This window comes from Bos taurus, unplaced genomic scaffold (assembly GCF_002263795.3).
Source record: "Bos taurus isolate L1 Dominette 01449 registration number 42190680 breed Hereford unplaced genomic scaffold, ARS-UCD2.0 Leftover_ScbfJmS_2420, whole genome shotgun sequence".
Classification (NCBI taxonomy): Eukaryota; Metazoa; Chordata; class Mammalia; order Artiodactyla; family Bovidae; genus Bos; species Bos taurus.
The window spans coordinates 51,757-123,395 of NW_020191494.1; the positions used below are offsets into that span (position 1 = coordinate 51,757).

Here is a 71,639-nt window from a genome sequence, read left to right on the forward strand (position 1 = left end):
GCTCATCACAGAAGATCTGGTGCGGGAAGAGTACCTGGAGTACCGCCAGGTGCCCGGCAGCGATCCCCCTCGCTATGAGTTCCTCTGGGGTCCTAAAGCGCTCACAGAAACGAGCAAGACGAAAGTCCTGCAGTTTTTGGCCAAGGTCAAGGGTTCAGTCCATCCTGCCTTCCTGCTGCAATATGAGGAGGCTTGGAGAGAGGAAGTAGAGACCACCGGAGCCAGAAGTGAAGCCAGGGCTGGCACTTCTGCCTCAACCAGGCCTGGCACTGCCGCCTCAGCCGCTGCTGGCACTTCTGCTTTGGCCAGGCCTGGCACTGCTGCCTCAGCCGCTGCTTGCTCTTCTGCCTCAACCAGGCCTGGCACTGCTGCCTCAACCAGTGCTGGCCCTTCTGCTTTGGCCACTGCACGCCCCAGGGCCGCATCCAGCTGCTCATCTCGCCCCTAGTGTGATCTGAAGCCCGTTGTTCACTTTGTGGCTGGAGAAGCCGGTCAACCTGTGTTCCTGATATCAATAACTTGTTGACTTTATTTCCCCCAATTTTCAGTTATTAAAATTTTTCAACAGAAAAGTCATTTAGATTCATGATATAAGTATATGAATAACATGGGTCACACACACTTTGCTGTTTGTCAAATTTAGGAGTAAGAATTTTGTGTTCTCAAATAAATATTGTAAATCCTCACATCACTTTTGTGATCCAGGATGAGAATAACATCACTTTAGGATGAGACTGTCCTTAGAGATGTGAAAGACGCCACGCTAATAGAGGCTCAGAACATTGATACATTGTTAGGGAGATAGCTGAAATTTCTTCAGTTTTTGGATGGCTTTACTCTATGTTTAGTCTCCCTTTTTGTAAATGTAGAAGACACATACTTGCCTCTGCTTATGGTTTATGGTTTTCAAGAATGTTTGAGATATAAATTATAGCAAATGATTTATTCATGGCTCTTCTTTTACACAAATATTGAGAATCTGCTCTTAAGAAGTCTTCATGCTTGTACTGGTGATGTTTAGTCAAAAAAAGTCCTAACCTCTGTCCACTCATTATAGTTTCTCAGAGATGCTGTCATTCTATGGAAGAGGCTGAGATACTCTCTACTTCAGGAAGAACAAGAAAGAAGTGGGTTAAGAGGGATTGGAGAGAACATATTACTTTGGTTTCATTCCTAAGAGGAATTTTGGCTGATTTCGAAGGTTGGGTCTTTTTTCCCCCACTTGGAACACTGCATAGTTTCTGACATCTGATATATTGAAAAAAAATCCAGCTGATGTAACATCTGAGGTCAAGATAATCATAGTAATAACTGCTATTGCTCCTAATGTCTCAATAGAGACAGACGCCATGACATAAGCTTTCCATAAATACTTATATTCCACCAATCTGACAAGAAAGGGCTTATCAAACTTAGTTCGCAGGGGAGAGCCCAAGGCTCATAGAGTTAGAGTTTGGTCTTGTGCTGAAATACATAAGGCTGGTAAATGACAACTGGCAATAGACTCCTGCTCTACACTACTTTACCCACTCCAGTGTTCTTGCCTGGAGAATCCTAGGGACGGGGAAGCCTTGTGGACTCCCGTCTATGGGGTCGCACAGAGTCGGACACGACTGAAGCAACTTAGCAGCAGCAGCAGGCTTAGCCTATTAGCCTTAGCATAGCCTCACTTATTCTTTAGGCTTCTCAGAGACCTAAGAAACTTGGTCTCAGCGCAGAGTTCTGAGGTTGGTAAAGAGAATCAATCTTGCAGAAATGATGGTGATTATCCTGAATGAGGGTGATGGAAAGACCCATCCAGAACAGAAGGATCCTGTTAAGACCCGTCCTCATTAGCAAGCCCATGAAGTCCAGAACTATCTGGGCTGCTGTGGTTAACACTTTCAACTCAGGTCCTGGGGAGGTGGGGACATTGGGAATCTGCAGAGAATAGAGCCCCAGGAAGGGTGCAGAGTCAAAGTGAGGACCCAGAGTGTGGACATGAAGCACCTCAATCCACAGCTGACAGGGCTACACTTAGTCCCTCCTCTCCAGTTAGCCCTGGGAGGCATAGGGAAGTGCTGGCCAGCTCAAGGGCCCCGTGACTTCTGCCTGGAGGGTTTCAAGGAGATGACCTTGGTTTATAGGCTGGCTCTTCATCAGAGAGTGGAAATCCCAGGCATGACGTGTGTACAGTCCTGTATGAAGAGTGTGGCAACCAACTACCCCATTACAGATAAATCCTTAGAAAGTCCTGCAAATGTAATGGGCCCTGGGAGGGAACAGGCAGGGCTTTCAGACTAGGTTTATCCCTTAGTTTCTGAAGGCGAATGGCTTCAGTGCCTTAAAGTCCTTGGGCTAATGGAGGGAGGCTGTATCAGCTGAGGAAGGGTACCCCGTTCCTAACAGGAGTCAACTGATGATACTGACTGACAGCGAAGGATCCCTCCCAGAAAGAAGGGGGCTACAGAGGGCACTGTCCCTGTTGTCAGGCCTGAGACTGTGCCACTTAGGCCTGGTGACATGGTGAGTCCTACTCACTTCCTCCCAGAGGATCACATGGAGGTAAGGAACCTCATCCTGATCAAAGGGAGCAGCCGAAACTCAGCAGAAGAATGATTTCCATGTTGTGCCAGAAGTCAAGGTAAGGACCCTGAATTCTTGAAAAGACCACTAGCCTCAAAACAGTGGGGGCAGAACATATTCCTTCCACTCCTGTTAGCCTCAGAAGACCATGGCCTGTGGTGGCCCTATGAGGCAAACTCTTCTTCCTCAGGGATCAGGGAACTATTGGCCAGGGTGGAGAAGCTTTAAGGCAAGTCAGGGAATGTTTCCAGTTGGGGAATATTTCCAGGTTCTTTCCAAGACAGTGAGGACAGCAAAGAACGTGGGAACACAAATACCAGGATGGCCACACAGAATTTTCCCTACTCTCAGCCTAGAAGGCCTCAGGCAGATTTACCAGGCCAAGGGGCCCTTCAGCTCTGACCGAGGAGTAGCAGGAAAGTCAGGGTTTTGTCTGATGGTGGTGTTCCCATGTCAACAGAAGGGGGAGTCTTGGGCTTGGCTGAGAGTCAAATTTGGGACACCGATTTGGAACCCTGAGAGGAACCGTCTGTCATTCCCAAGGAGCTTGCCACAGCTTTCATTCTTGTGAGACTATGGGTAGGGGTGGCTAGATAAGGCCATTCTTATTTCCTCCTCCAGGTTCACAGGGAGGTATCGGGCTTACTATGAGGAGATAGGCCTCAGGTCAAGAAGGAAGGGATTCCCCAGGCCCCACCAGAAGTCAGATTGTGAAGCCCGAGTGGAGACTGAGAGGTCTGCTCACCCCTGAATAGAGGGAACAAAGGAGAGCCATGCCCTCCCTTTTTATGTCAGTTCTAGAAAGCTCAGGAGAAGACTGTCAGGCAAGGCTCTCCCTCACTTCTTTATACCAGGCCTTCTTCTTCTTGTTGAATTGCTAAGTCATGTCTGACTCTTTTGTGACTCCATGGACTGTACCCCGCCAGGCTCCTTTGTCCATGGGATATTCCAAGGAAGAATTCTAGGCTGGGTTGCCATTTCCTCCTCCAGGGTATCTTCCTGACCCAGAGACCGAGTCTGCGTCTCCTGCAGCTCCTGTATCACAGGCAGATCCTTTCCTGCTGAGCCATCAGGGAAGCCCTATATCAGGCCTAAGGGAGGTGAGATCTTCGTTGCAAAGTATAGCCACCAGTCCTGAGAAGGGATGGGGTATGGTGCCTGCCAGGCACTGTGGCAGATGGTTTACAGTTACCACCACATGGCAGCAGTCCTTGCAGACAGGGCTTGTCAAACTCCCTTCACAGTTAAAGAGCCCGAGGCACTCTCAGAGAGTTTAATGATGTGACAAACTTTTCCATGGCTGTTTAAGTGACAGGGATGGCCATAGGCCCTTGATTTGAGTTGGTCTAAAGCTCACCCTCTCACTCCTGGAAGCCTCCTCTGACCTTGTGCTCTTAATTCCCTTTTTATTCTCATTACTGTGAAATGTATGAAGCATTAAGAGGGACTCTCAGGTCCAACTATTATATTGTAATACATAGCCAGAGCAATAATAATAATAATGCCAAACTAACTGTGACATTGAAGAGAGGAAAAAAGAGATATTTAAGTGGGTAGATCTGATGTTAAGTGGTTTTACCACAACAATCCTTTGAAAAGTTGATTGTCTTGCTCCCTCTCCAGGACAGAGGAAGGTGATTAAGTGCAAGCATTTAGAGAACTCTTTTATAATGTTAGTGAGAATGTCAATGTGTGCAACCATTGTGGAAAACAGTATTGCGGTTCCTCAAAAAATTAAAAATTGAATTACCATATGATTCAGCAAGCCCTCTTCTGGGTTTTAATCCAAAGAAATTAAAATTAGACTCTCCAAGAGATACTTTCGTTCCCATATTCATTGCAGCATTATTCACATTAACCAATACAGGGAAGCAGCCCAAGTGTCCGTTGATGTATCAATGGATAGATATATGATATATACATATCATGGAGTGTTGTGTGTGTGTGTGCATCCTCAGTCACTCAGTTGTGTCTGATTCTTTGTGACCCCATGGACTGCAGCTCACAAGGCTTCCCTGCCCTTCACTGTCTCCAAGAGTTTTCTCAAACTCATGTCCATTGAGTCAGTGATGCCATCCAACCATCTCGCCCTCTGCTGCCCCCTTCTCCTCCTGCCCTCAATCTTTCATACCTAGCATCAGGGTCTTTTCCAATGAGTCCGCCCTTCACATCAAGTGGCCGGAGTATTGGAGTCAGATTCAGCATCAGTCCTTCCAATAAATATTCAGGGTTGATTTCCTTTAGAATGGACTGGCTTGATCTCCTTGCTGTCCAAGAGATTCTCAAGAGTCTTCTCCAAGACCACAGTTTGAAAACATCAGTTCTTCAGCACTCAGTCTTCTTTATGGTCCAACTCTCACATCCATACATGACTACTGGGAAAACCATAGCTTTGACTACAGGGACCTTTGTCAGCAAACGGATGTCTTCATTTTTTAATACACTGTCTCGCTTTGGAGCCTTAGGAAAATGCAGAACCTTCAGCGAGAGGTCATTTCAAGGGAGGTTGCCTGGTGGGTAGAGAGACAGTGGGAGTGGTGAGCATAGCCAGATCCTTAGATGGAGGGCCTGAGAGAATCCACAGTCTCCTGGACTGGTGACCTTTACCCTGGGTTGAGGGAGCCAGAGACCTCTCCTTAAGGACCTAGTCGATTATTTTATCTTGTGTGTAATTGGGCAAATTCTAGGCAAGTTCTAAATTTCTTGTTGGTACTTTAGTATGTGGAAATACTCGTTATTTAGATGAACAGGTATCTGGGAGGGAAGATCCTGGTCAATGACAAAAATTCTAAGAACTCTGAGTTGTTTCCAACTGGGAAAGATTCTACCTCAAGCACATTCTATGTCACATCCTCTGGTGTGAATGTTACATGATTGTCCTTGCTAGGCAACATTTAGTTCACTGTGATTTTCTTTGTCTTGGAGTTTGGGTCATGTGCTGGAGTTCAGGGGCCTAGTGAAACAGCATGTGAAAAAATTGACCAGCTTAAACTGGTTTGACCTCAAATAGATTGTTGATTAATCACACCTTGAGTCATTTTACAAAGAAGGAACTGCATGTGTCCAAGAAGAAACACATGACCTCAGGATGACCACAGAGCCAAGCTCTTCAGTATGCATAACTCAGAGAAGAGAACTGTTGCCCCGAGGGCCATTTACAAAGTGATAAATCCTTCAATAAGGAAAACCTGGCTTCCTGTAACCTGAGTAGCTGAAAGGGACTAATTGAAGACTAGCCAATTAGCGTCCAAGTTAGAAATTCCCTTGACCCCTTAGATTGCACCCAGGCTCCTGGATTGAAGAGAGATTTGATACCTTGCCTCCTTCATTAGTTGGCCTTGCAGTAAAGCTCTTTTCTCTAAAGTTCTTGCCATAAGTATTGGCTTCTGTGCACATCTGTCAGTGAACCCATGTTCAGTGAGTTAGAACAGCCCAGTTGAGATTTAGGACTTGTGACCATCTTTCTGAGGCACTGTAGCCCCTGGCAGAGTGTGGGTTCTTAGCACCCACCCTGAATGGCCACCTCGATTGAGTTTTGTCTAGAGAGTCACCTTCCGGGTTCCTGCTTTCTCACCATGGCACACCGGGATCCTCGGGATACTTTTAAGAAAAGAAACAGCTCCTAGAGCAGACATCTTTGGGGTGAATAAACTCATTATAATGTCCCGGTAGCTAAATGTAGTTAAAATGTGTCTGTGGTCTAATAATCTCATCAGGACTGTGGGTTAGACAGGATGAGATGGTTGGATCGCATCATCAACTCAGTGGACATGAATTTGAGCAAATCCCAGAAGATAGTGAAGGACAGGGAAGCCTGGCATGCTGCAGTCCATAGGGTGGCACAGAGTCAGACATGAGAGAGCAACTGAGGAACGACAACAACACTGTGGGTTAAAGTCCCACCTAGGGGATTTTCTTCTGTATGGTTAGAATCCAAGCCTACAACTGTGGGTTAGAGACCCACCCCAAGAGGACAATGCAAAAGGTTAAATCTGCTGAGGTACTCAAAGGATTGGTTTAGAGTTCTGAACATTGGGATAAGGTCTCAGGCCTTTAGATTTGCTTGCCTATGTTGTCTATGTCTGACTGTTATATGTGTTGGGATTGCCTAATAGGCGTTGGCTATTGGATCACTGTGGCAAAACTTTATGAAATCTTATATGAGTGAGGGTTCTCTGAATCAGGAGATAAAACACCTTGCTCTTGGACTAGAAACCTTGCTTTATGGAGGTGACAGTTTTTCACCCATGCCTTAGGTGATTGCCCAGAGGTATTGTTACAGATGTATATTCCTTTCAAAAAAAAGAAAAATTATTGGAGATTGTTGATTTACAGTCCTTTGTTAGTTTCAGGTGTATAGCAAAGTGATTCAGTTATACTTATATTCAATCTTTCCCAGATTCTTTTCCCATATAGGCTATTACAGAATATTGAGTATAGGAGGTCCTGTTCAGTTATCTATTTTCTATATTGGTTATGTGTGTATGTTCATCTTAAGCTTCTAATGTATCCCTCCGCACAAAATTCTCCTTTGGTAACCATCAGTCTGTTTTCAAACTGTGTGAGTCTGTTTCTGTTTTGTAAATAAGTCCATTTGTGTCATTTTTAAAAATTCGATTGTACCTATGAGCAATATACTATGGTATTTGTCTTTGTCTGACTTAGTCTGACAATCTCTAGGTCCATCCATGTTGCTGAAAATGGCATTCTTTCATTCTTTTTTATGGCTGAGTATTCTTCCATTGTATTTATGTATCACATCTTTTTCATCTGTTGATGGACCTGTAGGTTGTTTCCATGTCTTGTCTATTGTAAACAGTGCTGCAAGGAATATGGGGGTGCTTGTTCCTATTCAAATTATGGTTTTTGTTAGATGCATGCCCAGATAGTCTATTTTTGAAAATTTACTGGAGTACAGTTGTTTTACAATGTTGTGTTAGTTTCAGGTGTATAGCAAAGTGATTCAGTTATACATATATATACATTCATTAATTTTCAGTTTCTTTTCTCATATAGGTAGTCACAGAATATTAGAGTTTCCTGTGCTATGCAGGAGGTCCTTATTGATTATCTATTTTATACATAATGGTGTGTGTAAATTCATCCCAAGCTCCTGTTTTATGCCTCCCTCACTATACTTCCCCTTTAGTAACTGTAAGATTGTTTTCAATATCTGTAACTCTTTCTGTTTTGTAAATAAGTACATTTTATCACTTTTTAAAATTAGATTACACATATGAGGGATATATTTGTCTTTGTCTGACTTACTTCACTTAGTATGACAATCCCTAGATCCATCCATGTTGCTGGGAATGGCATTCTTTCATTCTTTTTTATGGCTAAGTAATATTCCTTTGTATTTCTGGACCACATATTTATCTCTTCCTCTGTTGATGGACATTTAGGTTGCTTTCATGTCTTGGATATTGTAAATAATGCTGCAATGAACATTGGGGTGCTCGTACATTTTTTCAAATTATAATTTTCTCTGGATATATTCCCAGGAAGGGAATTGCTAGATATTATGGTAATATTATTTTTCTGTTTTATTTTATTGGAGTATACTTGATTTACAATGTTGTATTAGTTTCAGGTGTATAATAAAGTGATTCAGTTATAGATACATATATATTCATTCATTTTTAGATTCAGGTTACTACAGAATATTGAGTAGTGTTCCCTGTGCTATACAGTAGGTTGTTTTTGGTTATCACTGTTATACATAGTAATTGTGTATGTGGGCTTCCCAGGTAGTGCAGAGGTAAAGAATCCACTGTCAATGGTGGAGACACAAGAGAAGTGGGTTCAATCCCTGGGTCGGGAAGATCCCCTAGAGCGGGAAATGGCAACTCACTCCAGTATTCTGGCCTGGAAAATTTCATGGACAGAAGATCCTGTTGGACTACAGTCCATGGAATCAAAAAGAGTCAGACACGACAGTTGTGTATGTTTATCTCAAGCTCCTAATGTATCCCTCCCCCAACATTTCTCCAGTGGTAACCATAAGCTTGTTTTCGATATCCAGAAGTCTGTTTCTCTTTTGTAAATAAGTTTATTTGTGTCATTTTTAAAAAAATTAGATTCTACACATAAGTGATATCATATGATATTTGTCTTTCTCTCTCTTACTTTACTTAGTATGACGTTCCCTAGGTCCATCCATGTTGCTGCTGCTGCTGCTAAGTCACTTCAGTCGTGTCTGACTCTGTGCGACCCCATAGACGGCAGCCCACCAGGTTCCCCCATTCCTGGGATTCTCCAGGCAAGAACACTGGAGTAGGTTGTCATTTCTTTCTCCAATGCAGGAAAGTGAAAAGTCAAAGTGAAGTCGCTCAGTCGTGTCTGACTCTTCGAGACCCCATGGACTGCAGCCTACCAGGCTCCTCCATCCATGGGATTTTCCAGGCAAGAGTACTGGAGTGGGGTGCCATTGCCTTCTCTGCCATGTTGCTGTACATGGCATTATTTAATTCGTTTTTATGAGTGAGTAGTATTTCACTTTATATATGTACCACATCTGCTTTATTCTTTCCTCTGTTGATGGACATTTGGGTTACTTCCATACCTTGGCTAATATAAATAGTGGTGCAATGAAGATTGAAGTGCATATACATTTATGAATCATGGTTTTCTCTGGATATGTGCCAGTAATGGAATTGCTGGATCATATGGTGACTCTATTTTTAGTTTTTTCAAGAAGCTTCCATAATATTCTCCATAGTAACTGTATCAATTTTCATTCCCACCGACAGTGCAAGAGAGTTCCCTTTTTTTCACACTCTCTCCATCATGCATTGTTTGCAGATTTGGGGATGATGACGATTCTGGCTGGTGTGAGGTGATACGTCATTGCAGTTTTGATTTGCATTTATCTGATAATTAGTGATGTTGAGGATCTTTTCATGTGCTCTTTGGATATCAGTATGTCTTCTTTGAAGGTGTCTTTATTTATATCCTCTGCCAATTTTTGTTTGGATTGTTTATTTGACATAGAGTGTATGAGCCTTTTATATATTTTGGAGATTAATCCCTTGTTGTTTGCTTTATTTGCAAATATTTCCTCTCATTCTGTGAATTGTCTTTTTCTTTATGGTTTCTTTTGCTCTATGGAAGCTTTTAACTTTAATTAGATGTCACCTGTTTATTTTTGTTTTTATTTTCATTACTCTAGAAGGTGAATCAGAAACCATATTGCTAAAAAAAAAAATTACTGCTGGAGAGAACAAGATGGCAGAGGAGTAGGTGGACATGGAGTATATCTCTCTCCACAGATACATCAGGAATACACCTTCAGACACAGAAATGCATGCAGAACACCAGCTGAGAGCAGGTAGGAGTACCTGACCAGTGGAAAAGAATATATAGACCCATGCAAAACTTGGTAGGACAAAGGAACTAGAAGGAAAAACAGGAGTGTTAGTAGGACAGGACCTCCTTTTGGTGGGTAGGGGAACTGAAGCAGGGGTCTGATACCCAAGTCAGGACAATTGTCTGAGTCAGAGGAGAAACAGTTAAGGCTGAGAGTGAAACAGCTGATCTGTGGCAGCCTAAATGAATGAGAATCAGACAGTCCTTGTAGCAGCCATATATACCCCGGACAGGGTCGTAGATCCCCTGGAAGGTGCAGCAGCTGGGAGCTTAGGGATTGTGGAGCAATCTCAGGGCAAGGGCTGCTGTTGACCATAGGGAGATGGATCAAGGGGATGTGAGGGAGGAAACTGTGGTGGGAAATGCCTGTGGAGGTAAGCCAGGTAGCCATGGAAGCAAGGCGATACTGCTGAGTCATGTGTAGGAGGTGGACCCATCACCATAGCCTCTCTCCCCTCACATGCCGGCATTGGCACCTGAACAGTAGAGAGGCTGGCACATAAAACACTTGATGCTCTGAACTACAGAATAGGACCCCACCCAGGGTGCTCCTTGAAGTGACTGATGCCCTGAACAACAGAGAAGGACCCCAGGCAGTGGCACCCTGTTAAGTGCCTGAACGGGCGGAGCTATGGAGAAAGACTGGCCAAAGAGTCCTTGTGATAGCCAGCTACAAGAGACTCGAAAAAAGACTGATAGGGCCATATTTGCTGCAGCAGAGGCAGTCCGTGTCCCAGGGACTTGGCACCGCCAGGGTCCCTGCAAGCCAAGCAGCTGCACCACCTTCACGCTCAACTCTCACTGGGGCAGAGCTGCCACAGGCCAAAAAAATCTTGCGTCTGTGTGCAGGATGGCTTCAGTAGTGTCAGACTCTTTGCAACCCTGTAGACTGTGGCGTGCCAGGCTTCTCTGTCAGGGAGGGGGCCTCTCCAGGCAAGGACACTGGAGTGTATTGGCCAATACTGGTTGCCATACCCCTCTAGAGCACTATATTTCCTGCTGCCCTAGCCACCAACTCCCCTGAGTACCTGGTGCTGCCAGAACCCCTGCGACCCAAGCAGCTGTACCACCTCCACACCTGGCCTTCGCAGGGGCAAACCCAAGTCCTGTAGGGCAGCCTAAGGAGTAAACCCCAGTGGATGACTCGCATGCAGAGGTGGAAATAAAACCACAATTGTAACCCGGGGGCAGTGTGACTAAGGAAGAAGACCCAAAACCCTCCCACCAGCTGTACAAGCTGCAGATGAAATCCATACAATCAACTAGGCAGACTCTGTCTATGAAATATATAGTAGGTCATTGAAAGCTCCCACAAAAGAAAATGCACTAGTTCTGGTAGCTGTGGACATTGGAGGCAAGAATACAGAGTAGTGGGACCAGATTAGAATCTGAGCTGCCCCCACAGCAGGTCCAGAGACCAGCACAGTGTTGGAGGGCATCCTAGGGAGGTGAGGTGGACTGTGGCTCCCAGCGAGGGAAAGGACTCTGACAGCAGTGACTCAAGAAAACATTCATTATTCTTATTTTTTGACTTACTCTGTAGATTCTTTTGGATTTTTTTCTTCTTTTTCCTCCCCCGCCCCCCCCAACCGTTGTAATTGTCGATTTTAGTGGCACAATGAAATCTAATTAAGGCTTTGAGCTTTTTTTTTTTTTACTTTTCACAGTCACATTTTTTATTGTTGTTATAAACCCCTGCCTCTACATTGGGCTTTTGCGGTTATAGGGAGTTTTCCTTATTTTTTTTCTTTTCTCTTTTTTTAATTTTAATTTTTACTTTTTTAAACCTATTATTATTTTTTCTAAATTTATTTCTTTGTTTTCCTACTGTTCTTTCCCCCTTGCAGTTAATCTTTAATGTATATAAATCTTCTTTATCTACCTCTATTTAACTTTGCATATCTATTCTTTCTTTCTTTCCTTTTTTTCAATGTATGTTAATTTTATTTTCATTGCTTTAATTCCCCAGTTGGCACCTTGCTTTAGTTTTGTTTTCCAGTTGTGCTTTAGTTAGTTTTGTTCTGCTAGACATAATTTTTGGTTTCCTTTGTTTGCCAGGTCAATCTACTGTACTTTATTTTCATTAGACTGTTTTGATTTTGCTTATGGGTATATATGTATTTATGGATATTCAGTCAAACTTTTTATTGTTATAAACCTCTGCATCTACATTGGGCTTTTGTAGTTCTGTGGAGTTTTCCCTTTTTTTCCTTTTTTCTTTCTTCTTCCATTTTTTTCTTTTCTCTTTTTTTATACTTTTAATTTTTAAAAACCTATTATATTTTTCTACATTTATTCCATTGTTTGCTTTTCCTACTGTTATTTTCCCCTTGCAGTTAATTTTTATATAAACCTTCTTCTTCTACCTCTGTTTAACTTTGCATATCTATTCTTTCTTTCTTTTCTTTCTTTCCTCTCAAAATATTTGTTAGTTTTGTTTTCAGTACTTTATTCCCCACTTGACACCTTGCTTTAGTTTTGTTTTCCACTTTGTGCTTTAGTTACTTCTGTTATTAACTGGTAAATATAATTTTTGATTTCCTATGTTCACCAGATCAAATACATTCTACTTTATTTTTGTTGGAATGTTTTGACTTTGCTCATGGGTGTATATATGTATATTCCATTATTTTAATTATTCTTTTCCTGATTTTCTAACAACCATTTGTCTGGGGTTCATCTTTGGTTTCTTGTTTTGGGGTTATTTGTTTTAATCTCACTAAATGCTATAACAAACCACTTGTGGAATCTTCGTTCCTGACCAAAGATCAAGCCCTGAGCCTTTGGAGTGGGAACACTGACTCCAAGACCCTAGACTACCAGAGAACTAACCCTAGGGAGTATCAAATACTGAGAACTCAGACAAAGAAAAACGCATGAAGACCCAGCATCACCCAACCACCAGTAGCACCCTGAGCAGGATGCCTCATCTAAAGAACAAACAAAACAAATACAAACCCAATCATCAGCAGACAGGATTAACAACCTCACTCAGCCTTGCCCATCAGAGGAAAAACAAACAAACAAACAAAAAACAAAAATCTCACCCTAAATAAAGATTACACAAACCACTGGACCAACCTTAGGAGGGAGGGCAGAAACCAAAAGGAAGAAAGAATTCAACCTTAGAAGCCTGGGAAAAGGAGACCTCAAACACAATAAGTTAAAAAAAAAAAAAAGGCAGACAAATACTACACAAATGAAGGAACAAACTAGAAACTCAGAAGTCCGAATAAATGAAGAGGAAATAGTCAAACTACCTGAAAAAGAATTCAGAATAATGAGAGTACAGATGATCAAAAACCTTGAAAACAAAATGGAGAAAATACAACAGTCAATTAACAAAGACCTACAAGAATTAAAGAAAAAAAATACAGAGACAAACAGCACAATTAATAAGTAAAAGATAATCTAGAAGGAAACAAGAGCAGAATATCTGAAGCAGAAGAACGAATCAGTGAGCTGGAAGACAAAATGGTGGAAATAACCTCTGAAGAGCAGAATAAAGTAAAAGAATGAAAGGAACTGAGGATAGTCTCAGAGACCTCTGGGACAATATCAAACACACCAATTATAGGGGTGTCAGAAGAAGAAGAGAGAAAGAAAGAGTATGAGAAAATTTTTCAAGAGATTATATTTGAAAATTTCCCCAGCATGGAAAAGGAAATAGTCAATGAAGTCCAAAAGGCACAGAGAGTCCCATACAGGATAAACTCAAGGAGAAACATGACAAGACACATACTAATCAAACTAATAAAGACTAAACACAAAGAATATTAAAAGCACCAAAGGAGAAGCAACAAGTAACATACAAGGGAAACCTCATTTTCTTAACAGCTGATCTTTCAGGAGAAACTCTGCAGGCCAGAAGGGAATGGCAAGATATATTTAAAGTACTGAAAGGAAAGATCTACAACCAAGATTACTGTACCTGGCAAGGATCTCATTCAAAATTGATGGAGAAATAAAAATCTTTTCAGACAAGCAAAAGTTAAGAGAATTCAGTACCACCAAACCAGATTTACATCAAATGTTAAAAGGACTTATATAGTCAAGAAATACAGCAGAAGAAAAAGATCTACAAAATCACACCCAAACAGTTAAGAAAATGGCAATAGGAGCATATATATCAATAATTACTTTAAATATAAATGGATTAAAGGCTCCAACCAAAAGACACAGACTGGCTGAATGGATACAAAAACAAGACCCATATATATGCTGTCTACAAGAAACCCACTTCAGACCTAAAGACACATATAGACTGAAAGTGAGAAAATGGAAAAGTATATTCCGTGCCAACTGGAGGCAAAAGAAAGCTGGAGTAGCAATCCTCATATCAGACAAAAGAGACCTTAAAATAAAGATTACAAGAGATAAGAAAGGACACTACATAATGATCAAGGGATCAATCCAAGAGGAAGACATAACAATTGTAAATATCTCTGCACCCAACATAGGAGCACCACAATACATAAGACAAACACTAACAGACATAAAAGGAGAAATTGACAGTAACACAATAATAGTAGGAGACTTTAACACCCCACTCACACCAATGGACAGATTATCAACAGAAAATTAATAAGGAAGCACAAGTCTTAAATGATAAATTCAATGAGATGGATCTCTTTGACATCGTCAGGACATTCCATCCAAATGCAGAAGAATACACCTTCTTCTCAAGTGCACATGGAACATTCTCCAGGATAGCCCACATCATGGGTCACAAATCAAACCTCAGTAAATTTAAGAAAACTGAAATCATATCAGGCATCTTCTTTGACCACAATGCTGTGAGACTTGATATCAATTACAAGAAAAAAACTGTAAGAAACACAAACATATGGAGATTAAACAACACGTTTCTGAATATCCAACAGGTTACTAAAGAAAGCAAAAGAGAAATAAAAAAATTTCAAGAAACAAATGACAATGAAAACACGACAACTCAAAACCTATGGGATGTAGCAAAAGCAGTTCTAAGAGGGAAGTTTATAGCAATACAATCCTACATCGAGAAACAAGAAAAACATCAAATAGACAACCAAACTTTACACCTAAAACAACTGGAAAAAGAAGAACAAAACCCCCCAAAACTTAGTAGAAGGAAAGAAATCATAAAGGTAAAGCAGAAATAAAAAGAAAGAAACAATAGTAAAGATTAGTAAAACTAAAAGCTGATTATTTGAGAATATAAACAAAATTGACAAACCTTTAGCCAGACTCATGAAGAACAAGAGAGAGAAGAACCAAATCAACAAAATTAGTCATGAAAAAGGCGATGTTACAACACACAATGCAGAAATACAAAGGATTATAAGAGACTATTATGAACAACTATATGGCAATAACGGAGAAGGCAATGGCATCCCACTCCAGTACTCTTGCCTGGAAAATCCCATGGATGGAGGAGCCTGGTAGGCTGTAGTCCATGGGGTCGCTAAGAGTCAGACATGACTGAGGAACTTCCCTTTCACTTTTCACTTTCATGCATTGGAGAAGGAAATGGCAACCCACTCCAGTATTCTTGCCTGGAGAATCCCAGGGACAGGGGAGCCTGGTGGGCTTCCATCTATGGGGTGGCACAGAGCCGGACACGACTGAAGTGACTTAGCAGCAGCAGTAGCAGCATATGGCAATAAAATGAATAACCTGGAAGAAATGGACAGATTCTTAGATAAGTTCAATATTCCAAGACTGAACCAGGAAGAAATAGAATTTATGTAATTTACAATTACACTGCTTGTAATTGCAAGCAGTGACATTGAAGCTGTGATCAAAAATCTCCCAAAAAACAAAAGCCCAGGAGCAGATGGATTCACAGGAGAATTCTATCAAACATTTAGAGAAGAGCCTATCCTTCCAAAACTCTTTCAAAAACTTGCAGAGGGAGGAACGCTTCCAAACTCATTCTACTAGGCCACCATCACCCTGATACCAAAACCAGACATAGACAACACCAAAAAAGAAAACTGCAGGCCAATATCACTGATGAACATAGATCCAAAAATCCAGAACAAAATTTTAGCAAACAGGATTCAGCAACACATCAAAAAACTCATACAGCATGATCAAGTTTGGTTTATTCCAGGAATGCAAGGATTCTTCAATATACGCAAATCAATCAATGTGACACACCATATTAACAAATTGAAAGATAAAAACCATATGATAATCTCAATAGATGCAGACAAAGCCTCTGACAATATTCAGCACCCATTTATAATTAAAACTCTTCAAAAAATGGGTATAGAAGGAACCTACCTCAACATAGTAAAGGCCATATATGATAAGCCTACAGTAAACATTATTCTCAATGGTAAAAAACTAAAAGCATTCCCCGTAAGATCAGGAACAAGACAAGGGTGTCTATTTTCACCACTGTTATTCAACTTAGTTCTGGAAGTCCTAGCTGCAGCAATCAAAGAAGAAAAAGAAATAAAAGGAATCCAGATCAGAAACTAAGAAGTAAAGCTCTCACTGTTTGCAGATGACATGATACTGTATGTAGAAAAACCTAAAGATAGTATCAGAAAATTACTAGTACTAATCAGTGAATTTAGCAAAGTTTCAGGATACAAAATCAATTCACAGAAATCACTTTCATTTCTATATACTAGCAATGAAAAGTCAGAGAGAGAAATGAAGTAATCAATCCCATTCACCACTGCAACAAAAAAAGTTAAGTATCTAGGAATAAACTTACCTAATGAGACAAAAGAACTGTATGCAGAAAATTATAAGAGACTGATGAAAGAAATCAAAGATGACATAAACAGATGGAGAGATATTCCATGTTCCTGGGTAGGAAGAATCAATATTATGAAAATGACGATACTACCAAATGCAATCTACAGATTCAATGTGATCCCAATCAATTCGCCAATGGCATTTTTCACAGAACTAGAACAAAACATTTCACAATTCATATGGAAACACAAAAGACCCTGACTAGCCAAAGCAGTCTTGAGAATGAAGAATGGAGCTGGAGGAATCAAGCTTCCTAACTTCAAATTATACTACAAAGCTACAATCATCAAAACAGTATGGTACTGGCAAAAAAAAAAAAACACAAATATACACCAATGGAACAAAATAGAAAGCCCAGAAATAAACCCATGCACCTATGGGTACCTTATTGTTGACAAAGAAGGCAAGAATATACAATGGAGCAAAGAGAGTCTCTTCAATAAATGGTGCTGGGAAAACTGGACAGCTATGTATAAAAGAATGAAATTAGAACACTTCCTAACACCATACACAAAGATAAACTCAAAATGGATTAAAGACCTAAATGTCAGACCAGAAACTATAAAACTCTTAGAGGAAAACATAGGCAGAACACTCAAAGACATAAATCAAAGCAAGATCCTCTATGACCCACCTCCTAGAGTAATGGAAATAAAAACAAAGTAAATAAATGGGACCTGATTAAAGTTAAAAGCTTTTGCACAACAAAGGAAACTATAAGCAAGGTGAAAAGACAACCTTCAGAAAAGGAGAAAATAACAGCAAATGTAACAACTGACAAAGGATTAATTTCCAAAATATACAAGCAGCTCCAAATAGGGAAAGGAGTATGTCAAGGCTGTATATTGTCACCCTGCTTATTTAATTTATATGCAGAGTACCTCATGAGAAATGCTGGGCTAGATGAAGCACAAGCTGGAATCAAGATTGCTGAGAGTAATATCAATAATCTCATATGTAGTTGACACCACCCTTATGATAGAAAGTGAAGAAGAAGTAAAGAGCCCCTTGATGAAAGTGAAAGAGGAGAGTGAAAAAGTTGGCTTAAAACTCAACATTCAGAAAACTAAGATCATGGCATCTGGTCCCATCACTTTATGGCAGCTCGATGGGGAAACAGTCACAGACTTTATTTTGGGGGGGGCTCCAAAATCACTGAGGATGGTGACTTCAGCCACGAAATTAAACGATGCTTGCTCCTTGGAAGAAAAGTTATGACCAACCTAGACAGCATATTAAAAAGCAGAGACATTACTTTGTCAACAAAGGTCCATCTAGTCAAAGCTATGGTTTTTCCAGTAGTCATGTATGGATGTGAGAGTTGAACTATAAAGAAAGCTGCGTGATGAAAAATGGATGCTTTTGAACTGTGGTGTTGGAGAAGACTCTTGAGAGTCCCTTGGACTGCAAGGAGATCCAACCAGCCTATCGTCAAGGAAATTAGTCCTGAATATTCATTGGAAGGACTGATGCTGAAGCTGAAACTCCAATACTCTGGCCCCCTGATGCAAAGAGCTGACTCACTTGAAAAGACCCTGATGCTGGGAAAGCTTGAGGGCAGGAAGATAAGGGGACGACAGACAATGAGATGGCTGGGTGGCGTCACCGACTCAATGGACATGAGTTTGAGTAAGCTCCAGGAGTTGGCGATGAATAGGGGGGCCTGGCGTGCTGCAGTCCATGGGTTGCAAAGAGTCAGATACAACTGAGTGACTGGACTGAACTGAACTGAACAAGCAGCTCATACAACTCAATGCCAGGAAAACAAGCAACCCAATCAAAAAGTGGCAAATAGAGCTAAACAGACATTTCTCCAGAGACATACAGATGGCTAACAAACACATGAAAAGATGCTAAACATCGCTCATTATTAGAGAAATGCAAATAAAACCCACAATTAGATATCTTCTCACACCAGTCAGAATGGCCATCATCAAAGTCTACAAACAATAAATGCTGGAGAGGGTGTGGAGAAAAGGGAATGTTCCTGCACTGTTGGTGGGAATGTAAATTGATACAGCCACTATGGAAGATGATATGAAGATTCCTTGAAAAACTAGGAATAAAACCACCATATGACCCAGAAATCCCACTCCTTGGCATATACCCTGAGGAAACCAAAATTGAAAAAGACACATGTATCCCATTGTTCATTGCAGCACTATTTACAATAGCTAGAACATGGAAGCAACCTAGATGTCCATCAACAGATGAATGGATAAGAAAAGTAGTGGTACATATACACGATGGAATATTACTCAGCCATAAAAAGGAACACATTTGAATCAGTTCTGATGAGGTGGATGAACCTAGAACCTATTATACAGAATGAAGTGAGTCAGAAAGAGAAAGATAAATATCATATTCTAATGCACATATATGGAATCTAGAAAAATGGCATGGAAGAATTTATTTACAGGGCAGCAATGGAGAAACAGACATAGAGAATAGACTTATGGACATGGGTAGACGGGAGGGGAGGGTGAGATGTATGGAAAGTGCAACATGGAAATTTATATTACCATATGCAAAATAGACAGCCAATGAGAATTTGCTGCATGGCTCAGGAAACTCAACAGGGGCTCTGTATCAACCTAGAGGGGTGGAATGGGGAAAGAGATAGGAGGGAGGTTCAAAAGGGAGGGGATATATGTATACCTATGGCTGATTCATGTTGATGTTTGACAGAAAACAACAAAATTCTGTAAAGAATTTATCCTTCAATAAAAATAATTTTTAAAAAGTACTTCTGTAACTTGTCAAAGAGTGTTCTGCCTAGGTTCTTCTCTGAGAGTTTTATAGTGTCTGACCTTACATTTTGATCTTTGATCCATTTTGAGTTTATTTTTGTGTATGGTGTTAGAGATTATTCTAATTTGATTCTTTTCCATGCAGCTGTCCAGTTTTCAGAGCGCCACTTATTGAAGAGACTTTCTTTTTTGGTTTGCTAGTATTTTATTCAATATTTTTGAATTTATGTTCTTCAGTGATATTGGCCTGTCATTTTCTTTGTGTGTGTGTTTCCCTGCCTGGTTCTGCTATCAGGGTGATGGTGGCCTCACAGAATGACCTTTGGAGTGTTCCTTCCTCTGCAATTTTTTGGAAGAGTTTGAGATGTACAGGCATTAACTCTTCTCTAACTGTTTGATAGATTCACCTGTGAAACCGTCTGGCCCTGGGCTTTTTATTGGAAAATTTTAAATCACTGTTTTACAGTACTTGTCATTGGTCTCTTCACATTCTCTGTTTCTTCCTTGTTCAATCTTGGAAGGTTGTACCTCTAAGAATCTGTCCATTTCCTCCAGATTGTCCATTTTATTTGCATATAGTTGTTTGTAGTAGTCTCCTATGATCCTTTGAATTTCACACAAGTGTATTCTTAAAGAAACCAGCCCTGATTACCTTGTGGTGTGAGCATAAAGGTAAAATGAGGGAGTGTAATGCAGGAAAATTCTCCCCCCGCAGAAGAACATACCATGAGCCCATGTTAGAGGAATTTTATACAATTGGACACATTCTGGTGTTTCCTCACTAAAAAGTCTAGTCCTCTTTTGTATCAGCCAGAATAGCAGGGAGTTAGAATTGAATTGCTTGTGTGTGTGTGTGTGTGTGTGTGTGTGTGATGTTAAAAATCAAATGTTACCAGGAGAAATAGCCATTGGTTGTGGTGCTAAAGGCCATGGGCTACATAGAGGACTTGCGGTGAATGTATTCCCCCTGGAAATTGCCCAGACATCTAGACTCGCATGTCTGTAGTCTCTGCTGGAGGGGTAAAATGATTTGGTCATCTACCAGAAAGATTAAACCTCAGCATGCTCAGAAAGGAAGTACAGAAATCAGTGTTTTAACATGTGTTCTCCTGAGTTGCTCTCTGAAAGTCAGCTCTGCCTGAGTCTAAGACAGCTTCCTCTTTCACTTTCTTCAATGTGATGCAATAACTCTTTCACCCTCCTCCTCACTAGGTAAGATTTTCAAGGTGGAGAGTGAGACAGAGCCTGAAATTCCATGGGCCTGTCTTTAGTAGACAAGCTTGTCCTCAGCACATGGCAGGGTGGAAATATTAGGAGCCTGTGACCAGATGGGCTCCAGTCATGGAACTGGACAAATTCCTTAGAAGTTGGGTAGCACGTGTGACTCTCAAGCTATGGTATGACAGCCACCTCTAAAGGAAAACTTTTCAGGGTTCTTTAAGTGAACCCTCAAATCCAAATTGGTCACCTTGAGACTGTCCATTTTTCTCAGTGGCTTTCCAGGGAATTCATACAGCCAACTCTTCCCAGAAACCAAACTAGGAGATGGAATTGGGTCCTAAATTAAGGAGAGATGCCTCTAGTTTGCCCCTTTTTCTTCTTAAAGTAACAAAGTGCTCTGAGCCAAGATAGATAAGTCCTGATGGCTTTCCTACAGCTCCCATGAATACAAGGGTTTTCCAGGGGAAGCCGACATTTCTGTGTCATCCGGAGACCTCAATTTCCTAATAAGAGTGCTGGTTGATGTTGGCTGCAATCCATGAAGGCTGGCAAGAGGCAGCAAGCATTGGTTAAAGACAGTTGGTCCAGGCTCTCTGCTGGTCAAGATGTAAACTATTTTGAGCACTAGAGTGGAAGAAATCAGTCAGTCAACTGCAGAGCTCAGTTAGGACTGATGAGTGGCCAGGAAGAGCCAAGACAGCTGACCTAACAGTAATAAATTCCATCCAGGCACCAAAACTCCAAAGTTAAAGCAATAGCCACACCCCCCCAAAAAAAAAAAAAAAAAAAAAAAAAAAAAGCAATAGCCTATAAAGAGACATGTGATAATCACCTTTCTTAAATACCAATTAATCCAACCTTGTCAATGCTTATATAACACTCCAGTCCTGTTGGTACAAAAATCTTGGACCTGGGATTATCATTTTTTATACAATTTAAGAACCATTAACCAAATTGAGGATGATTTCCCACAAGCTTGAAGAATGTACAAAGAGAAATGGGGGGATTGAAACAAAACACTGAGCAGTTTAAAGTGGTTTTGCCTTCTTAAAACACGTTGTTGATTAATCAAACCTTGAGTTATTTTTAGAGGCAGCACTGTGCATGTGCAAAAAGGAGCCTATGTTTCCAGGATGACTGCAGAACCAAGAGGGTTCAGTCTCTGGAACTCTCAGAGTAGGAATGTTGCCAGGGGAGAACTGTATGAAGTCCTTCAATACGGAAAATCTGGCTTCTAGCAACATGAATAGCTTACATGAACTAATTCAAGACTAGCCAAATAGTTTCCAAGTTTATAGTTCCCTTAAACCCTTTCATTTTACCCCAGTTTCTGGGTTGAGGAGACAGATTTGAGAGCCCCGCCTCATGTCTTCTTGCCACTCCACCTTGAAATAAAGTTTTTTTCTCAAAAGCCCATTCCATAATATTGGCTTTTAGGTGCATCAGGCAGTGAGCCCTTGCTGGGGAACACTAGTGACTGATAGGCCTGGAATTAGATTCCTCTCTGAATTCCTCTAGATCTGACGCTGTTATACTCCTCTTGGCCTAAAGCAGAACTTGTGTTCCTTAACACTCGAAAGTATCTTGGGATAAAAGTAAGGACTCTGGATATATTCCAATACACTTCATCAGGCACAAAGCCTTGAAGGCTACCTCAGGAAATGACAGCAATAAGGAGGAGAAATAGATGATAGTGACAATAAGATCGTCTCTCTATGCAGTTTCAGAGAACTTCAATCAAAAGAGCAGAAAACCATATTGGACTGCTCCTTTCCTTTAGAAATGTGCACATATCTCAGATATGGTGGGTTGGGTTCTAGATCACTGAAATAAAGTGGAATATTGCCATAAAGTAAATCATAGGAATTTGGGGGATTCCCAGTGCTTATAAAAGTTGTTAATCCTATTGTACACTTACTAGAAAATGTCTAAAAAATGTACATAGCTTAATTTAAAATTAGAATACAGCTACAATAGTAACAGAGACCTGATCAGAGCACCATAAGGAATAAAATATGCGAAGAGTTTAAAATATTTCACAAATTTACAAAATGTGGCCCAGGGACCCCAAGTGAACACACGGTTTTGGGGAAATGATGCCATAGTTATGTTCAATGCACAGTTATTGTAAACTTTCAGTTTGTAATGAAACACTATATGTGAAGCATGGTTAAGTGAAGTACAATTTTTTAAAGGTATGCCTATAAATCAATTAAAACAATTCACCTAAGAGATTGACTCTGGCTAAGTTTTTTTTTTTTCTTTTAAATTAAATTAATTGGAGATTAATTACTTTACAATATTGTGGTTTTTGCCATATATTGACAAAAATCAGCCACAGGTGTACATGTGTCCCCCCCATCCTAAATCCCGCCCCCTCCAGAAACAGAGAGATCAACATTTTTCTCTGGGAGCGTACCCCATCCTGCCCCCTGCCTTCTGTGACATTTTCCCCATCTCACATGAAGTCTGGAACATAAAACTGTAAGGTTTGCTTTAGGGACACTGCTCAAGATTTTGCAGGGATGTGGTGTTCCCCAGGAACCTATTATTCCAAGAGATAGACAAAATGAGGGCCCACATGAGTGAGGACTGGAGGGACAACCACCCTAAAATATAGGTCATTCAGAGACCTGCCCAAACTTGTTCTCAAACCTAGAACACGCAGACAGGATACTTGTAATTCCCTATTACAAGTCTTAGAGTTCTCTATGAGGTCAAAGTCTCAGTCGAAGAAGAATGGACTCAGTTCAGTAGAGGGAGAATCTCAGGTTGGAGGGTCAGGTCCCAGGACTGGCCAGGACCATGGTGAGGTCCCTGAGTGAAGAAAGAAGTACCACTAGACCCACAAATGAGGAGGCTTTACACACCCCTGCCCCTATTCCTAACCCCAGAGGCTCCAGGCAGAGTTATAAGAATGAGAAGCCTCTTCATTTCTGTCTGGTCTCAGTGAGGGGAGGGCTTTTTCCTCTCAGGATCAAACGTCAGTTCTGCAGAGGAGGGCATCTTGGCCATCACCACAGTGAAGGTGAGGCCCATCGGTGCTAATGAGAGGGTCTCTCCCACCAAGGAGGAACGCTCACAGAGTGGCACTGCCACTGTCAAGGAGAGATGCTCAGAGACATGTCCTGACTCCCCACTCGGGATATGGGGAGGCTAAGGCTTTGTTTGGGGGCAGGAGGACTTAAGTCCATAGAGTAAGGGGACTCAGGCTCTGACAGACGGTACAGGTCATCCCTAGGGGATGACCCAGGGACCGCTGAACACTGAACGATGGAGTCCCCACAAAGCCCCACCCCTGCCATCATCCCTCAGAGATCCCACACAGGGTAGCCATTGCCAGAATTGGCTCCCCCCAACTTTCGTGCTGGTGGCAATGAGCTCTGATTGTTGTTCAGGGTGTTCGTTTAAACGAGAGTGGATTCCCAGGACTGATCTGAAGGCAAGGTGAGGACCTGAATGTGGACTCATGGGACCGTTGCTCCTCCTGTAACAAAGCGAAATCCACGAAGTCTCACCTCTGTGACGGCAGGGGATGGTTCCTACAACACTGTTAGGCTGAATTATCAGTAAATCTTGATCTAAGAGATTGTGTAAGATCAAAGAGATTACTTGATTCTATAATAGAAAACTAGGCCCCAACTCCAGCCATGGGGAGAGGTCCGAGTGCTAACTCAGCACTGGCAATAAAGATGGTGACACAAAGCAGCACCCATGCGCTCAATTCCCTGACTTCTCCTCTGCTGAACTCTAGGAGGTGAAGCTCTGTTTGGAGGCTTGTGGACAGAGTTCAGGTAAGGGAGGAGTGTCAGACTCTAATAGACATAAAGATGGAGACTCCGAATGAGGACCATAGGACACCCTCCCACGGATTTCCCCAACCCCACCCCCTGCATGCCCCCATCCTCCCTGTGCCCCCTCGTCCCCGAGCTATCTGACACCCTGTGCATCATGGCCAGAAATGAGTCATCCTGACTTCCGTTTTACAGTTTCCTGGAAGTAAGGACTTCTATCCAGCAATCAGGCCTCTGGCTGGCAGAAGGTGGATTCCCAGCGCTGGTCCAGAGTCGTGAAAACTGAGTTGGGACTGAGGCAGGGGCCACTCAGCCCATAAGCAAGAGGGCTGCACTAAGTTTCACTGCTGCTGTGAGCCCTGGGAAGCTCCGGCAGAGCCATCAAACTGAGTTCTGCCTGGGGAAGTCTCAGGGATGGGAGGGCTTTGGTCAGGCATAGCCCCTGCTTGCAGATGGAGGATACCTCTGTCCTAATTGCAGTGAATTGAGAACCCTAAGTACTGATTGGGGGGCCTTCCCGTTTAGGGGTGGTTCCACAAAGCAGAGCGCCTACGTATCTAGGGGGCTCCAGTGAAGGGTCGTCATGTATGTCTTATCCTGACTTTGCCCCTCCAGGAACTCGGGGAATTCAGGACTTTGCTCTGAGGCTGAATGACCCAGGTTATTGGTGGGAGGAGTCCTGAGTTCTACCCAGACTGGAACGAGGTCTAAGGTGAACACCAACTCTAAACTTAAGTTGTCATAAATTTTGGCTCTTTTCCAAGTGGAAACCTAGCGTATCTGTGAAGCTGAGTGAGTCTTCTCACTTTTGTCTGGAGAGTTCAGAGATGTGAGGATGTTGGAATATGTGAATGGCCTCAATTCTGCCAAGGGAGGAGGCCCAGGGCTTCAGAGGAGTCAGCATGAGGACCCTGAAAAAACAATGTTGATCACTCTCACCCTAGAACAGGGAAAACAATAGAGAGCACCATCCCCCATCCCCACCCACCACACAGCACTGACAAGCCCAGGCATGGAAGTCAGGTGTATGTGAACTCTCCTTTCTTTCTGATGGTATGGGATTGGTGAGAGCCTTTGTCTGAGAGGAGGTACACCAGGGCAGCAGACACCGGTGTCCCAGGCTCTACCTAGAGCCAAGGAAAGACCCTGAAAGGGGACGGAAAACCCCAGTGAGCCCAGGACAGAGTTCCCTAGAGCTGACTGCTGTGGGTGCCCCCTGCCAGGGACACTGGGCTGAGGTACCTCTTCACTTCTTCAGGTATCACAGGAAGATGAGGACCAGCCTCTGGGGTATAAGCTTAGAGCCGCACAGAGGAGGGGGCCCTGCGCCTGCCAAAAGTTGATAGATTGTCCTGAATTTGAACTGAGAGGACCCCCACCCTCCAGAATGGAGGGGGTTATCCTCAAGGACTGGCCCACTGCTCCTCAGCCCCAGGAAGCAGGCGGCAGGGCTGGCAGGCTGCAGCCTGAGTCTCAATTATTTTGACAGAGTTCTCAAGAGGACAGGGTGATCAGATCAGGAGTCCTCTGGGTTTGTAGAGCAGTGCCCACATGGAAACCTGCAGAGTGGGCCTTCTTAAAGACCGAGTGGTGCCTCCCTGCTGTGGGCACTCACACCCACTCATTCTCTCTCCTCTCTGCACAGATCACGTGCTGTTCTACCTGCACTCCTGCCTGTTGTCCTGACCACAGTCACCATGCCTCAGGGTAAGAAGGCTAAGCTCCACACCTGTGAGAAACGCCACCAGGCTCAGCATGGCACCCAGGATCTGAGGGGCACTCAGGTCACTGCCACCACGATGGAAGCACTCTCATCTTCCTCCAGTCCTGGTCCTGGGGTTGATGCTAAGGGAAAGTCTGGTGCTAGGTCTTGTAACCATCTCAAGAGTCCTCAGGGGGCCATGGCCACCACCACTGTGCCTGCAGGTGTTTCTCCCACAAGATCATCCAAAAGATCCCTTGGGAAAATTGGGAAAAAGCAAAATTCCTCTCAACCCCCTCTCTCCAATGTGCGGTCTGGAAAACACTCACTAACCAGGCAGACAAGTCTGTTGGTGCAGTTCCTGTTACGCATGTGTAAGATGAAAAAGCCCATTAAGAAAGCAAATATGCTGAAAATCATCGATAAAAAGTACCAAAATTGATTCCTCAGAATCCTCAAAAGTGCTTCTGACAGGATGGAGGTGGTATTTGGTATTGACGTGAAGACAACACTGCCAAGCATTCTTATGTCCTTGTCAGCAAGATGAATCTCGCCCGCAATGGGATCGTGCACCGTGGCAGGGGTTTTCCCAAGACCGGTCTCCTGATGAATCTCCTCGGTGTGATCTTCATGAAGGGCAACTGTGCCCCAGAGGAAGACATCTTGGATTTCCTGGGTAAGATGAATATCTATGCTGGGAAGAGGCATTTCTTATTTGGGGAGCCCAAGAAGCTCATCACCCAAGATTTGGTGCAGCTGAAGTATTTGGAATATCGGCAAGTGCCCGGCAGTGATCCAGCATGCTATGAGCTCCTGTGGGGTCTGAGAGCACACGCTGAAGCAAGCAAGATGAGAGTCCTGGAGTTCCTGGCCAGGATTAACCACTTGGATTCCAGTGCCTTCCACTTTGGGTATGAAGAGGCTTTGAAAGATGAGGAAGAGAGGGCCCAAGCTAGCGGATGTCCCAGTGTTCCCCCAGCAGTTCCTTCCACACCTAGTGAAGCTGAGGCAAATTCTGCACTTTGTGGCTCAAGAGAGTAGTCAGTGTTCCAAGTAGTATAGGACTGGACGTCACCGAGGATTCATAGTGTAAAATATCTTGGTGTTTCTGTTCTGTATGGGGAATTTAGAAAGAAACTTGTGTTTTTAAGTTCTCTACTTTTCTAATGCTGCTCCTAAATGAAAGCTTACCTAGCTTATAATCTAAGTGTATGAATGACATCAGTCACACTTTTATTGGTCTTAAGGATAAGAGTTTTTCTGTTGTGTAAAGCAAATGGGGAAGCTTCCATCTTATTTAGTAAGCCAGTTCAAGACAAAATGGCATTGCAATATGTTATTTCCTTGAAAATATTAAAAAGTTAAGCAGTAAAATATGTGGGATCAAGAAACATAGGAAAAGTAAGATGGTATTTGGATTCCTCATGCCTTGTACTCTGTGTTTTACAAAATTATAAACAACAGTATATACTTGGTTAATTCAAAATGTAGAATTAAATTCTAATAATTTCAACCTCATGCTCACAGGCTTATTTATTCCCTAAACATGAACTGAGCCTCTGCTCATAGTAGGCTCCATGCTAGTACTTGGAGAGCTGAGAAAAAGATCTAGCCACTGACCATAAAATTACAGAGGCGAGAAGCAGCTGTCATGCAAAGGAAATGGTGACATGACAGCAGTCAAATGTGAATTCCCTGATGCAAGGGAGTGGTGGGCCTTGGGAAAATAGAAGTCCTTAAGTGGGAAGTAATTATAAGTTGTGTGCATGGCGGGCTGGATGAGGTTGTGGCAATCGTGACCAGGGACCAGGTTCTCACATGGTGGGCCACACAGTTTAAAGACAAAGCCTGGGATGGGAAACTGCCCTTAACAGTTACAGGCACACTTCACTCTGTTGCATGTTGTGTTATTGTATTTCACAGGTACTGCTTTTCTTTTCTTTGTTCTTTTTCTTTACCAAATTGAAAGTTTGTTAGTCAACCTTGCTTCCAGCAAGTCTTTCGGCTCCATGTTTCCAACATCGTTTGCTCACTTCATGTCTGTGTGTCACGTTTTGATATCTCTTGCAATGTTCACACCCTCAGCAGCAAAAATGATGGACTCAGTGAAGGCTCAGATAATGGTTAGCATCTTTTTTCTTTCAGCAAAGAGGTGTTTCTATTTAAGATATCTATATTGTTCTGAGGCATAATGCTATTGCCCACTTAATAGCCTACAATATAGTGTAAACATAAGTTTTATGAAAGTACTGGGAAACCAAAAGTTTGTTGTGACTCAATTGTGATATTGACTGTCCTTCAGGGGTTGGGAACCAAACTTGCAGGATTTTCTGGGTCTCCCTGTGCTTTGGGATTGTGAGTAAATCAGACAGAAATCGCGTGAACCTGGCGTGGAATGTATCCTGTAGCTCTTGTTCCGGTGCAGGCAAGCAATGTGCAGATTAGATGTTTTATTCACGTTGCCTTCTCTCCAGAGAGTTTCTGAGAAATCAGGGTGAGGTCTCCACGGCGGCTGTAACCCTAGAGCGCACGACGCGCAGGAGCACAATCCGCCGCCGCTAGCACCTCTACCCTGGCCTCGCGCCCCTGTCGCCCTTTGTGGACGCCGGCTCGCCGGTGCAGTCGGATGCGCCGCGGCAGCCCTGGGCCCCGGTTCAGAGGCTTCTGGCAGAGAGGAGGCGGCCCGCCCGGCCAGGGACCCTGCGCGAGGTGGTGGCCGGCCGAGGGGCTGCGTAGTCCCCGCCCGGCCAGGCCCAACCGGGCCCTGAACAGAGACAAGGCGGGGCATTGTTGATGCACTGACGGACCTCAGCAGCCCTGGCATGACCTCAGGGAACGGAAACTCTGCCTCCAGCATCACTGGCACTGCCCCCAAGAATGGTGGGACGCTTGTCTCTGCTGGTGGGGAATCTCAAGAAGTATGCACACGGGTTCTTGCCTGAGAAACTTCCGCAGCAGGACCATACCACCACCACTGACTCAGAGATGGAGGAGCCCTATCTGCAAGAATCCAAAGAGGAGGGTACTCCCCTCAAACTCAAGTGCGAGCTCTGTGGCTGGGTGGACTTTGCCTACAAGTTCAAGCGTTCCAAGCACTTCTGTTCCATGGCTTGTGCAAAAAGGTACAACGTGGGGTGCACCAAACGAGTGGGGCTTTTCCACTCAGACTGGAGCAAGGTGTAGAAGGTGGGAGCCACGACCCACAACCACTGTCAGGCCAGCAAAGCCAGTCTGCCGACACTTACCAAGGATACCAAGAAGCAGCCAACAGGCACCATACCCCTTTCAGTTACCGCTGCCCTGCAGCTAACACACAGCCAGGAAGACTCCAGCCGTTGCTCAGATAACTCAAGTTATGAGGAACCCTTGTCCCCCATCTCAGCCAGCTCGTCCACCTCCCGCTGGCGACAAGGCCTGCGGGACCTGGAGCTCCCTGACATGCACATGCGGGACCTGGCGGGCATGGGACACCACTTCCTGTCAAGTGAGCCCACCATGTGGTACGTGGACGATGTCTACGAATTCATCCGCTCTCTGCCAGGCTGCCAGGAAATCACAGGGGAGTTCCGTGGCCAGGAGATCAATGGGCAAGCTCTGCTGCTGCTCAAGGAGGACCACCTGATGAGTGCCATAAACATCAAGCTGGGGCCTGCCCTCAAGATCTACATGCGCAGCAGCATGCTCAATGAACAGGGCCAGTGGAGGGAAGGGCCCCCCCCACCCCCTGCGCTGTGGGGCGTGGCTGGGGAGGAGGTCTCCGGACCTCCTTGGTGACTCTCAGGGGCCTTTCTGTGGGAGGGGCAGAGAGGTAGGTGGCACAGAAGATGGGGCTTTATGCTTGTAAATATTTGAATGCACTGGCTTCCTCCAAAGTCCCACGACTCTAGCCCCACTTTTCTTCCCCTCTTTCTGTCCCCCACTCCAGGGGGTATGTGGTCAGGCCTCCCAACCTGAGTTGGGTCACTTCCCAGGGCAGCCGTCGGGCCTGGAGAGAGGCCTCGGAAGCCCTCGCCTGCCTTCTTCCTCTTCTTTCTCGGGGCCCAGATCGCTCTTCCATTGCCAGCTTCTCCCACTTCAGCCTGTTACTGAAGCCGCCAGAAGGGTTCTCCCCCCTCACCCCTGCAGGTGGAGGGAGAGAAGCTGGGCCCGCTTTGGCCACACCTGCTAGTACAGCCACCTTAACGCTATGTGTGTGACTGTGTGGGAGCCTGGACTGACTGACAGGCCGAGAGCCCCCCTGGCATCTCCAGGTGTTTTGTAACAAACAGCCACTTAGTGCTTTGTCCTGGACTCCACTCAGCCTCGGGATGGGGAATAGGAAAAAGGGCTGCCCCGGTGCAGAGGCAGGATCAGAAAGCGATGCAGGTTAGCAGGAGATTTTCCTTTCCAGATTGTCGTGGTGTCTCTGCAGCCCTTTCCTGCACTGTGACGCCCCCTGCCCCGACTGCCCTGCTGTGTCACAGACGGCATTAAGGAAGCTGCCAGTGGGCTGGGCCAAGCTGCGCCTCCTGGTCTTGCCTGTCCACTCACCCTGAGAGCCCAGTGGTGGGGCCCAGAGAACGTCCAAGGGCGGAAGAGCTGGAGTGACCGCCGAGGTGAAGAAGGCAGCCTTCGGCCTCGGCTCCCACACTTCTTTGCTTCTGTAACTTGCTGGCAGCAGTGTGAGCTGCCGATGGAGGAGGCAGGGCAAGAAGGGCAAGGGCCGGCCTCTGATCTGCCCTGCACACTGCTTGCTCCCGGGGAAGAGTTGGACTCTCCCCAGGGGAGGGTGGGTGCCCTTCTCAGTTCGTTCTATTCCCCACTCATACCCCCAGGCAGGGTTGGAAATGAAGGACTTTTTAAACCTTTAAAAAAAAAAAAATACGTAAAATCCATTCCTTCTGTGCCTTTCTCCCCTGGGGATGCCTTTCTGTGATCCTGAAGAGCTATTTTTCACCTGCAGGGAGAGGGTAGGTCCCTGGGCTGGTAGGGGGATGACCACCTTAACTGGACAGCATATCCTCCACGCTTTGCAGTGTCATTTGAGGGCACACTCAGCCCCGGTTCAGATCCCACCTGTTCTTCATGGGTATTCCTTGGGAGTGCAAGGTTCCAGGGCCCCTTAACCTCTGAGCCTCCCCGACCCACCACTGCCGCTGGGGAGACAGGACGCTATTCGTCAGGAATACCTGGCCCACCGGAGGCAGAGCCCAGAGCTCCCCACCCTCACACACACACCTGTGGTGCGTGCGGCTCCGTGTCCAGCACCGCCCTTGGGGTAACTCTGCCTCACTCAACAGCTGAGCATTCTTTGGATGCTGGAATAGCAAACTGTTAGGAGAGTCTCTGCCTCAGGAGGCAATTGCCTAAGCCTCGAATAAAGAAGAGGCCTTCCAAACACAGGCTGCTTGTGCACTCAATTAGTCTGTAACAGAGGGGCCCAGGGAGACTGATTAGCAGGGACCTTTTAAGAACTAATACCCACATCTTGATGACAACTGCGGAAAACCTTTAAGATGTAACTACTTCCTGGAGGAAGAGGAGAAACAAACAACTGACTAGTTGACCACCCCCAAGATGGAGCTAGGACTTGGGAAGTCTGGTCTGCAGAAGGTCAGGAATGGCTAGCCAGACCAGGGCCAGCATGGGACCCTGGGCTGAGGGGGAGTGGGGATGGTCCCCCAGGAAGACCCCATATTGCCCACCCCACTCCAGGGCAGGGGAGTGGGCCACTGTGGCCCGTGCAGCTTGGCGAGTCCATGCTGGACCTCGACTTTCGCTTTCTGGAAGACAAAGCCAGGCCCAGCCAGAGTCTGTCCTTGTATGTGAGGTGGGAGAGGGAGCTGAAACTCCTGAAAGAGGATAGGGTGGATCTGCAGGGTTGACTGACACAGGTAAATACACCCCTGCTGTCTCTTCACTCTGGGTGGAAGGCCTCAGTCTGAAGGGTGCTTCCTTCAACATATATTCGCTCCTGATGTTCATGCCTTACATAGAATTTTGCAAAACTTTTGATTGTGACCGACAGTTTGTTCCCCACACTCATATATGTACTGAGATGTATGTAACTGAAGCAAAACAGAATAATACCTACCCTGATGTATAAAAATAAAAAAGAAATCAGGGTGACAGTCCTCTGAGGTGGGATGATGCCCAGAATCCGCTAGAATGGCACACTCTTTCCTCGCTGGGCATAACTGTCAGCTTTTAGGTTGTGAATATTTTTTAAATCTACAGTTCCTTCTCATTCACCCTCCCATAGCCCCTGGCAACCACCACTCTACTGTCTGTTTCTTTGACTTAGACCATTTTAGATTCCTCATGTAAAGGACATGCAGTATTTGTCCTTCTGTGTCTGGCTTATTTCACTGTACCATAATGTCCTCTAGATTTATCCACGCTGTCATGACTAGACAGGTTAGCTTCTTTTTAAGGCTGAATGATATTCCATTGTATGTATATTTTACTTATTTATCCATTCATCTGTCACTGGACAGGTAGGCAACTTCCCTGTCATGACTATTGTGAGTAGTGCTGCAGTGAACATGGGAGTGCAGAGCGCTCTTCAAGGTCCTGATTTCAGTTCCTGTGGATAGTAGTGGAATTGCGGAAAGTATTATGTGATATTTTGATTTTTTGACGAACCCCTATACTGTTTTCCATACTGGCTGTACCAATTTACATTCCTACCAGCAGTGTTGAATGTGTATAGTTTACTAAGAAACTTGCAAACTGTCTTCCAAAGTGGTTCTCCCATTTTGCATCACCACCACCAAGGAATGAGAGTTCTTGTTGATTCATATCTTTACCAGCATTTGGTGTTTTCAGTCCTTTGGATGTTAGCCATTCTGAAAGGCATGTCGTGGTATCTGCTTGTTTTTTTTTAATTTGCAGTTCCATAATGGTATATGATGTGGAGCATCTTTTCATATGCTTGTTTGACATCTGTGTTTCTTCCTTGGTGATGTATCTATTCATATCTTTTCTCCATTTTTTATTAGATGTTAGTTTTCTTCTTATGAATTTTAAGAATTCTTTGTATATTTTAGATTAGAGCTTTCATCAGATATATCTTTTGCAAATATTTTCTCCCAGACTATGGCTCATCTTGTTCTCTTGATGGTGTATTTTTACAGAGCAGAAGTTTAAAGAGAATGGAATCTAGCTTATCAATTATTTCTTTCACGGATCCCCATCACTTTTTTCTTTGATGATCTTTTGTTGATCGATTGATTTGCTATGTGGCACATGGGATCTTAATTCCCCAACCAGGGTTTGAACTGACACCCCTTGCACTGGAAGCACAGTTTGTGTGTGTGTGTGTATGTGTGTGTGTGTGTGGAGGAATAGCAAATTAACAATATTGTGACAGTTTCAGGTGGACAGTGAAAGGACTCAGCCACACATATGCACATGTCCACTCTCCCCCAAACTCCCTTTCCCATCAATACTGCTACATAACACATAACCAAATAATTAAGAGTGATAAATAAAGGAGACAAATAGATAATGCTCAGTAACCATATGGTATCTGCATGTGCAAAATTCAGATACCCTCAAGTGATCAAGGGCTTACAAGATTATCTGGTGCTATCCTTCTATGTAGAAAGTAAATATTTTATATTTGTACTAAAAATATTTTTTTCATTATTCTTGGGCTGTGCTGGGTCTTAGTTGTGACACTCAGGACCTTGCTGCCATGTCTGCAGGCTCTTTATTGTGGCATGTGAGATTTTAGTTGTGGCACATGAACTCTTGGTTGTGATATGTGGGATCCAGTTACCTGCCAGGGATTTGAACCAGGCCCCCTGCATTGGGAGCACAGAGTCTTAACCATTCACCAACAACAGGAGGGTTACTGAAAGTAAAGATTTTTAAACTAACCATAAATCCGGGCGGCTCAGCATAGGCAAAGAATCTGCCTGCAATGCAGGAGACCTGAGTTCAATCACTGGGTTGGGGAGATCCCCTGGAGGAGGGCAACCCACTCCAGTATTCTTGCCTGGAGAATCCCCATGAACACAGGAGCCTGGCAGCTGGCAGTCCATGGTGTTGTAAGTGTCAGATATGACTGAGCAAATAAGCAGACACCCCTAATCTGGCTGAAGAGAAGGAATATATCAGCTCTTTTTCTCTGACAGCATAACATCTTTCCGAGTTCCTTGATTTCTGCTGCATGTTCCTAAATCTTAGATTACTTTTGGGACCAAGACCTGTTTTCTCCAACATTTGCTAGAGGTTAACTGTTCAATGTCTGTAGGAATATGCATTTCCCAGGAAGCCTTTAATCAAGTGACAGATGCTGATATGGGAACCTCCATGAAGGAGGGTTGAGGAGACAATCACCTGCTGATATAGTGGTCATCCAAAGACTAAGAAGAGGAATGTTAGATCAGTAGAAGGCAGAGACCCAGGTTTGGTAGTAGATGTAGTATGTGAGCAAAAGGAATCCGAAGGACTAGAGTTGCATGCCCACTGTCTGTTCTCAGAGGCCCTGATGGACTACGATCACATGAGCAATCACCTGACTTCCCACTTGGAATTCTCAGGAGACTAGACCTTGATGTAAGACAAGCAGCTTCATAAAATAGAGAGTGGAGTTACAGGATTCGTCATGAGTCAATGTGAGGACCTGAAAGCTGAATCGCCATGGTAGCTCACACTATAAAAGGAGGCCTGGAAAATCGCTGGATGCTGTGGTCCCCAGGAAAGCGCTGGGCACAGATGTCAGGTTGATTTCCCAGTCTGGGAAAGTCTCAGCGGAGGTGAAGGGCCTTGTCTAAATAGGATCTGCCGGTTTCTCAGAGGGACGGGACCTGAACCCAAGAAGGACCTCACATGCGTGCTGAGTGTTTAGAGCAGGACCCCTGGAGAGGGAGGCCAAACAAGATTTCCTGTTAAATTCTTAGCCGCTGAGAGATCCCAGAAGAGCTACCTTCTCTGAGTGGGCCCCTCCATTTAACCTGTGTGATCTTAAGGAGGACAGGGCCTCCTCTAGCAGAATCGGACCCCAGATCTGCAGAGGGGGGCATCTTGACCATAACTGGACTTAAGGTGAGGACCATCAGTGCTAGTGAGAGGGTCTCTTCCCCTACGAAGGAGGCTCACAGAGTGGCGCCCCTCCTGAAAGCAGAGATGCTCAGAGCAGCACCCTGACTCCCGACACTAGGGACTTGGGAAGGCGAGGGCTTCGTTTGGGAGCTGGAGAACTCGGGTTCATAGAAGGAGGTGTCCTGGGCCTCTGATACACTGCACAAGGAGGACCCAGGGCTGGATGAATATTGAGCCTACCGGGTTTCTGTAGCGCCCCGCCCCCGCCTCCTGCCCCTGCCCCCGCCCCTAGGAGACCCCACGTACGAACGTAATGCAGGGCTCTTCTTTTCCGCTTCCGAGGCGAGGAGCGCGACTGGTAGCTGCAGCGTCTGTTCAGCGGAGATTGTGTGCTGGACTCGTCCGGAGCCAAGGTGAGGAACCTGAAGTGTAGCTGAAGTGAATTTCCCAACCCCTCCCTGTAAGAAAGGACCCCAACCGCATCCCACCCCCTGCAATCTGCAAGTGTAACATAGGCCTGTCCCGAGCTTGCGGGCCAACGGGGCCATCTTGTTGCCACAACGTGGAGGGTCCGGTGGCCGGCCTGGGGCGGCTTTGGTTGAAGGAGGATGGACTTCTTTTATGCGTTGGAAAGTGGTATTTGCCCCTCAACAGGTGAAAAAGATGGGGGCTTTCCAGTGCTCCACAGGGCGTATCCTCCTCCAAGTGGTGGCCATGCAACAGAAGCCCATTCCCAGCCGACCTAATGGCCCTGCCAGTGCCGCGGCAGTAGTGGGCCCCAATCTTTTTGGCAGCTGGGGGACCGGTTTCTTGGAAGTACAATTTTTGCATGGGGTGGGGTTGCAGTGTGGGATGGGTGTGATGCGTGGACAAAGGAGGTGGGTGGCATGAGGGGTAGGGTAGGGTAGGCTAAAGGGGATGGTTTCAGGATGGCTTCAAGCGCATACATTTGTTTACTTTATTTCTGTTATTATTACATCCCCTCCCGCTCAGATCATTAGGCATTAGAATGGGAAGGTTTGGACCCCATAGGGGTCCATAGGGGTCCAAATTACCATAGAGTAATTCAGGCTGAGAGAACCCGTCATTTTTTGCATGGTGTGCGGGGGCTGGCAGGCGTTGTGGATAAGGGACGTTCAGGTAGAGAAAGGCCTTTATATAAAAGGATATGGACCTAGAGGGTATTATGTATGTTTAGTGAAATGAGTCAGAGAAAACGAAATACTATATGATTTCACTTCTGTGAGGAATCTGAAAAACAGAAACAATTGTAGAAGCAAGAGAGAAAAAACAGATGGTTGATGGGGGTTAGGGTTAGGGGCGTGGGGGAGAAGAGAAATAGGTGAGAAAGGTTAAGATGTAACTACCAGTTACATAATAAAAAGCAATGGGTGTGAAAGGTAAATAAATAAAGACATAGAATGATAGATAAGGTAACCCATTAGGCATAGGGAGGAGTCTCAGCCTTAGAAGGAGTCAAGCTAGGACCTTCAGTGCTAGTCAGCAGGCTGGCATCCAAGCGGATTGCTGCACTAAGGAGCAGCCCCGCTCTCAGATCTGGGCATCCCCAAACAAGGTAGCTGGATATGGAGCCCCCAGCATCTCCTCTAGGCACTCAGGGAGGTGAGAGCTTTGCTCTGGGGCATGCAGACTCAGGTCAGCAGAGGGAAGACCCCAAACCCTACCCAAACTGGAGGCCAGAATCCTGAGTGAGGACTGAGGGGAACCCTGACTCCAGAACTGGGGCAGGGGGTGGGGGTCGAGAGTGCTGCCCTTTTGGTTAGCAGCATAGCCCCAAATAATTTTTGGTGGAATGTGGCTCACTCGGTCAGCTTGGGTCCGGGAAAGGCGAAGACTTTTCACAGGGTCTTGGCTCAGGTCTGCAGAAGGCAGAGTCCCAGGAAGGATGTTGGTGTCGAGGGGAAGATCCATACACGGTAGAGAGAGCCACATCTGATGCCCCCTCAGGTGTCAAGCTCTGGGGTCCAGGGCAGAGCTTGGCCAGTTCTGGTGCCCCTGACTTCTGCCTGTGGGGTCTGAGGGAGATGAGGGCCTTGGTTTCAGGTCTGCCTGCCCAGGTTAGGAGAAAACGAGGAGTCCTAGGCCGTGAGAGATGTTGAAGCACCAATTCTATATAAGGAAGGAGACAACTGACTCCCCCAGCACAGAGGAGCCCACACAGAGTGGCCAGCTCTGCCGTCGCCCTGGGAAGCTGGGTTAGAGCTCTCAGCAGAGACGCCCTCTCATTTTCTCCAAGGATGGTTTCAGGGATATTCAGGTTTGACGCTGATGGGTGAGGCCTCATTCAACATAGGGAGGAAGCCCGGTTCCTAAAAGGAGTCACAGTGGTAACACTGAATGAAACATGTGAGAACCCCACCCAGAAGGAAGTGAACCACATAGTACATCACTCCTCTCAGACCTGGGAGACCCAGGCATGGGGATCAGATGACCCCCACTTGCTTCTGCGCAGAGCCTCGCAGGGAGATGAGGAACCTCGTTGATGGGGGTATGGGTTCAGGTCCGCCACTGGAGCATTTGCAGCTATTACCAGGAGCCTAGAAGAGGACCTAAGAATGAGGGACCATCCAGCTACCCCGCGACAACAGAGGGCAGTGCAGAATCTCTTCCTGACTGTCCGCATGAGGAGTCCACACACAGCTGTAGCTAGAGATCGGGAAAATGTCGCTGCTTTCTAGTGGGTCTCAGGGAGATGGGGGACTTAGTAGGAGGGGAGAGATCTCAAGAAGAGACAGAGATTTCCTGGTCTTGCCAGGAGTCACAGAGTCATGATAAAGACCTAGAGAGATGACTTAGTTGAGCACCTACCCAAAGCAGTGGGGGCCTGCAAAGTCGCAGTCCCTGTCTGCCCTGGGGCACCTCAGGCAGAGATTGCCAGATGTCACCCCTCACTTTCAGCCCCAGGAACTCAGGGAGATGTGGGCCTTGATCTGAGGCCAGAAAACTCAGTGTGGACTAAGGGAGGAACATAAATCACATCCAAGTGAGGACGAAAGGGGCCAGTGATGACAGAACAGTGAAGTCCCACAGAGTCCAGCCCCTGCTGCCATCCCAGGGAGGTCAGGGACAGGGATGACTAGAGGTGGCTCACACTTTATTTCACCTTGGGAACCTCAGCGTGCTCAGGTCAGCAGAGGGAGAATTTCTAACATTTTCCAGGACTCACAGAGAAGATGCTGAGGACTGTGGGAAACTCCCAGAATTCCTCGCACTCACTCCTTGGTGCCCCCAGGCATACATGGCGGGCAGAAGTGTGTGTGCATCACTCACAGCTAACAGGGAAGTGAGGGTCTTAGTCTAATGAGTCAGCAGAGGAAGGAATCTTAGACTCTCCCCTGAGTAAAATCTGGGGACCTTGCATGAATAGCACCCATTACAGGGCCTCAACCTCCTGCTGCAGTTCTTCAGGCCCCAGAGACCGTGGGCGGTAGGGCCAGGTAAGGCCACCCTGGCTTTCCCCATTCGATCTTAGGGAGCTGTTGGCCTTGCTGTGAAGAAAGGTCCTCAAGCCAGGAGAGAAAGGAGCCCCCAGATTCTCCCAGGAGTCAAAGTGGGGACTGCAAATGAGGACTGAAGGTAGCACGCTCCCCCTTGCAGCTAATCAAACAAACACTAGAGTCTTGCCTGATCCTCCGCTGAGGCCCCTCATTTCTTTGTGTCATTTCTAAGGGAGATGAGGTTCTTCACCTGAAGGGGCAGCACCAGAGGCAGGAGGGAGGGGCCCACACCCTTGGTGTTGACAAGATGAGGACCCTGAATGGTGGAGAACCGAGTTCAGGACAGAGCAGGCCCCCAGAACTGCCAGTGCCATCCACCCCTACAGTGTCCATGACTTGGCTCCTTCTCATGGGTCCCAGGGAGCTTTGAGGTGTCGCCTTTCAAGCAGCACATGGCAGGGGTCCCGGCCCCACTAAGAGCTGATGTGACAGTTGTGTGTGTGAAAGAAGGGACCCAGAAAGGGCCCCACTCCCAGGATCTTCTGTCATTGGAGGCAGCCACAGGCAGGCTGTGGCCTGAGGCTGGCACGCTCTCACTTCTACACAGGGTTCTCAGGGGATAGGCTGACCAAGAACAAGAGGCCAGCGGTTCCTAGAGTAGGGCTCTCAAGGAAACGGGCAGACCAGCCTTATTCCCTCCATGCTGAAGGAGCTCATCGACTCATCTTCCCTTCTCCAGGTTCCAGCATCACCTACTTGCCTGCCTGCTTCCCTGCCAGCTGTGCCTGCTGATAGTAATGCCTCGCAGGCAGAAGAGCAAGCACCGTGGGTGTGAGAAACGCCGCCAGGCACGCATGGAGACCAAGGATCTCGGGAATGCTCAGGCTGCTGCCACCCCCACCCCTACTTCTGGGAGTACGCCCCCAGGCTCCCCACCTGCCGGTGCGGGCCAGAAGCCTCAGGGAGCTGCAGCCACTAGCTCTCCTGTTGCAGGGGCTTCATGCCCAAGATCTAAAGCACGTGGCAGGGGCCAAGTTGAGGAACGTGAAAATTCTTCCCGGGCCTCAACCTCTGTTAAGACCGCTCCTCTAGATCCTCTGACCGAGAAGGCAGGAGTGTTGGTCAATTTCCTGCTTGATCAGTTTAAGATGAAAGAGCCCATTAGGAAGATAGATATGCTGAATCTTTTTCACAAAAGGTACAAGACACGCTTCCCCGAGATCCTCAGGAGAGCAGCTAAATGCATGGAGCTGGCATTCGGTCTTGAATTGAAGGAAGTCAAGCCAAATGGTTACTCCTACACCGTGGTCAGCAAGATAGGCCTCATCAGTGATGAGGTGCTGAGCAGCAGCTGTGAGGTGCCGAAGAATGGGCTTCTGATGCCTCTGCTGAATGTGATCTACGTGAATGGCAACCGCGCCTCTGAGGCTGATGTCTGGGAGTTCCTGAATGTTCTGGGCATCTATGATGGAAAGCAGCATGTAATCTTTGGGGATCCCAGGAAGCTCATCACGGAAGAGTGGGTGCAGCAGAATTACCTTGTGTATCGTCAGATTCCCGACAGCGATCCCCTGAGCTATGAGTTCCTATGGGGCTCAAGAGCCTACGCTGAAACCAGCAAGATGAAGGTGCTGGAGTTTTTGGCCAAGATCAGTAGTACCATCCCCAGTGCTTTCCTGTTCCATTATGCTGAAGCTTTGGGAGAAGAGAAGAGATCCCGAGGCAGATCTCTAGTTAGGTCTCGTGGTGCTGCCAGGGCCACTGCCCGCTCCAGGGTCCCACCCAGAGATCCGTCCAGTGCCCAGTGAGTTCTCAGGCGGCAGCTTCACTTTGTTTGACCAATACTGCCAACCTTTCAAGAAGTGAGAGGCTAAAGTAGGGCTGGAAATGTCAATACGTATCTTCTTTGTGTTCCTGTTTTACACTATTACCTTTCAAACGTTGTTTCATTTCCTAGCATGTTTGTTTAGATTCAGAATCCAAATTTACGAATGACATGGATCACAGATTTGTTGTTGTCTGTCAGATCTAAGAGTAAGAGTTTTGGTACTGTGTAGTGTAATTCAGAAAATCCTTCATCTTTTGGGGATCCAGAACAAGATAACATAGCTTTGGAATAGTAATTTTCTTGGAAATGTGAAAGAACGTTGTAGTTTTAAAACAGATGAAAACGAAGTAAGCTGTAGTCAAGTTTTGATTTATGTTATTCACCTTTATCTCTCTATAACATTCAGTAGTACCCTTAGCGATATATTTAGATGTTGTTAGCTTATTCATGAATGCCAATAAAAACAATAAGAAACTACATTCCTTGCTTGGTGGCTCCTTTATTCCCATCTTTACTTGAGCATCTGCTCTTCAGAAGGTTCTGTGCTGGTGGGGTGATGCAAAGATAAAGGAGACCCTGTACCTGCCTGTAGATGTCTTGTGTATATGAGCAGTGATTCCATAAGGAAGGTGGTGTGATGATCTAAGACAAGTGACAAAAATCAGGGAGGATGCTGGGGAGGCAGTTGGGATGAGAGCAGTGAGGTATAAATTCTCTCAGCCTTTATTCTCTTAAACGAAAACTTTGAGGTTTGGTATTTTGGCCAAGGTCAATGGTAACACCCCCAGTGCCTTCCCACCCGATTATGAAAAGGCTCTGAGAGAGGATGACGAGAGAGCCCGAGCTGCAGTCAGGGTTTATAGTCCTGCCAAGGCCAGTGTGTGCTCCAAAGTCACGTCTAGCAGTCCCTCCAGCCCCTAGTCAGGCCTGAGGCAACTATTTCACTGCGTTCGACCAACACTCCCAACCTTTTAAGTTGTGAGAGGCTAAGGTGGGGCTGGAAAGCTAATCATAATATACATCTTCTTTGTCTTCCTGTTCCTTCCTGGGAGGTCATTTTAAGTTGGCTGCGTGGTGGGCTGGATGAACCTGTGATAATGGTGAGCCGGGCCCAGATCCCCAGATGGTGGGCCTCAAAGTTGGGAGGCTGAGACAAATGAGAAGCTTCCCTGAACGGTTACCCTGAGATTGAGAGTCAACCAGAGGGAATCTCCACCTGGGGGAAAGAACAGATGGTGTCCAGTGCTCCTGCCCCAGTGCAGGTGAACACAGTCCACAAACCAGGTGTTTGATGCATATTACTCTCTCCTTTGTGATGGGATGTTGAGACGTCACCGTACTGGCACTCTGGGCCCTGAACGGAAGAAGCCCCAGCACACTCCAAACATGAGGGTATCTCGAGTGTAATCTAGTAGACCTCCTGAGCGGGGCTAGATTTTAGTGGTGGTGAAATACATGAAAATCGGGGTGTTTTGTCGGGAGGGCTTTGGGAGGCAGGGGAATTACTGGTCCTTGACACACATTCTATAAGGTTTTGCATTGCATCCTGGTAAAACACTTGCCTCTAAATTCAATAACATATTCTCTGATAGAGAAAATTTACTTAGGATTACTTGTTTAGTTGCTAAGTCGTGTCTGACTCATTGTGGGCCCATGGACAGTAGCCTGGCAGGCTCCTCTGTCCATGGAACTTTCCAGGCAAGAATACTGGAGTGGATTGCCAATTCCTTCTCCAAGGGATCTTCACAACCCAGGGATTGAACTGACATCTGGTTGTCAGGTAGATTCTTTACCACTGAGCCACTGGGGAAGCCCTGCAGTTTCTTGCTAAGCAGCAGTTTGATTGACTTAGCTTTCTTTGTTTAGAAGACCACATAGTCTCTAGTTTCTCCTGGGTAAAGAAAAATTCCCATAGATGAAGGTAGAAATTCCCATAGATTTTCTTCTGGTGTGAAAATAAGCATCATTACACCTAAACTTTGCCAGCTGCAGTGCCAGGTGCTTTGCACAAGCTACATATGTTCTGATACTTCTGTTAGACAAGGCTTATCAAATTCACTTAGCAGACAAAGAACCTCTATTCTCCAGGCTGATAAAATGACGGAACTGAGTGTAGAGCCTGGTCTGAATTGCTCTAGAGTCCATAATGCTTCACTCCTCCCAGTCTGAGGCTGACATATTGTCAATTCATTTCTCTTCACACTGCCTGGTCACAATCCCCCTGCCTGGCCGTGATCCCCCTCGCTATGGGGGGATACGAGAGCACTCCTGTGGGGTCTGAGAGCCGCTATGGAAACCAGCAAGGTAGAAGCCCTGGAGTTTTTGGCCAAGGTCAACTATACTGTCCCCACTGCATTCCTGCCCCCATTATCAGGCGACTTGGAGAGAGGACGTAGAGAGCACTGGAGCCAGGGCTGCAGCCAGGGCTGGCACTTCTACCTCGGGCAGTGATGGCCCTTCTGTGGCCAGTGCCCAATCCATGGCCGCATCCAGCCACTCGTCTCACCTCTAGTGTGGTCTGAAACTGTTCTTCACTTTGTGATCAGAAAAGCCTGTCAACCTGTGTTCCTGATATGCGTCAATAACTTTTTGACTTATCCTTTTCTTGCGGGGGGTGAGGCGGTAATTTTCAAGTGATTTTCTTTTCAGTACTAAGTTTATTTAGATTCAGATCATAAGCTTATGAATGACATGGGGTCACACACTTATTGCTGTTTACCAGACTTAGAAATAAGAATTTTGCTTTCTGAAATACAAACTGAAAAATTTTAAATCATCTGTGTGATCCAGAGCAACATTACATGGCATTGGAATAGGGGTATCCTTGGTAATGTGAAAAACCCCACACTAAGATAGGATAAGAAGAGAAAAAAAATTTAAAGTGGTTCAGTTATGGGTCTAGCTTACTGTATTCAGTCTCTCATTCCTAAATTTCAAAGATACATACCTTTTAAATTTAGAAGCATATATAACTTTTGCATTTCGGATATACTTAAATTATTAAAGAAAATGTGGGTTTATGAAAATGTAAATTGATGCAGCCACTATGGAAAATAGTATAGATGCTCATAAAAAAATTGAAAATAGAACTACCATGTGATCTGGCAAGTCTACTCCTGGAAATTTAGCTGAAAGAAATGAAGCCAACACCTGGAAAAGATATCTGCACCCCCCATGTTCATTGAAACATTATTTACCATAACCAAGTTATGAAAACAACATAACTGTCCATTAATGGATGAATGGATAAAGATAGTGTCACATAGACACACACACACACACACACACTCTCATCCTCACTCAGATATTATTTAGCCAATAAAAAAAAAGGAAATCTGGCCATTTGCAGCAACACAGTTGCACCTTGAGGGCATTATGCTAAGTGAAATAAGTCAGACAAAGACAAATACTATATAATCTCACTTATGTGTGAAGATTTTTGAAAAATGAACTCACAGAGAATAGATTAGTGGTTGCCGCAAGTGGGGGTTGGAGGATGGATGAAATGGGTGTACGTGGCCAAACGGCATAAACGTTCACAACTTTCATGTACAAAATAAAGAAGTCCTGGAGATATAATGTACAGCATGGTGACTAGTTAATCATTGTCGCCAAGTGGTTTCCTACTCTCTGCAACCCCATGGATTGTAGCTTGCCAGCCTCCTCTGTCTAGGGAATTTTCCATGCAAGGATACTGGATTCAGTTGCCACGTCCTTCTCCAGGGGATCTTCCTGACCCAGGAATCAAACCCTCATCTCCTGCATCAACAGGAAGATTCTTTACTGCTGAGCCACCAGAGAACCCCATAGTTAATAATACTGTATTGTATATGTGAAAGTTCCTGGGAGGGTAGATTTTTTTAAAGTGAGGTATAGTTGATGTGGGCTTCCCTGGTGGCTCAGATGGCAAAGAATCTGCATGAAAGGCAGGAGACCTGGGTTCAATCCCTGGGTCAGGAAGATCCCCTGAAGAAGGGAATCGTTACTCACTCCAGTATTCTTGCCTGGAGAATTCCATGGACAAAGGGGCCTGGTATGCTACAGTCTATGTGGTCAAAAAGAGTTGGACAAGACTGAGCAACTAATACTTTCACTTCATTTTCATAGTTGATGTAAAATATTTTATAAATTACAGATGATTAACAAAGTGCTTCACAGTCTTTAAAGGTTATGTTCCATTTACAGTTATTATAAATATTGGCTATATCCCCTTTGTTGTACAATATATCCTTGTTGCTTATTGTATACATCCTAGTTTGCACCTCTTAGTCTTCTGTCCCTGCCCTTCACCTCCTGCTTGCCACTCCCCGCTGGTAACCACTAGCTTGTTCTCTATATCTGTGAGTCTGCTTCATTCCCCTAGTCTTTTATTTTTTAAATTCTCCATGTCAGTAGTATCATACAGCATTTGTCTTCCTCTATCTCACTTATTTCATTAATACCGTCCAACTATTTACGAATTAATAGCATAATACCCTCCAACTCCATACATGTTGTTGAAAAATTGCAAAAGTTCATTCTTTTTAATGACTGAGTAATATTCCATTATGCATGCACACACACGCACGTGTGTGTGTGTAGGTTGTATACATATAGATTACTTTTGTACCTTGGCAAATGTCAGTAATGCTGCTATGAACATTGGAGTGCATGGAATTTTTGAATTGGTGGATTTTTTTTTTCATTTTAAACAGTAATTTAAAGTTTATTCAAGCTTTAATGCAGGTTATTCTGACTTTAAGTTAGCATTACATGGCATACTTCTGAGTCCATTCCTGAAAAATTCTGTTGTACTCATCTCTGTCTGTTTTATAGATCTATGCAACCTCTGGCACTAGGGAGGGGGTCATTGGGGTTCGAAACACATAGCAGGGAGCAAATGGATACCAGAACTGTAGAAATCATGGAAGCAAGAGACCACAGTGAGCTTAGAGTAGCGAACCTAGTGCTGCCATTAGTGTTCATGTCTGGATGATAAATTCTGTTGCAAATGCACCCTTAGGTAGTGTGAACGGGTAGTCTTTAGGGAAATGAATTGGCACAGAGAATACACTGCCTCAATATGGGCTGCCGTTCTTTTTCATAATTGTGGTTTCCCAGTGAAATGTATCATCCCCAACTGGACCTGTAGAATATTGTGCTGGAGGGTCCCTGGCCACCTCACTAAGTTCCTTATTAATCCATTTCAGCGCCACAGTCTGTGCTTTTTGTCTGACTCCTCACTATCAGTGTGTGAAGGTCCGGCCAAAACTCCTGACTATCTGGTGGCTGGGAAGGACTACCTCTTCATCTCACACTGGCTCACACAGGTGCCTTCTTAATAAACAGGGAGGTTGGACTGGGGTGGGGTCACTGGCAGAGAGTAGATGAGGCTGGAGGGGAAGGGGAGATGAGCAGTGGAAACCCTTAGACTCAGACAAGCATCGAGTACCTGACGGAGACCATCCAAATTAGTGGGTTCTTTTTTTTTTTTTCTTTCAGATATACACCCGGGAGTGGGTTTTCTGGGTCATGTGTTAGTTATGGTTTTAGATTTTGAGGACCCTCCTTACTGTTATCCATGGTGGCTGCACCAATTGACATTCCCACCAACAGTGTACAGATCGTGTCCACATGCTCATCAACATTTGTTACTTCTGTTCTTTTTGGATGATAGCCCTTCTGATAGGTATAAGATAATACCTCATTGTGGTTTAAATTTGCATTCATATGATGATTAACGATGTTGAACATCTTTTCATGTGCTTCTCGGCCATTTGTATGTCTTCTTTAGAAAAATGTGTATTTAAGTCTTCTGCCCATTTTTTTAATTCTTTTTTTAAACTGTTGAGTTATGTAAGCTGTTCATATATTTTGGATATTAACCCCTTATTGGTTATATCATTGGCAAATATTTTTTCCCATATAGTAGGTTGTCTTTTCATTTTGCTGATGGTTTCCTTTGCTGTGCAAAAGTTTTTACCTTTAAATACATCTCATTTATTTATTTTTGCTTTTATTTTCCTAGCATAAGGAGACAGATCCAAAAAAAATATTATTATGAATTATATCAAAGAATGTCCCACTCATAGTGCCTTCTAAGAGTTTTATAGTTTCCACTCATATTAGGTCTCTAATCCATTTTCAGTTTATTTTTGTATATAGTGTTAGAGAATGTACTAATCTCATTCTTTGACAGCAACATGTCAAAGAATAAGATTAGAGCCTAAACACAACTTGGTATTATCAGAAAACTAAATATGCTTTTACATTTGAGCCAGTAATTAGAGTTTTCAGAAAGTAACCCTGAAGAGACATCCACAACTTTATGAAAATACTTACATATCCATGAACATGTTAACTGAAGGAACATGATATATATCCACAGAGGGGAGTACTATACAGCTATAAAAAATAATGAGCATGATCTTTGTAAAGTAATATGGAGTGCTTCCATGATAGATATAGATATATAAAAGAATGTGGGAGTTTGGGGCTAATGTCAATGATACCAAGTGCAGTGCCTTCGCATCCTGGTATGAAGAGGCTTTGAGAGCTGAAGAAGAGAGAGCCAGAGCCAGAGCTGCAGCCAGGGCTCCTATGGTGCCAGGGCCAGTGCAATTTCCAGAGCATGTCCAAAGCTCCTCCCACCCCTAGTGAAGTCTGAGCAGATACTTCACATTGCATTTCAAGAAAGCAAGCAATCTTCCAACTAGCAGAGGGCCAAGGTGTTTCTCATGGAAACACAGCATATAATGTATTTGTGATCCTATACAATATGCAAAAATTAGAGGTTTTTCTTTTTTCTGTTTTTAAATGTCATTCCTTTTAATTAAAGACGTGTTTAGCTTCAGAGTCTAAGTATACTAATGGCACAGCTCCCCCTTGTACTGCAGATTATCAAGTTGAAAAATAAGAATTTTCATAATACATAGCACAGACTGAAATCCTTGAATCATTTCTTGTCATTCAGAATAAGAAAACATGATATTTAAATATGGATTTTTTGCAAAAATGGAAATTATTCCACAGTGAAGTCTGTGTGATTATCAGATACAGAAAAAAAAGTCTTGAGAGGTATTCACTTCTTGGTTTGTTTTATTCCTTTTAGTCTTTCTTTGTAAAACTGAAGTGTATATACCTGGATTGGCTTAGCTTATTTAAGAATGTGGGAGAAGTGAAAACCCAGTAAACTTTACTTCTTGCACACTTTCACTGTAATTCTTCAAATAGCAATTTAGCATCTGTTCTTTGGAGGCTTCTGAGTAGTATTGGGGATGCTAAGAAAAATAAACCAAACCATTTCCTATAGAATTCTAGAGTCTAAGAGAACAATTCATATAAAGTAGCTCATGAACAAAGATCTAGGGGCCCAATAAAAATGAGGTGTAAGGAGGTGAGGGGATTGAGGGCTTCCTCATGAGGAGTCTAGTGTAAATACACTGAGGCAAGGCACTTGGAGACTTTAGGACAATAAATGTCCCTGGGAGGTAATTTTAAGTTAGGCTACATGTTGAGCCCACCGGGGAGGCTGTGGAAATACTAAATAGAGGCCAGACCCTCAGATGGTGGGTCTCAAAGTTGACAGACTTAAGACTGGAATGGAACAATTCCTGAACAATTACTTTTCAATTATCAGGCTTCCCAGGCCGCTCAGTGGTCAAGAATCCACCTGCCAATGCAGGACATGTGGGTTCATTCCTTGGATCAGGAAGATCCCCTGGAGGAGGAAATGGCTACCCAATCCAGTATTCTTGCCTGGAGAATCCCATGGACAGAGCAATCTGTTCAGTCCATGGGATAGAAAAGGGTCAGACACGACCGAGTGACTAAACAGCAACTTGAGTAGACCAGAGAGAAATCCCCCCTGGGGAGGGGATGGAATGTGCCCTGTGCTCCTGTCCCAGTGCCCGTGAACGCAGTGCACAACCTAGATGTCTCATGCACATCATCTCCAAGGAGATTCTGTGAAATAAATATAATAGAATGAAACCGGAAACTCAGAAGCCAGTGGGCTGACACTCTGCTGTGAGTCGTAGAAACAGAGCTCATTTTATTGAAAGGGCATTCCATTCAGCGGTTTTGGCTGTGTTGATAATTCCACAAAGTGTATGAGATGAGTATATTTTAGGTGATGTGATGGTGAAATTGATGAAGGTAGGGGCTTATTTTATTTAGTTACTTATTTATTTGGCTGTGCTTGGTCTTATCTTTGGAATCCAGGATCCTTGATCTTCCTTGCACCCTGAGAGTTCTTTAGTTCCAGGATGAGGAATGTTTTAGTTCTGGTATATAGGATCTTTAGTTGTGGCATGTGAACTATTACTTGTGGTGTGTGGGGTCTAGTTCCCTGATCAGGGGTGTAACCCAGGCCCCCTGCAATTGGAGCACAGATTCTTAGCCACTTAGCTACTGGGCCACTAGGCAACTCTCTAGAAGTTGTTTAAATGAAAGAGCAGCTTGGAAGGAAGAAAGAGTGAGTTTTAGAACCAAATTCTAGATTATTTAAATTTCATTCAGTTAAAAAACTACACCCACACTCAAAATACGATTTAGTAGTGGAAATGAAAGATTCTTTCTAAACAGCATTTTGGACTGATTTGGTGTTTCATGTCCAAGAATGCCACAGATTCTCTGACATCTCCTGGATTTAAAAGATTCCTCAGGGTCGGTGGTATCCTCCAGGATGAAAATGATCATAATCATAGTAAAAACAGATATTGTGTAAAGTCTCAGTGTGGTCCAGGCAGTGTGCCAGGTGCTTTAGCTACATGCCACTAGCCCTACAAAAGCCACTTCACCGGAGGCTCCCCGAGTTTGGGGATGGACCCAAGTCCTCACAACTGATAAGAGTCAGAGCTGGGCCTAGAGTGCTGGTCTGAATTTAACCACAGCATGTACCCTTCCACTTGTCCCAGCCTGAGGTGCTCATGAGTCAGTTAATTCACTGTCTTTTAACACTCCAACATGTATCTTGAGTGACAGAAAGAGGGACACTGTGACGAAAACACTGGGATGAAATACATAGCCAAGGCAATACAAACACCAAAATAATTAAGAGGTGTGAATAAAGGAGAGAAGGAGATAATGCTCAGTTAGCAAATGATCACCTCCATGTGGAAATTCAGACACCCTCAAGTGATCGAGGGCTTACAAGATTATCTGGCGCTATCCTTCTATGTAGAAAGTAAACATTTTATTTGTTTTAATTAAAAATAGTTATTTCTATTTATTTTTTGACTGCTCTGGGTCTTAGTTTGGACACTGGGAATCTTTGTTGCCACATGCAGGCTCTTTAGTTGTGGAATGTGAGATTTTAGTTGTGGCACGAGAACTCTTAGTTGTTGGATGTGAGATTTTTAGTTGTGGCATGTGGGATCAAGTTACCTGACGAGGGATCAAACTGAGGACCCCTGCATCGGGAGCGCATAACCACTGGACCAACAGGGAGGTGCCAAGAGTAAATATTTTAGAACTACCCTAAATCTGGTGAATCAGATGGTACAGAATGCGCCTGCAATGCAGGAGACCTGGGTTCAATCTCTGGGTTGGGCACAATCTCTGTGGAGGGCATGTAACACACTTCAGTATTCTTGCCTGGAGAATCTGCATGGACAGAGGAGCCTGGCGAGCTACAGTACATGGGGTCACAAAGAGTGGGACATGACTGAGCGATTAAGCACACACCCTAAATCTGGCTAAAGAGCAGGAATATATCACCTCTATCTCTTTGACATCATAACATCTGTCCTGAGCTCCTTAATTTCTGCTGCATTTTCCTAATCTTACATCACTTTTGTGACTGAGACCCATTTTCTCCAAGATTTGCTATAGGGTAACTGCTCACTGTTTGTAGGAATATGCATTCCCCAGGAAGACTTTAATCAAGGGACAGAAGCTGATATGAGAACCTCCATAAAGGGGGACTAAGGAGATAATCAACCCTGAATATAGTGGTCACCCAAAGACTAAGAAGAGGAATCTTAGCTCAGTAGACGGAGCAGTCCCAGGCTGTGGTAGATACATTGAGGATGGTAAGCAAGAGGAATCAGAATGACTCAAGTTGCATCCCCACTGTCTATTCTCAGAAGCCCTGATGGACTAGGATCACATGAAGATCATCCTGACTTCCAACTTGGAATTCTCAGGAGACTAGGACTTTGATGTAAGACAAGAAGCTTCATAAAACAGAGAGTAGAGTTACAGGATTCGTCATGTGTCAATGTGAGGACCTGAAAGTGTACTCACAGTAGCACACACTATAAAAGGAGGCCCTGGAAAATCACTGATGCTGTGGTCCCCAGGAAGCTCTGGGCACAGATGTCAGGTTGATTTCAGTCTAGGAAGTCTTAGCGAGGTGAGACCTCTAATACAATCAGCTGCAGTTTCGCAGAGGGAGGGACCTGAATCCAAGGAGGACTTCACATGCGATGCTGAGTGTTAGCGGGGACCCCTGCAGAGGGAGCCGAACAGAATTCTGTAAATTCTTAGCCTTGAGAAGCCCACAGGAGCTCCTTCTGAGTGGTCCGCTCATTCAACCTGTGTGATCTTAGGGAGGGCTGAGTCTCCTCTAGCCAGATCAGAACCCAGATCTGCAGATGGGGGTGTCTTGACCATAACCAGACTTAAGGTGGGGACCATCAGTGCTAGTGAGAGGATCTCTACCCCAACGAAGGAGGCTCACAGAGTAGCAACCCACCTGACAAGCAGAGATGCTCAGAGCACAGCTGGCCTCCCACCACTAGGGACTTGGGAAGGCGAGGGCTTTGTTTGGGAGCTGGAAGACTCGGGTTCATAGGAGGGGGCATCCTGGGCTCTGATACACCGCACAAGGAGTACCCAGGGACGGATGAATATTGAGCTACTGGTGTTCCCATAGCATGCTGCCCCTGCTGTCATCACTGGGAGACCCCACGTAGGACCTTATGCAGCTCCCCTCCACTTCTGCTTTGAAACCCAGCAGATCGACTGGTAGCCGCGGTGACCGTATGGCGGAGACTTAGAGTTCAGGACTCGTCCGGAACCAAGGTGAGAACCTGAATGGAGCTGAAGGGACTTTCCCAACCCTCCCAGTAATAAAAGTGACCCATCCACATCCCACCCCTGTGATATGGCTCTTAAGAGTCCCTCAGAGCTATCGGCTGAATGTGGTCTAGAGTGTCTCAGGCTAAGGCATTGGTCTGTGGGGGTAGGCCCGGATTCTACCCCCGGAGGAGCTCTAGGACCTAGATGAAAGCCCTGAGGGCTGATGAGCAGACTTCGACACCGCCAAGGGGGCCACTCTGAGCGGCTCCCCTGTACTGGGCTCTAGGAGGCCCTGGGTAGAGCTGCCCAACTCTGGTGCCCCCTGGTGTCCACTGGAGGTGGTTTTGGGGAAGTGAGAGCCTTGCTGTAATGGAATAAACCCAGTTCAACAAAGAGACCTGGTCCCCAATATTAATGGCTGTGACGCTGAGTGAGGATGGAGGCTCCTCCCATAAGAAATGGAGTCACATAAGGCGCCAGTCCTATTTTGAGGACTGGGAGAATCAGGCGTTTTGACATGACACTTCCTGGGACGTCTCAGGGAAGTGAGAGACCAGGTCAGTGGGGGCAGCCTCAGGTTGACAAGGGAAGGTTTCAGGTGTCCTGGTGGATGGTGAGAACCTTGGAGGCTGTGGATGTTCCACACCCGTCATTCGGACCACATCTCCCTGTCGTCATCCCTAGGAGACCTCAAGAATACATGTCTGTCCCCACTGCACGCTAATGGGGAAGTAAGGGTCTTGGTCTGAATGGAGTGGTCAGCAGAGGGAGAAACCTTAGACCCTGTCATGAGTCAAATGTAGAGCTTGGTTGCTTCTGTGTCCTGGCTATTGAAAACAGTTCTGCAGTGAAGATGAGTACAAGTGTCTTTTTCCATCCCCATTTCCTCAGGGTATACGCCCACTAGTGGGATTGTTGGCTCATGTGGTAGTTTTATTCCTAGTTTTTGTAAGCAGAGTGAATTAATTCATAAAGAGGAAAGCCAATATCAAATATTAATGCATATGTATGGAATCCAGAAAGATGGTACTGATGAACCTATTTGCAGGGCAGCCTGGAGATGCTGACATAGAGAACAGACTGGTGGACCCAGTGGGGGAAGGAGAGGGAGGGGCAGATTGAGAGAGTAACACTGAAAACGTGCACATTACCATATGGAATATAGACAACCAGTGGAAAATAGTTTTATGACCAGGGAGCTCAAAGCCAGCACTCTGATATCTTAAGAGGGGTGTGACGTGGGAGGGAGTTTCAAGATGGAGGAGACATAAGATGTACCTATGGCTGATTCATATTGATGTGTGGCAGAAACTGGTACACTATTATGAATTAATATTGTAAAAAAATTATTTTCAAAAAGACGTATAGGAGAAAACAGAAGCAAAAAAATATTTTAGACCTTGAATTGGGATCTTGTGAGGGTTCACAGGGACATCAACCTGCCTGCACCAGATTTTGTTCTCAGGAGACCATGTTTGGTAAGATATGGTCATCTTCACTTCCTGCTTTTGGGACACAGAGTGATTGGCTTTTACTATCAAGCAGTCATCACTTCAGGAAAAAGTTGAGCTTCTCTACTGCTACTGCTAAGTCACTCCATTCCTGTCCGACTCTATGTGACCCCATAGACGTCAGCCCCCAGGCTCTCCCGCCCCTGAGATCCCCCAATCAAGAACACTGGAGTGGGTTGCCATTTCCTTCTCCAATGCATGAAAGTGAAAAGTGAAAGTGAAGTTGCTCAGTCGTTTCCAACTATTAGTGACCCCATGGACTGCAGCCTACCAGGCTCCTCCATCCGTGGGATTTTCCAGGAAAGAGTACTGGAGTGGGGTGCCGTTGCCTTCTCCAAGCTTCTCTACTGGGAGCTAAATTGATGAACCTGAGTGAGGACTCAGTGCATCCATCCCACCCTTGGATTTCAGCCCAGGAAATCTCAGGGAAGGGCTGTGAGGCTGAGCCCCTTCTTTACTGTTCTATACGAAGTCTGCAGGAGGGGAAATGTCTAGTCTGAAGGTGCAGACACCAGTCCACAAATGTATAATGGTGCCCAACATTTTAAGGAGCCAAGGTAAGGACCTTGAATGATGATCCCAGTGAACTCAGGATAGAAAAGACCCTAATGAGCTCTCAGCACTGGTTATCTATCTCCTGGCAGGGAGGTGGTATGAGGCATTCCTTCACTTACCTCTGGATCATGGGGAGGTCTGAAGTGTCTACATCAGAGTAGCAGAGGGAAGGGTGCCAAGGCTCCGCCAGGACTTGACGTGATAATACTGAAGTAGAACTTAGAAAACCCCACTGCTGGCACCTGCTGTCACCTGAGTAAATCCAGAGGAGGGCTGAGAGGATGCAGAGGAAAAGTAAGGCCTCTGTTCTTCCTCTGTGGGATTCTGTGGGAACAGGCTGTGCAGGAAAACAGGAGCCTTGTGGGTTCCTAGAGCAGTGTCCTCAAGGACACCTGCAGAGGCGGCCTTTGATTAAGCCAAGTAAGAGTCTCCCTGTTTTAAGGTGCTCATGTCACCTCTTTCTCCATCCTCCAGGTGCCTGAATCTCCTGTGTATTGGCCCAGACTCCTGCCTGCGGTTCCTGGCCACAGCCATCATGCCCCATGGGCAGAAGAGTAAGCACTGTGCTCGTGAGAAACGTCACCAGGCCCGAGCTGAGACCCAGGGTCTTCATGATCAGGCTACCACATCTAGGGGAGAAGAGACCACCTCCTCTTCCCCTCCTGATTCAGAGAGCACTCCCTCAAGCTGGTCTGCTGCTGGCACCGCCACGGAGCCTCAGGGAGCCCAAGGCACCACCAGTGCTGCTGCAGGTGCTATATGTAAAAGATCTGGTGTCGGTGGCATAGCACGCTCAAGATCTGCAGTGCCTGGCACAGCATGCGCCAGATCTGGTGTAGTTGCCGAGGGACAAGTTCAGGAAGGTGAAAATTCCTCCCAAGCCTCAGCTGCTGCTGCGAGCTCTCACAGAGATCTTCTGACCAGGAAGGCAGAGATATTGGTGCAGTACATGCTGTTTAAGTATAAGATGAGGGAGCTCATTAAGAGGTCCGAAATGCTGCAGGAAATTAATAGAAGGTACAAGGAACAATTCCCTGAGATCCTTAGCAGGGCCTCCGAGCGCATGGAGCTGGTGTTTGGCCTGGTGCTGAAGGAAGTCAGACCCAACAGTCACTGCTATACCCTGGTGAGCCACCTAGATCTCAGCGCCAGTGAGTCTATGAGAGGTGACCGGGGGCTGCCAAAGAATGGTCTTCTGATGCCTCTGCTGGGTGTCATCTACCTGAATGGCAACCACGCCCCTGAGGAGAAGATCTGGAAGTTCCTGAATATGCTGGGCATCTATGATGGAAGAAGTCACTTCATCTTTGGAGAGCCCAGGAAGCTCATCACAGAAGATCTGGTGCGGGAAGAGTACCTGGAGTACCGCCAGGTGCCCGGCAGCGATCCCCCTCGATATGAGTTCCTGTGTGGTCCTAAAGCGCTCACAGAAACGGGCAAGATGAAAGTCCTGCAGTTTTTGGCCAAGGTCAAGGATTCGGTCCATCCTGCCTTGCAGCCGCAATATGAAGAGGCTTGGAGAGAGGAAGTAGAGAGCACCGGAGCCAGAGGTGCAGCCAGGGCTGGCACTTCTGCCTCAACCAGGCCTGGCACTGCTGCCTCAGCCTCTGCTGGCACTTCTGCCACAGTCAGGCCTGGCACTGCTGCCTCAGCCAGCGCTGGCCCTTCTGCTTCAGCCACTGCACGCCCCAGGGCCGCATCCAGCCGCTCATCTCGCCCCTAGTGTGATCTGAAGCCTGTTGTTCACTTTGTGGCTGGACAAGCCGGTCAACCTGTGTTCCTGATATGCATCAGTAACTTGTTGTCTTTATTTCCCCCAATTTTCAGTTGTTAAAACTTTTCAACAGAAAGGTCATTTAGAGTCATGATATAAGTATATGAATAACATGGGTCACACACACTTTGCTGTTTGTCAAATTTAGGAGTAAGAATTTTGTTTTCTCAAATAAGTATTGGAAATCCTCACATCACTTTTGTGATCCAGGATGAGAATAACAGCACTTTAGGATGAGAGTGTCCTTAGAAATGTGAAAGACACCACACTAATAGAGGCTTAGAACATTGATACATTGTTAGGGAGATAGCTGAAATGTCTTCAGATTTTGGCTGGCTTTACTCTCTGCTTAGTCTCCCTTTTTGTAAATGTAAAAGACACATACTTGCCTCTACTTATGGTTTATGGTTTTCAAGAATGAGAATATAAATTATAGCAAATGATTTATTCGTGGCTCTTCTTTTACACAAACATTGACAATCTGCTCTTAAGAAGTCTTCATGCTTCTACTGGTGATGTTTAGTCAAAAAAAGTCCTAGCCTCTGTCCACTCATTATAGTTTCTCAGAGATGCTGTCATTGTATGGAAGAGGCTGAGATACTCTCTACTTCAGGAAGAACAAGAAAGAAGCAGGGTAAAGAGGGATTGGAGAGAACATATTACTTTGGTTTCATTCCTAAGCGGAATTTTGGCTGATTTGGGAGATTGGGTCTCTTTTTTCCCCACTTGGAACACTGCATAGTTCCTGACATCTGATAGATTGAAAAAAAAATCCAGCTGATGTAACATCTGAGGTCAAGATAATCATAGTAATAACTGCTGTTGCTCCTAATTTCTCAATAGAAGAGGTGACGTGACAGAAGCTTTCCATAAATACTTATATTCCACCAATCTGACAAGAAAGGGCTTATCGAACTTACTTCACAGGAGAGAGCCCAAGGCTCATAGAGTTACGGTTTGGTTTTGTGCTGAAATACATAGGGCTGGTAAATGACAGCTGGCAATAGACTCCTGCTCTACACTACTTTACCCACTCCAGTGTTCTTGCCTGGAGAATCCCAGGGACAGGGGAGCCTGGTGGGCTGCCGTCTATGGGGTCGCACAGAGTCAGACACGACTGAAGCGACTTAGCAGTAGCAGCTACAGTACTTTAGCACTCATACTGTTGTTCTCCTCACAACCTGAGACATACCCTTGTCTTTGTTCTTTAACAAGTCCTTTTAACATTTGACATTTCCTTTTCCTTATATATCTATCATTTATTTATTTATTAGGCTGTGCTGGATCTTAGTTGCTGCACGTGTGGTCTAGTTCCCTGACCAGGGAGCGAACCTGGGCCCCCTGCATTGGGAGCCTGGAGTCCTAGCCATTGGACCACCAGGAAAGTCCCCACCCTGTATCTTTTATTTCAGTGCTTTTCTCAGTACTCCAAAATTTGTCCTAGGTGATAGAAAAGAATGCCCTCATGCTCAAGCTACTAGATTGAAATGTGTAGCCAGAGCAGTAAGAATACCAGATATACTTAACCAACGATATGTATCCCTTATTCATTACTCATAGATAAGCGAATGAAACAATATTCAGGGACAGTACAAGCATGTACATTGGCCATGTTAGATAACCTCTGAAGAGCAAGGAGTCTCCATATCATCCTTACAGTCTCTTCCCTGTGGAAAGTAAACCTATCAGAACAGAAATGACATGAGAATCTTCACCTGGCTGATGAGATAGATTGATCTACTTTTTTTTCCCTAAAGGACTGCCACCTGTCCTGGGACTCCCGCCTTGGACTATAGCTTCTCCATCTCCCGTCACTCCTGGGACAGGGACCCATTCTCTGTAGCACTGCAGAGCAAACATAGCTCAGGAGTTTGTAGACATGTGGAATTTCCCCAAAGACCTTTAATCCAAGACACAGAAAGCAAGATGAGGGCCCCAGGTAGGAGGATTGAGGAGAGCAACACCTAAGAATATGGGGGATGGTGGTCACTGGGACAGCATTCCCTTCTGATCTCAGACACAGAGGAATTCAGAACTGGTGGGCTTAGCCTATTAGCCTTAGCATAGCCTCACTTATTCTTCAGGTGTGTCAAACTCCCTTCACTGTGCCACTTAGGCCTGGTGACATGGTGAGTCCTACTCACTTCCTCCCAGAGGATCACATGGAGGTAAGGAACCTCATCCTGATCAAAGGGAGCAGCCAAAGCTCAGCAGAAGGATGATTTCCATGTTGTGCCAGAAGTCAAGGTAAGGACCCTGAATTCTTGAAAACACCACTAGCCTCAAAACAGTGGGGGCAGAACATATTACTTCCACTCCTGTTAACCTCAGAAGACCATGGCCTGTGGTGGGACTATGAGGCAAACTCCTCTTCTTCCTCAGGGATCAGGAAACTAGTGGCCTGGGTGGAGAAGCTTTAAGGCAAGTCAGGGAATGTTTCCAGTTGGGGAATATTTCCAGGTTCTTTCCAAGACAGTGAGGACAGCAAAGAATGTGGGAACACAAATACCAGGATGGCCACACAGTATGTTCCCTACTCTCAGCCTAGAAGGCCTCAGGCAGATTTACCAGGCCAAGGGGCACTTCAGCTATGACGGAGGAGTAGCAGGAAAGTTAAGGTTTGGTCTGATGGTGGTGTTCCCATGTCAACAGAAGGGGGAGTCTTGGGCTTGGCTGAGAGTCAAATTTGGGACCCTGATTTGAGCCCCTGAGAAGAACTGTCTGTCATTCCCAAGGAGCTTGCCACAGCTTTCATTCTTGTGAGACCATGGGTAGGGGTGGCTAGATAAGGCCACTCTTACTTCCTCCTCCAGGCTCACAGGGAGGTATCGGTCTTACTATGAGGAGACAGGCCTCAGGTCAAGAAGGAAGGGATTCCCCAGGCCCCACCAGAAGTCAAATTGTGAAGCCCGAGTGGAGACTGAGGGGTCTACTCATCCCTGAATAGAGGGAACAAAGGAGAGCCATGCCCTCCCCTTTGATGTGATTCTAGAAAGCTCAGGGGAAGACTGTCAGGCAAGGCTCTCCCTCACCTATTATACCAGGCCTTCTTCTTATACCAGGCCTTCTTCTTCTTGTTGATTTGCTAAGTCATGTCTGACTCTCTTGTGACTCCATGGACTGTAGGCCGCCAGGCTCCTTTGTCCATGGGATATTCCAAGGAAGAATTCTAGGCTGGGTTGCCATTTCCTCCTCCAGGGGATCTTCCTGACCCAGAGACTGAGTCTGCGTCTCCTGCAGCTCCTATATCTCAGGCAGATCCTTTCCTGCTGAGCCATCAGGGAAGCCCTATATCAGGCCTAAGGGAGGTGAGATCTTCGTTGCAAAGTATAGCCACGGGTCCTGAGAAGGGAGGGATATGGTTGGTGCCTGCCAGGCACTGTGGCAGATGCTTTACAGTTACCACCACATGCCACCAGTCCTTCCAGACAGGGCTTGTCAAACTCCCTTCACAGTTAAAGAGCCTGAGGCTCTCTCAGAGAGTTTAATGATGTGACAAACTTTTCCATGGCTGTTTAAGTGACAGGGATGGCCATAAGCCCTTGATTTGAGTTAGTCTAAAGCTCACCCTCTCACTCCTGCAAGCCTGATCTGACCTTATGCCCTTAATTCCCTTTTTATTCTCCTTACTGTGAAATGTATGAAGCATTAAGAAGAGGAACTCTCAGGTCCAACTATTATATTTTAATACATAGCCAGAGCAATAATAATAATAATGCCAAAATAAATGTGACATATGAAGAGAAGAAAAAAGAGATAGTGTTTGCTAACAATAGGATCATCTGTCCATACATATGAGGGTTCAGAAATCTTAAAAGATCTGAACGTTTTAACTTTCAGATAAGCTTATAAGATCAGTAAGGGACGCAAAAAAATCATCTCACAGCCATTCCTTTGTATAAAAAATATCTATTAGATCTAAAATATAAAGTTTATTTATTAGAACAGAGATTGTCTGAGAAGTCTGGCTGAAGGAGAGAAGGGACAGGTTACTACGTTTTGTTTCTCTCACAGGTCTCTGCCTGGGCCCCCTTACTTATGCCATGGATTTCCTATCTCTTATCACTCCTAGGGCAGGGATTCCTTCTCTGCAAGGTCTGCAGTAGAGAAAGTACTCAGGGCCTTTCAGGGATGTGGCATTTCCCAAGAAGGCTTTAATCAAAGGGGCAAGGGCCTTTAGGAAGACACCCATGCAACTGGACTGAGGAATGCAACGCCCCAGAATATTAGGTGTAAGAAGGCTTCAGGCAGAGCTCTCAAGCTGAACATCTCTTTTCTCTGTTGTCTCAGTACAGTTGTCAGGGACATGAGACCTTTGGTCTAAGGAGGGCAATCTCAGGTCAGAGTAGGAATTGTCAAATATATATGTGAAGCCCCTTAAAAAGAAGTGAAAGAAATAGCCACCCAGAACCACTGGGGTTCTGTAGTGTCCACTTGCTGCTGTCAGCCCTTGGAGGTCCTGAATTCCATCATAGGATGAGGTAGAGAGAGGCCTTGAGAGCTGAGAAATACAGAGTGCTACCGCCGTGGGCAGAGCACATTCCAGAACCAAGTCTGCCAGCTCCTCCCACATAGTGACATCCAGGGAAGATCCTTCATCTTGAGGTTGAAAAGAGAAGTAAGTATTTCAAGTAATTGAGTGCCAAGGTGGATCTGAAGGGAACACATTTTATGTCTTGTTTTGTTCTTGCTTGACCTCAGTAACTGGGAAATGTATCTTTTTCTGTTTAGGGCTTTCTTTTTGGCACTACTGAAATACCCTTCTTGTAATTGAAGGTTAATTTGACTTCCGTATTTGTGTTTATGAACAAAGTATATCCCATTTATTGCTGTATTTCAATATAAGTCGTGTCCGACTCTGTGCGACCCCAGAGACAGCAGCCCACCAGGCTCCCCCGTCCCTGGGATTCTCCAGGCAAGAACACTGGAGTGGGTTGCCGTTTCCTTCTCCAATGCATGAAAGTGAAAAGTGAAAGTGAAGTCGCTCAGTCGTGTCTGACCCTCAGCGACCCCATGGACTGCAGCCTACCAGGCTTCTCCGTCCATGGGATTTTCCAGGCGAGAGTACTGGAGTTGGGTGCCATCGCCTTCTCCTTAAGTGAAGTCAGACAAAGACAAATATCACATCACTCAAATGTGGTGTGATAGAATTCTATTACTATACACTGTCCCATCTCTCTCTTGTGAATGGATAAACGGCACATCAGCCTGTCATCACAGGTAAGTGTTTTCTCTTAAAGTAACAATGTTTTCAGTACTTTATTATAAATATGACTGAAATAGTGTAGGATATAAAAATTTTTAGTGATCCATTCATTACTATATATGCTTGGCTACAATGAAGCAATCCTATCAGTTACACTAGGCTACTATAAAGCAATCATATTGCTGCTTCTTCATTATCGATGCTTGAATCATTGTACCTGTAACTATGAATTGCTTTTCACATTATTTTTTCATTTTTGATATTTAGTGTTTTGCATCTATAGTCTTTTTGTCATATAAGGCAATATATTTATATGACAATATATGTAATATTGTCAATAAGGCAATTGCCAGTTCTTGCAAATGCATGCTGTAAATTTATAATATTGATTAATACAGTCCTGTGAATATATTTTCTCTTAAGATTTTCTTAATAATATTTTGTTTTCTCTAGCTTACATTATTGTAAGAATACAATAGCTAATACTTATAGCTATGTCAACTAGAAAGAAAGGAATACATCAAGGTTGTGTATTGTCACCCTGCTTATTTAACTTATATGCAGAGTACATCTTGCAAAATGCTTGGCTGGATGAAGCACAAGCTGGAATCAAGATTGCAGGGAGAAATATCAATAACCTCGGATTCGCAGATGATACCATCCTTATGGCAGAAAGCAAAGAAGAACTAAAGAGCCTCGATGAAAGTGAAAAAGAAGAGAAAAAGCTGGCTTAAAACTCAACATTCAAAAACCAAAGATCATGGCATCCGGTCCCATCACTTCATGGCAAATAGATGGAGAAACAATGGAAACGGTGAGAGACTTCATTTTGGGGGGCTCCAAGATCACTGCACATGGTGACTGCATGTGCATGTGCAGTTGCTTTTCACTTGGTATAATGTTTCAGTTATGCAAGATGAACCAATTCCAGAGATCTGCTGGGTAACATTGTGCCTATATTTAACATTACTGTATTGTGTGCCTAAATATTTAAGTGAGTAGATCTGATGTTAAGTGATTTTACCACATCAATCATTTGAAAAGTTGATTGTCTTGCTCCCTGTCTAGGACAGAGGAAGATGATTAAGTGCAAGCATTTAGAGAACTCTTTTATAATGTTAGTGAGAATGTTGATGGGTGCAACCATCGTGGAAAACAATATTGAGGTTCCTCAAAAAATTAAAAATTGAATTACCATATGATTCAGCTAGCCCACTTCTGGGTTTTAATCCAAAAAAATTAAAATTAGACTCTCCAAGAGATATTTTCATTCCTGTATTTGTTGCAGCATTATTCACAATAACCAATACAGGGAAGCAGCCTAAATGTCCGTTGATGTATCAATGGATAGATATATGATATATATATATCATGGAGTGTTGTGTGTGTGTGTGTGTGTGTGTGTGCGTCCTCAGTCACTCAGTTGTGTTTGATTCTTAGAGAGCCCATGGACTGCAGCTCACCAGGCCTCCCTGCCCTTCACTCTCTCCAAGAGTTTTCTCAAACTCATGTCCATTGAGTCAGTGATGCGATCCAACCATCTCGCCTTCTGCTGCCCCTTCTCTTCCGGCCCTCAATCTTTCATTCCTAGCGTCAGGGTCTTTTCCAATGAGTCGGCTCTTTCCATCAGGTGGCCAAAGTATTGGAGTCAGATTCAGCATCAGTCCTTCCAATAAATATTCAGGGTCGATTTCCTTTAGGATGGACTGGCTTGATCTCCTTGCTATCCAAGAGACTCTCAAGAGTCTTCTCCAAGATCCCAGTTTGAAAGCATCAGTTCTTCATCACTCAATCTTCTTTATGGTCCAACTCTCACATCCATACATGACTACTGGGAAAACGATAGATTTGACTACAGGGACCTTTGTCGGCAAACTGATATCTCCATTTTTTAATACACTGTCTCGCTTTGGAGCCTTAGTTAAAAGCAGAGCCTTCAGCGAGAGGTCATTTCAAGGGAAGTTGCCTGGTGGGCTAGAGAGACAGTGGGAGTGGTGAGCAAGGCCAGATCCTCAGATGGAGGGCCTCAGAGAATCCACAGTCTCCTGGACTGGTGACCTTTACCCTGGGTTGAGGGAGCCAGAGACCTCTCCTTAAGGACCTACTCTATTATTTTATCTTGTGTGTAACTAGGCAAATTCTAGACAAGTTCTAGACTTTTTGTTGGTACTTAAATACGTGGAAATATTCATTATTTAGATGAAAGGGTATCTGGGAGGGAAGATACTGATCAATGACAAAATTTCTAAGAACTCTGAGTTGTTTCCAATGGGGAAAGATTCTACCTCAAGCACATTCCATGTCATATCCTCTGGTGTGAATGTTATATGATTGTCCTTGCTAGGCAACATTTTAATTCACTGTGATTTTCTTTGTCTTGGAGTTTGGGTAATGTGCTGGAGTTCAGGGGGCTAGTGAAACAGCATGTAAACAATTAACCAGCTTAAACTGGTTTGACCTTTTCGAATAGATTGTTGATTAATCACACCTTGAGTCATTTTACAAAGAAGGAACTGCATGTGTCCAAGAAGGAACACATGACCTCAGGATGACCCTGGAGCCAAGCTCTTCAGTCTGCAAAACTCAGAGAAGAGAAATATTGCCCTGGGCCATTTACAAAGTGAGAAGTCCTTGAGGAGGAAAACCTGGCTTCCTGTAACCTGAGTAGCTGAAATGGACTAATTGAAGACTAGCCAATTACCTTTCAAGTTAGAAATTCCCCTGACCCCTTAGATTGCACCCAGGCTCCTGGATTGAAGAGAGATTTGATACCTTGCCTCCTGCATTGATTGGCCTTGCAGTAAAGCTCTTTTCTCTAAAGCTCTTGCCCTAAGTATTGACTTCTCTGAGCATTGGGCTTGAGCCCATGTTCCCTTAGTCTGGGCAGCCTTGTTGAGGTTTAGGACTTGTGACCATCTGCTTGATGCACTGTAGCCCCTGGTGGGCCCTCAACAGCAACCCTGAGTGGCCACCTATACTGAGTTTGTCTAGAGAGTTGGCTCTCGGGTTCCTGTTTGCTAGCCATGGCACTCTGGGCTCCTCTGGCTTCTGGGGCTCCTTTCACTTTTAAGGAAGGAAACAGCTCCTGGATCAGACATCTTTGGGGTGAGTAAACTCCTTAAAATATGCCTATAACTAAATGTGCTATATGAAGTTAGAATGTGCCTGTAGTCTAATAATCTCATCAGGACTGCGTGTTAGAGAGGATGAGATGGTTGGATGGCATCACTGACTCAATGGGCATGAGTTTGAGCAAACCCAAGAAGAAAGTGAAGGACAAGGGAAGCCTGGTATGCTGCAGTCCATTGGGTTGCACAGAGTCAGATGTGACGAACTGATTGAAGAACAACACCACCACTGTGGGTTAGAGTCCCACCTAGGAGAGTTTCTTCTGTCTGATTAGAATCCTAAGGCTACAGTCCTGGGTTAAAGACCCACCCTAAGAGGACAGTGTCAGAGGTTAGCGCTACTGAGGTGCTCAAATGATTGGGTTAGAGGTCTGAACACTGGCTTAAGGTTCCAGGCCTTTGGATTTAATTGCCTATATTTGTCTGTGTCTGACTGTTTTATGTATTGGGATTGGCTAATAGGAGTTGGCTATGGGATGAATGTGGCGAGACTTTATTCAACCTGTAGTTAATGAGGGTCCTCTGAATCGGGAGATAAAACACCTTGCTCCTGGACTGGAAACTTTGCTTTATGGAGGTGATGGGGGTTTTCCCCTTTGCCTAAGGTGACAGCACAGAGGTATTGTTACAGATGGATAGTCTTTGAAAAAAAAAAATTATTGGAGATATGTTGATTTACAATCTTGTGTTAGTTTCAGGTGTACAGCAAAGTGATTCAGTTACACATATATTCAATCTTTTCCAGATTCTTTTCCCATATAGGCTATTAGAGAATATTGAGTATAGGAGGTCCTGTTCAGTTATCTATTTTCTATATTGGTTGTATGTGTATGTTCATCTCAAGCTTCTAATGTATCCTTGCCCACAAAGTTCTCCTTTGGTAACCCTAAATCTGTTTCAAATTGTGCGAGTCTGTTTCTGTTTTGTAAATAAGTCCATTAGTGTCATTTAAAAAAATTAGATTTTCCTGTGAGCAATATACTACGGTATTTGTCTTTGACTTACTCAGACAATCTCTAGGTCTATCCATGTTGCTGAAAATGGCATTCTTTCATTCTTTCTTATGGCTGAGTATTCTTCCATTGTATTTATGTATCACATCTTTTGCATCTGTTGATGGACCTTTAGGTTGTTTCCATGTCTTGGTTCTTGTAAACAGTGCTGCAAGGAACATGGGGGTGCTTGCTCCTATTCAAATTATGGTTTTCTTCAGATATATGCCCAGGTAGTCTATTTTTTTTAATTTATTGGAGTATAGTTTTACAATGTTGTGTTAGTTTTAGGAATATAGCAAAGTAGTACTGTTACACACATACACACACACACACACACACATATATATATATATATAAATTCATTTTCAATTTCTTTTCTCATATAGGTTATCACAGAATATTGATTAGAGTTCCCTGTGCTATGTAGGAGGTCCTTATTGGTTATATATTTTATATATAGGGGTGTATGTATGTTGATCCCAAGCTCCTGATTTATCCCTCCCTCACTACATTTCCCCTTTAGTACCCATAAGTTCGTTTTCAGGATCTGTAAGTTTTCTGTTTTGTATTATGTTCATTTAATCACTTTTTAAAATTAGATTCCACATATGAAGGATATATTTGTCTTTAACTTACTTCACTTAATATGATAGTCCCTAGGTCCATCCATATTGCTGCAAATGGCATTCTTTCCTATGGCTGAGTAATATTCCTTTGTATTTCTGGACCACGTGTTTATCTACTCCTCTGTTGATGGACATTTAGTTTGCTCCCATGTCTTGGGTATTGTAAATATTGCTGCAATTTACATTGGGGTGATTATTCCATTTTCGAATTATGATTTTCTCAGGATATATGCTCAGGAGTCAGATTGCTGGATATTATGGTAGTATTATTTTTCTATTGTGTTTTATTGAGTATAATTAATTTAAAATGTTGTGTTAGTTTCAGGTGTATAACAGAGTGATTCAGTTATACATACACATATTCACTCATTTTCAGATTGTTTTGTCATACAGGTTACTACAGATTATTGAGTAGAGTTCCCTGTGTTATACAGTAGGCGCTTTGGGGTTATTGCTATTATATATATATATATCTTAGTTGTAGATGTGGGCTTCCCAAGTGGCACAGTGGTGAGGAATCACCTGCCAATGCAGGAGACACAAGAGAAGTGGGTTCAGTCCCTGGGTCAGGAAGATCCCCTAGAGCAGGAAATAGCAACTCACTCCAGTATTCTGACCTGGAAAATTCCATGGATGGAGGGTCCTGGTGGACTACAGTCCATGGAGTCACGAAGAGTCAGACACAACAGTCGTCTATGTTTATCTCAGGCTCCTAAAGTATCCCTCCCCCAACATTTCTCCAGTGGTAATCATAAGCTTGTTTTTGATATCCATAAGTCGGTTTCTGTTTTGTAAATGAGTTTATTTGTGAAGTGAAATGAAAGTCACTGTCTTATCCAACTCTTTGCAACCCCATGGCCTATACAGTCCATGGAATTCTCCAGGCCAGGATACTGGAGTGGGTAGCCATTCCCTTCTCCAGGGGGTCTTCCCAACCCAGGGATCAAAGCCAGGTCTCCCACATTGCAGGTAGATTCGTTACTAGCTGAGCCACCAGGGAAGCAAGTTCATTTGTGTCATTTTTTAAAAATTAGATTCCACTTCCGAGTGATAACATATGCTATTTGTCTTTCTCTGTCTTACTTTACTTAGTATGACATTCCCTAGGTCCATCCATGTTGCTGCACATGTCATTAATTAATTCTTTTTATGGCTGAATAATATCCTATTGTATATGTGTATGACATTTACTTTATTCAATCCTCTGTTAAGAGACATTTAGGTTACTTCCATATCTTTGCTGCGATTCATGGGGTCGCAAAGAGTCGGACACGACTGAGCAACTGAACTGAACTGAACTGATATCTTCGCTAATGTAAATAGTGCTGCAATGAAGACTGAAGTGCATGTATATTTATGAATCATGGTTTTCTCTGGATATGTACCAGGAGTGGGATTGGTAATCATATGGTAACTCTATTTTTCATTTTTCAAGGAACTTCCATAATGTTCTCCATAGTGACTGTGTCAATTTGCATTCCCACCGAGAGTGCAACAGTGTTCCCTTTTTTCCACACTCCATCATTTATTGTTTGCAGATTTGGGGATGATGACCATTCTGGCTGGTGTGAGGTGATACCTCATTGTACTTTTCATTTGCATTTTTCTGATACTTAGTGATGTTGAGCATCTTTTCATATGCTTTTTGGTCATTTGTATGTCTTCTTTGAAGGAATGTTTGTTTATACACTCTGCCTACTTTTTTATGGGATTGTTTATTTGACACAGAGGTGCATGAGCTATTTATATATTTTGGAGATAATTGCACTGTTGTTTGCTTTGTTTGCAAATATTTCCTCTGATTCTGTGAGTTGTCTTTTTGTTTTTGGTTTCTTTTTGCTGTGTGGAAGCTTTTGACTTTAATTAAAGGTCACCTGTTTGTTTTTCTTTTTATTTTCATTACTCCAGGAGGTGGATCAAAAACCATTTTACTAAAAGAAAAAAATACTGCTGCAACTTGTGTCAAACAGTGAGTGTTCTGCCTAGGTTTTCCTCTGAGGGTTTTATAGAATCTGGGTTTACATTTCAGTCTTTCATCCATTTTGAGTTTATTTTTTTGTATGGTATTACAGAATGTTCTAAATTCATTATTTTACATGTAACTGTCCAGTTTTCAAGGCACCACTTATTGAAGAGACTGTCTTTTTTGGTTCACTAGTATTTTGTTCAGGATTTTTCCATCTGGGTTCTTCAGTGATATTGGCCTGTCATTTTCTTTTCTTTTCTTTTCTTTTTTTTGTTTTCGTGCGTGCTTCTCTGTCTGGTTTTGCTCTCAGGGTGATGGTGGCCTCATAGAATGAGCTTGGGAGTGTTCCTCCCTCTGTAATTCTTTTTGGAAGAGGTTGATAGAATCTCTAAGTGTTTGTTTGAATTACCCGAGAAGCCCCCTGGTCCTGGACATTTTATTGGAAAATTTTAAATCACTCTTTCAGTACTTGTGATCCATCTACTCACGTTCTCTATTTCTTCCTTGTTTAGTCTTGAAAGGCTGTACCTCTCTAAGAATCTGTGCTTTTCTTCTAGATTGTCCATTTTATTTGCATATAGTTGTTTGTAGTAGTCTCTTATGATACTTGGAGTTCCACACGAGTGTATTCTTAATGAAACCAGTCCTGATTACCTTGTAGTTGTGTGAGTATAAATGTAAGATGAGGGAGTATAAAGCAGGAAAAGTACCCTCCACCACCACACAGAAGAATGCACCGTAATCCAGCTAAGGAATTTCATACAATAGGGCACATTCTGGTGTTTCCTCACTAAAAAGTCTAGTCCTATTCTGTATCAGCCAGAATAGCAGGGAGGTAGTACTGAACTACTTTTATATATTTGGGCATGCGTGATGTTAAAAATGAAATTTTACCAGGAAAAATAGCCATTGGTTGTGGTCTAAAAGGCCATGGGCTACACAGAGGCCTTGGAGTGAATGTATTTCCCCTGGAAATTGCCCAGACATCTAGATTTGCTTGTCGGTGATCTCTGCTGGAGGGATAAAGTATTTAGGTCTTCTACCAGAAAGATTAAACCCCAGCATGCTCAGAAAGGAAGTGAGGAAATCGGTGTTTGAATGTGTGTGCTCCTGAATTGCTCTCTGAAAGTCAGCTCTGCCTGAGTCTAAGACAGCTTCCTCTTTCACTTTCTTCAATGGGATGCAATCACTCTCTCAGCCTCCTACTCACTAGATAAGTTTTTCTACATGGAGACTGAGACAGAGCCTGAACTTCTATAGGACCCTCCTCAGTAGACAAGCATGCCCTCAGCACATGGCGGGGCAGAAATACTAGGAGCCTGTGACCAAATGGGCTCCAGTCTTGGAACTGGTGGGACAGATTCCTTGGAAGCTGGGTAGCACATGTGCCTTTCAAGCTACAGTTTGACAACCACATATAATAATGGAAAACTTTTCAGGGTTCTTTAAGTGAACCCTCAGATCCAAGCTGGTCACCTTGAGACTATCCATTCTTCTCAGTGGTTTCTCCAGGGAACTCATACAGCCAACGCTTTCCAGAAACCAAACTAGGAGATGGAATTGGGTCCTAAATTAAGGGGCGATGCCTCAAGTTTGCCCATTTTCTCCCTAGAGAGGAACAAAGCGCCCTGAGCCACAGATAGACAAGCCCTGAAGGCTTTCCTACAGCCTGAATGTAGGAATGAATGCAAGGGCTTTCCAGGGAGACCTCAAGTTCCTGATAAGAGTGCTGGTTGATGTCGACTTCCATCCATGAAGGCTGGGAAGAGGCAGCAAGCATTGGTTAAACACAGTAGGTCCAGGCTCTGTTTGCTGGCCAAAATGTAAACTATTTTGAGCACTACAGTGGAAGAAATTGGTCAGTCAACTGCAGAGCTCAGTTTGGGCTGAGGAGTGGCCAGGAAGAGCCAAGACAGATGACCCAATAGTAATAAATTCCATCCAGGCACCAAAACGCCAAACTTAAAGCAATAGCCTGAAAAGAGACATGTGAAGGAAACAAAGCCTCTGATAATCATCTTTCTTAAATACCAATTAATCCAACCTTGTCAGTGCTTATGTAACACTCCAGTCCTGGTGGTACAAAACTCTGGGACCTGGGATTATCATTTTCTATAGAATTTGAGACTCATTAACCAAATTGAGGATGATTTCCCACAAGCTTGAAGAATGTACAAAGATAAATGGGGGGATTGAAGCATAAAGCATTGACCAGTTTAAAGTGGTTTTGCCTCCTTAAAACAGGTTGTTGATTAACCAAACCTTGAGTTATTTTTAGAGGCAGCACTATGCATGTGCCAAAAAGGAGCCTATGTTTCCAGGATGACTGCAGAACCCAGAGGATTCAGTCTATGGAACTCTCAGAGTAGGAATGTTGCCAGGGGAGAACTGTATGAAGTCCTTCAATATGGAAAATCTGGCTTCTAGCAGCATGAATAGCTTACATGAACTAATTCAAGACTAGCCAATTAGGTTCCAAGTTTGCAGTTCCCCTAAACCCTTTCATTTTACCTCAAACTCTGGATTGAGGAGGCAGATTTGAGAGCCCCACTTCCTGTCTTCTTGCTACTCCACCTTGGATTAAAGTTTGTCTCTCAAAAGCGTGTTCCATAGTATTGGCTTCTAGGTGCATCAGGCAGTGAGCCCTTGCTGGGGAACACTAGTGACTGATAGGCCTGGAATTAGATTCCTCTCTGAATTCCTCTAGATCCAACGCTGTTCTACTCCTCTTGGCCTAAAGCAGAACTTGTGTTCCTTAACACTCAAATGTATCTTGGGATAAAAGCAAGGACTCTGGATATATTCCAATACACTTCTTCAGGCACAAAGCCTTGAAGGCTACATCAATAAATGACATGAATAACGAAGAGAAACAGATGATAAGGACAGTAAGATCGTCTCTCTGTGCAGTGTCCAATAACCTCAGTCAGAATAGTACAAAACCATCTTGGATGGCTTTTTTCCTTTAGAATTGTACTCATATCTCAGATATGGTGACTTGGGTTCTAGATCAGTGCAGTAAAGGTAACATGGCCATAGAGTAAAGCATTAGGAATTTGGAGGATTCCCAGTGCTTATAAAAGTTGTTAATCCTATTGTACACTTACTAGAAGATGTCTAAAAAATACACATAGCTTAATTTACAAATATGTTACAATAGTAACAAAGACAACTGATCAGAGCACCATAAGACATAAATAAGGAAAGAGTTTAATATGTTTAACGAATTAACAATATGTGGAACAGGGACCCCAAGTGAATACATGATGTTGGGAAAATGATGCCATAGATGTGTTCAATGAATGGTTACCATAAACTTTCAGTTTGTAACGAAACACAGTATTTGTGAAGCATGATTACATGCAGTAGAATGTTTGAAAAGTATGCCTGTCAATCAATTAAAACAAGTCATGAAAAGAGACTGACTCTGGCTTTTGAAAAGGATGGAGCAGAATTTTTCTCTGGGAGCACACCTCATTCTGCCCCCTGCCTTCTGTGTTATTTTCCCCATCTCAGGTTAAGTCTGGGACATGAAACTGTAAGGTTTGCATAAGGGACACTGCTCAAGAGTTTGCTGAGATGTGGTGTTCCCCAGGAATCTTTTAATCCAAGAGAGAGACAAAATTTGGGCCCCCATAAGTGGGGTCTGGAGAGAAAACCACCATAAAATACAGGTCATTCAGAGACCTGCCCAAACTTCCTCTCAGGCCTAGAATGCCCAGACAGGACATTCCCTCTTATAAGCTTTGTAGTTCTCTGTGAGTTCAAAGTCTCAGTCTAAGAAGAATGGCCTCAGTTCAGTAGAGGGAGAATCTCAGGTTGGAGGGTCAGGTCCCAGGACTGGCCAGGACCATGGTGAGGTGCCTGAGTGAAGAAAGAAGTATCACTAGACCCACAGATGAGGAGGCTTTACAGACCCCTGCCCCTATTCCTAACCCCAGAGGTTCCAGGCAGAGTTATAGGGATGAGAAGCCTCTTCATTTCTCTCTGATTTCAGTGAGGGAATGGATGGAACCTCAGTTCTGAGGATGGTGGCATCTTGGCCATCACCACCGGGAAGATGAGGACCATCAGTGCCCATGAGAGGGTCTCTCCCACCAAGGAGGAAGGCTCACGGAGTGGCTCTGCCCCTGTCAAGGAGAGATGCACAGAGAAGTGCCCTGATTCCCCACTAGGGACTCTGAGAGGTGAGGGCTTCGTTTAGGGGCAGGAGGACTCAAGTCCATAGTGCTAAGGGTCCTGGGCTCTGACAGATGGCATGGTGAGGACCCTAAGTGATGCCCCAGGGACTGCTGAACGCTGAACGACGGGGTCCCCACAGAGCCCCGCCCCTTCCATTATCCCTCAGAGATCCTGCACAGGGCAGCCATAGCCGGAAGTGTCTCTGCAAAACTTCCGTGTTGGT

General features: G+C 44.5%; 3 protein-coding genes and 4 pseudogenes across 3 annotated transcripts in view; 6 read left to right on the forward strand and 1 right to left on the reverse strand.

Moving 5' to 3' along the window:
* Positions 1-877, forward strand: part of LOC100337094 (melanoma-associated antigen B2-like) — a 4,143-nt pseudogene extending 3,266 nt beyond the window's left edge.
* A 24,804-nt stretch (positions 878-25,681) lies between these two features.
* LOC788999 (melanoma-associated antigen B3-like) lies at positions 25,682-28,038 on the forward strand (annotated as a pseudogene).
* Positions 28,039-28,548: 510 nt separating this feature from the next.
* On the forward strand, positions 28,549-29,958 carry LOC100138996 (polyhomeotic-like protein 2; annotated as a pseudogene).
* A 5,551-nt stretch (positions 29,959-35,509) lies between these two features.
* On the forward strand, positions 35,510-40,944 carry LOC112441486 (melanoma-associated antigen B1). Its single transcript, XM_024989152.2, has 2 exons — positions 35,510-35,596; positions 39,381-40,944. Exon 2 carries the CDS (start codon positions 39,439-39,441, stop codon positions 40,447-40,449), a length of 1,011 nt encoding a protein of 336 aa, XP_024844920.1. The 5' UTR covers positions 35,510-35,596; positions 39,381-39,438; the 3' UTR covers positions 40,450-40,944.
* A 4,204-nt stretch (positions 40,945-45,148) lies between these two features.
* LOC112445678 (ubiquitin-conjugating enzyme E2 D3-like) lies at positions 45,149-46,031 on the reverse strand (annotated as a pseudogene).
* Positions 46,032-52,399: 6,368 nt separating this feature from the next.
* On the forward strand, positions 52,400-55,765 carry LOC786820 (melanoma-associated antigen B4-like). The gene has a single exon (XM_024989153.2). It carries the CDS (start codon positions 53,988-53,990, stop codon positions 55,260-55,262), a length of 1,275 nt encoding a protein of 424 aa, XP_024844921.2. The 5' UTR covers positions 52,400-53,987; the 3' UTR covers positions 55,263-55,765.
* A 15,843-nt stretch (positions 55,766-71,608) lies between these two features.
* LOC618701 (uncharacterized) overlaps positions 71,609-71,639 on the forward strand; it is an 18,573-nt gene continuing 18,542 nt past the window's right edge. Inside the window, 1 exon segment of the mRNA NM_001099723.2 lies at positions 71,609-71,639. This exon segment is cut by the window's right edge and continues 228 nt beyond it. The gene's annotated coding sequence lies outside the window, so the exon portion shown is untranslated.

Coding starts and splice junctions, on each gene's coding strand:
- LOC112441486 (XM_024989152.2), top strand. CDS start 39,439: ATGCCTCGCAGGCAGAAGAGCAAGCACCGTGGGTGTGAGAAACGCCGC.
- LOC786820 (XM_024989153.2), top strand. CDS start 53,988: ATGTCACCTCTTTCTCCATCCTCCAGGTGCCTGAATCTCCTGTGTATT.